We start from the raw sequence: 72,089 nt of genomic DNA, 5'->3' as shown, positions 1-72,089 counted from the left end.
GTAACCCTCGTGATCCTGCTACAATTGATCTTACCGACATGTTCTAATGTGACTTTGTAAAAGAATTAACACAAATTCAAAATTGTCAGAAAACAGTTGTACGATTGAGCTGAGATTAACTTGTGCTGTGTCATTGACTTCCATTGACTCAGAAAAAGCGTGCAGCTTTTTGCTTTAGTGTGGGGTATAAGGGATTTATTCCGCCTTTATTATTTAGATTCTAAACCATGGATGTTAGATAAGTCTACGAGGGTGTTGGCTTCCATACTTGTTACAGGAAATCTCACCCCTTCATCACAGTTTGATGTCAACTTATTTAATTCGGAAACATACCTGAGATATATGTTAAAAATGCTGAAACCTTTCAGTGAAGGATTAATGATGAGGTTGCTAGGCAACCACTGATTTCATTGTTAACTATAATGGAGAGGCCTAGCCTAGTGGTATTATGCAACACCCGTTGTTACAGATGTCTGGATTGATGCTGAAAGTGGTGTATAACTCACTCACTCACTCACTCACTCATAATGGTAGGTTGTGATACATCTCCGATTCTTAAAGGATACAAATTTGTGCCATATGAGAGTATTTGTTTCAACCGAAGTATACTCAAGCTTCAGTGGTTTCAGTGATATTAAATATGTGTACTGTTATATGTGATATATGTCATTGTTGATCCTGCTACTGGAAGAATTACAATCTGGAACCTTGGGTTGGGGTTTCAAATTGAAATAAAATTGAAAAGTGATCATTCAAAGCATGGTCTGTAGGAAACACGACTGTCTGATTTATCAAAGAGTTAACTCCCTTCTCTTTTATTTTTAAACCTTCTTATTGTACAAATATATAATTAACACTTGTATGGGAAAACAGGATTGTTCCAAACAATTCAATTTTGGGGCACATTTGGAAAGATTGGGTTGGCTAATTGATAAAATGTAATAAGAAAAACGGCATAACGGTGGGTGTCCTGTATAGAGTGACAATGGCATGCGGTACCCTTCATGATACTGAATACATGATACTGTAATAATGTCATTTCCTGGTAATTAAACACATGTATAGTGAAACCTCTTTAATCTGGAAACCAAACCTTCCCCAGAGTTACTCTTAGGAATGCTTACATGCATACAAAGAGACCAACAACCATTATTCCTTACTATAATGGTTAATGTAAATCATGGTTGCTTCATTAAAAGTACAGGATTCAATTATCACAGTAATTCAGTAACCAGAAAATGGCACTTGGCCTATAGTCCTTGCCAAACTGTCCAATAGTTAAGCTATCAGAAGGACTAGGAGAAATTGGCTATTTTTAAGGTTTTTGTCTTCGTTATTGTTATAAGGACTTGTGGACTAAAGCTTTTAGTTTCTATTGCTGTGTACCCCTATCAATTGTTGAGTAACGTATAATACACCTGAGTAGTGCAGGAAATTCTGTATTTCTGGACAAAGTGATGCGGCATGACCTTCTCTGTGTTTTTGTAGGTGTTGTATATGTCATTGGATATTGCACACCATTTCTTACAAGCTGTCCTTGATCCTGGCATTGTTGATTGGGTGTGGTAAAAGCTCGTCTCGTCACGCCAACAGCCCGAGTTCTGTTCCTATCTGGATCAAGTGCAAATTGCAGGATAATTTATGTACAGTGTTAGATCTGTCATGGAGGATGACCAGATGCTGAAAATACAAAATCCAAATTGTGGCAACCATATTTCATGAGTAATACAGAACTGGCAAAATGCTGGTCTTGTAGAATGACTTGAAGACAAATTTTGAAATCCTGCATGTTCAAAGTTATTTTCTCTATTCTGACCTTTGATCTGCAAGGCTCTGTCATGTTTGAGGCTATGTTCTGAGATGATCTCTGAAATGTTTGAGGTGGTGTTCTACAATGGTCTGTGATTTGTTTGAGGCTTTGTTCTGAGATTTTCTCTGAAATGTTTGAGGTGGTGTCCTATGATGACCTCTGAAATGTTTGAGGTGGTGTTCTACGATGGTCTCTGAAATGTTTGAGGTGGTGTTCTACGATGGTCTGTAAAATGTTTGAGGCTTTGTTCTGAGATTTTCTCTGAAATGTTTGAGGTGGTGTCTTATGATGACATCTGAAATGTTTGAGGTGGTGTTCTACGATGGTCTCTGAAATGTTGGAGGTGGTGTTCTACGATGGTCTCTGAAATGTTGGAGGTGGTGTTCTGCGATGGTCTCTGAAATGTTGGAGGTGGTGTTCTACGATGGCCTCTGAAATGTTTGAGGTGGTGTTCCATGAGCCTTTTGCTCATGTTCCACTCAATGTGGTAGAGGGTTTTTTACCTTGCTCCGGGGCGGTGGGGTAGCCCAGTGGCTAAACTGTTCACTCTTCACGCTGAAGACCCAGGTTCGAATCCCCACATGGGTACAATGTGTGAAGCTCATTTCTGGCCTCCCCCGCTGTGCTAAAAGCAGTGTAAAACCATACTCAGTCACTCACTGACCTTTCTCCACATAGTGCCCTCATTGCCTCTCCACTGCCAACCGCCTGTCTTGTCCAACGTCTACAACGAATAGTATGACAACTGTGTTTGTTAGTGTCAGCATTACTGTAGTGTATGTGATATAGTGGTGTTGTGCTGTGAAGATTCTCTTTGTCCTTCATTGTGACATGTTATTGGACACTGGCATCAAATGGTTTCATGTCATTTACAATACATAACATATTGATTTCTTCAGATCACAAAGGTGGGTTAGGTAGCCTAGTGGTGTCTCATGTTGAACACTTGGGTTCAGTTCCACTCACGGGTACATCTTGTAAAGCCAATGTAGCTGTGTCCCCCAGCCAATACACAGCAATATTGCTAAATCAGCGTTAAATCCTACTCTCTCTCATTCACTCAGATCATGAAAATGTTTAATGTCAATGTTACCACAAAGTTGCTGTGATGGACACATTAATGTTGATTTATCTCTAAAAGTCTTGGGTAAGAGTTTGAAGCACTGTTTTAGTCTCTACTTAATGCAGTCATGGCACCATGTTTATGAAGCCCATATTTGATGTCAGCTATAACATGTACAATAAGATATCGACTATCAAGTCTTACAGTAATATTCACTCACTCAAGCCTTTCCCACATTTCATGAAATTGTTGCAGCCTTTCATTGGAGTTTTCTGTGATATTGATGTATAATTTCTTTTATGTAAATCTGTTTGTTGTGGAGACACTGTTTTGATTACATTAAGAAGGTTCTACTGTTATGATACAACTCATACCATAACGTGAAAGAGAAATGTTAAAACAAATTGGAGGACACTTTTCTCACAAACACATGGAGGGATTACAAGGTGGCCCAGAGGTTAAGGTGTTCGCTTGTCACATTTATGACCTGTGTTCAATACCCAACACTGGGACAATTTGTGTACAGTTTGGAGCATGATCGATGCTCATGATATGAGTCACTGGATTGTCTGGTCCAGACACAATTATTTACAGACCGCTGTCATATAGCTAGGATATTGCTGAGTGTGGTGTTAAACAACAAGCAAACAAACAAAACTGATGTGATAAACATGTAGGATCTGTGTCGCTTTGTACTTTCCTCCCACATTAATCTGACATGCTGTGATATAACTGATATTCTCGGGCTTCTGTGAATTGCTGTTATGTTTGTATATTGATTTTCTCTGTCCTTCAAAATCACTGCAGCTGAAGAGGCCTTAAAAGGTACTTGATATACGTCCTCTGGTATGTCTGGCTAATCATATATGATCTAAACAAGAGGTCATTCTTTTTTAATATTTCAGTGCTGGAAGCAAATAAGTTCTCATACAATCGTGTCCATTCTCAGGTACATCATTCACTACATGGGTATGATATGTGCAGCCTATTTCAGGTGTTCCCTGTCATGACATGACTGGATTATTGCTAAAAGCTGCATAAAACTCTACTTACTCACCAGGGATTTATCCATGCCAATATTGGATGTTTTAACAGCAAAAACTGGTAAAAAGTTCCAAATTGTATTAAAAGATGTCCTAAGTGTGGTTGTCATGAGGTTGCAAAGAATGCATTGTAGGAATACCTACCGGGGATTTATTTAGGATTCCAAACTATGTGCTCTTGGCAGGCAAATTGGGGAAACAATGAGGTGATTTTGTTCAAAACTGGATCTTTTTACTGTTCATATTTTCATTAATTCGGAGGAACTAAGAATATTTTTAATTCAAATTTTAATTTTTCCTTTCTTTTGCAGAATATTGGTGTCAGAGCAGGTCTAGATAAATCCCGAAGAACCGTAATAAGAATTCCAAATTGTGGAGAGAAAGCTTTTTTCCCAATTTGCATGTAAATCCAAGCTCACTTACTCACTCACTCTGACATGTGAAAGCAGGAACACTAGAGCCTGTTTTTGTCCAACCACCTTGATGCATGTATGTAATCAGTCTAATGACTGTTGCTTTGAAGGACTGGTACATTTCCTGCAGAGTATTAACGTCTGATGAATTAAACATTTGTGAGACAGAAAATAGAATGTCATCGATTGGCGATAGATCAGCAATGTTTACAGAGTTGTTGTTGGGTGAAGAGTACCTGAATTGATACTCGTAATCACCATGACAGACCAATCGGCAGGATATGTGCCTGTTGCAGTGTAGCTGGATGACCCAGCTGCTGATCATGCTAATGTACATATAGTTGAGGGCTGGGATGGGTAACTTGGGTACTCGGGTCGAGTGGGTACTGAGAAGGACCCAGGTACCCACAGAACTACCCAGACCCATGGTTGGTCATGACCAGATCGATTTATATGTGTATCTAAATACATTTTGTCCAGGGCTACAGTCAAACTATTCCCAATCGGACATACTGTACCTCTCTCTTGAGACCAGGAGTGGGTACCCAGGTAGGGTCGGGTAATAGGTGGGTGGGTACCCGGGTAGTAAATTTGAGTAAACTCGTCCCAATGTATTCATTTTGTGATCAATATTTGCTGGTCTTCACAGACATCAACTTGATAGCGTCCTTGTGGTTTCACCAAAGTGGGAAACGTCTAGGACCTGCATCACTTCAGGTTTTTCGTCCGACTTAAATGCCATGATATGACTGAAATACTGTACAAAGTAGTGCTACCCCTGACCCGTGAAGATCCAGGTTAGAATTGGTCTTCAGCCACCCATGGTTGCCGTAAGAGGCGACTATGCTTGTTGTAAGAGGCGACTAACGGGATTGGGTGGTCGGACTCACTGACTTAGTTGATGCATATCATCGTAACCCATTTGCGTAGATCAATACTCATGATGTCAATCACTGGATTGTCTGGTCCAGACTTGCTTAATTACAGACAGTGATATGGCTGGAACATTGCTGAGTGTGGCATTAAGCAACAAACAGAGCAAAGTGTTACTCCCCACTCACAACAGCATAGCACTAAAGGACAAGGAGTAGCAGATCAGATCTTTGTGTCCCCATTAGGATATTACTCGAATATTGAATTTACAGAATCAAACACAGTTCACTCAATGACAAGACTTCACATTTTAAACAATGTATTAACTTTGTGTAATGCACTGCAATATTCCTTGTTATTTGTATTTTATGACCACCTCCATGGTCTAGTGGTAGAGCGTCCACCCTTAGAGCAGAAGATCCGGGGTTCGATCCCCGGCAGCGTCATACCAAAAGATGTTAAAAGATGGTACTTGTTGTTACCCTGTCTGGCGCTTGGCATTAAGGGGCTAAAACAACGACTGGTCGGCTCGGAGTCAGTATACTGTGTCAGTGGGGTATTCATGTTAAACTGCGGCATAGTATCTCAGTGGGCTAGCACTATAAATCTGCTTTAGTCCAGACCCATACAAGCAGCCACACACACGCACACGTGCATGCACGTCGCTATATAAGTGCAATAATCTTGGACGCGACGTTAAACCCAATTTCACCTCACCTCACATTTGTATTTTACCAGAATAATCAAAGGCATAATTGATCTGAGACCTCAGTATTAAAATTTTTATGTCTCTTTAATACACATATCAATTGCTCTTTATTGCACTAGATATATGTCAGGGATTGAAGATAGTAACTTGTTTAACAACAGTCATATTTGCATCAAACAATTTTTGAATGACCAGTTTGTTTGGATTGTGGATTCATGTGAATAAACAGGTTTCTTCACATTTGTGTTGTGGATCAAAGTGATTAAGCATTATAATAATTGAAGGGAAGAACCATCTGGGATATTCTCCAGGGTTAGGATCAGAAAAAATGACCTATGATAAAACGTTTTATGCTTGTTTTTTCTTGTTTTTCAGAGAAGGAAATGGTATATGTCTTGAAGCACAGTCTGTGTCCAAACAAATATTCTGTCTCTGACAAAAATATCTGTCAATGCCTAACGTGGTTGTCAATATTTGATGTGTGCTCGATTGTTATACTCAGAACAAGTTAAAGAACAATCCACAATTGGAAGGTTGTGTGTTCCAATACTCCCCAGCCATGACAGTTTAACTATTGTCACATGAACATGATGAAAAAATTGGTTGTCCTTAACTTCTTTTGAATAATATACATTGATTTCTACATTGGAATTGTAACTATACAGCTGTTCACTAACTCTACCATCAAGTTCACTTCTGTATTTTTACAAGAGACAAGATGTGCTTGCGAAACAAAACGTGATTGACTTTCATCCTTCACATGGGCCAATAATACTTTTATAGGATTTAGGAAATTTATCCCACTCTCTTGTCCTTCATGAAAAAAACAGTGTGTCTATGTTTCCATCTTATTCTTTTTCTTTTCTGTGGGTTCTGTAGCACACTTTCTTCTCATGAATGTTTGTGGTGCATTATTTATGTTTTATGATTTCAAATGAAATGAAATGTTGATGCAACTGATTTTACATGTGTGTGAAATGTGTTAAACTTCACACTGTATATGTCAGTCTATGATGTGTAAGACAATGTTTATATTTAAAGTGATATCTGTATGACCATCTCTTTCTCAATATAATCTAAAATAGGTTTTCTCAAGACGTATCTTTAAAAGACCAGGTTTTTCTCAAGACTGATATGTAATTGACTGTTTTTCAAAAGGCTGATCTTTTTAGGACCATGGTTTTTATCAAGACCAATCCTAATAAGAGCATGTTTTTATCAAGATTGATCCTAATAAGACCATGTTTTTCTCAAGACTGATCCTAACATCATGTTTTTCTCAAGACTGATCTTTATAGGACCATGTTTTTTCTCAAGACTGATCCTAATAAGATCATGTTTATCTCAGGACTGATCCTAATAAGACCATGTTTTGCTCAAGACTGATCCTTATAAGACCATGTTTTTCTCAAGACTGATCTTTATAGGACCATGTTTTTTTTCTCAAGACTGATCCTAATAAGACCAGGTTTTCTCAAGACTGATATGTAATAAACTGTTTTTAAAAAAACTGATCTTTATAGGACCATGGTTTTTATCAAGACCCATCCTAATAAGAGCATGTTTTTCTCAAGACTGATCCTAATAAGAGCATGGTTTTCTCAAGACTGATCCTAATAAGACCATGGTTTTGCTCAAGACTGATCCTAATAAGACCATGTTTTTCTCAAGACTGATTTGATGTCTGTAAACTTTTGTTTGTGGTATTCCTCAACACTAACTATGTATTAGGGCATGTTTTCCTCAAAACTAATTCTTGCCTCTGCTACATGATATTCCACTGTGCTTTTTGTTGTTGGGAGAGTGAAAGATGAAAAATATATATATAGAAAATGGTTAATATGTTGTTCAGCGTGTTGTTCATTATGTATAACATATTATTCTTCCATAGGTGTGTCAACAAATTGAGATGTATTGTCACTGAGCATGCTGAGGAGTAGATGAAGGTTCATGTCCTAAGAGCATGCACAATTACACATACTTCAATAGGATAATCCGTCCATGAGACATTTGCAAGAAGTGTCCATGCATCTGTTCACAAAGTGTGTACATCACAACTTGACTGATTATGCAACTGTTTGATTTTTAAACCAATTTACCATGTGAACAAGATTTGTGTTAAAGCATATGTTTACAAATCGTGTGAGGTGTCATATTCTGAGCAATAGATACATAGAACTGCATTAAAATGTTTCAGGAATCATTTCAAAAATTAAAATGTCTTATCATGCGTAGGCATTGTCAGTTGTTTTGACAGAATTATTGCTAATATCTGGTGATGTATGGTAAAATGTAAAAAAGCATTCTTGGAAACATTTAGCTATCAATATGAAAATATGCCTGACATTTATTTTGTGCACTGTCCATGTTAATGAATATCACGTTTGTGTTGGTGTGTTTTAGATATGTTTGGTCTATAACGTAAATGTACAGGAATTTACCATAGTCTAAATTAGCAGATATTAGAATATCTTCCTTATATATGCCCGGCACGGGTGGCCCAGTCATCTAAGGCGCCGTGATTCACTGTGCAGAGTTGCGTCCCTTGGGCATGCCAGAAACCTATGATTGTGGGTTCAAATCCCGGTTTTCCCTGATTATGTTTCTAGGTTTGTTAGCAACATACCCGTGCTCGTGGGTTTCACCAAAGTGGTAAACGTCTGAGACCTGCATCACTTCAGGCTTTCCTCCCACATTACGCTGACATGCCGTGATATAACTGGAATACTGTTAAAAGTGGTGTTAAACCCAACTCACTCACTCACTCACTCACTCCTTATATATGCACCACAAACAAATACACTAAGTAGGCTAGAGAGTGAAATGCACATTTCAGAAAAGTCATCCTACTTTTTGTTTTTGAAGCATTTTTTACATTTATAAAGATATAAGGAAGTTTAGGTTTCAGTTTAGACAAGTTTTGATCATATTGCCTATTTCGGTCCTTAAAGGTATGCATAAGAATATTAGGTTCGGCCAAAATAAATAAATTACTAGATATTTTAGAACATATTATCCCAGAAGCATTTTCTTTTCTTTCCTTTTTTCCAAACAAACTATTCGAAGAATCTGTGTATGTTAACTCCAGGTGGATGTGTTTCACATGAAGAATGAATGTTTGATTGGACTGTGCATGTGGTGTCTTTCAAGTACAGAAAAAGATGGATCCACATAGGAGTAGCCTCATCTGTAGAGACATGAGAGTAATGAAATGATGTGAAGTGGCTTGTTTAGTAGTAATCCAGCAGGGATGAAAATCTAATGATTCTTTTATCATGGCCTAAGCTTAAGCATACTTACCTTTCCACTATGTTGAGGAACTTTATGAAGTAGTACCATTGACACTGCCTAACTAGGTGGCATAAATGTGTTGTGTTTATTGTAAGTGTTTTAGAAAGATCTGTCAGGACAATGCAGACCTCCATTGGCTGCAACTACAAATAGGTATTATCCAACTGTTGTGCAATACCAACAATGATGTGATGGGCATGTACTGTATCACATTGTCTGTGGGAATGCTGAATGTCAGGATACTGTAAATGGCTGTTCTATATTAAACATTTATGAGTTTATATATTGCAGATTTAGAGAACTGATACAAGCATTGGGTGATGTAGCATGTGATTTATTTCATCTAAATGATGATATGGTTGAAGCTGATCAAAGCATAAAAACTGCAGAGGCGGATCCAGAGTTTTGGAAAAGGAGGTGGGGTGCACATATTAGCCAAGTGACTTGGCCAAGGTTGTAGTTAACATGTGAGGTGTCTAATAAAAGGTGGAGTGTACATCTCTCTGGATCCGCCAGTGTACTGCGATACTTCATGTTCCAAATTGTGAACGTTTCAGTCAGTGTGTATCATTTATGGTTAGTTTCAGTTTACGAGGACTACCCCTTGTTGTTATTCATTGGTCTTGGTGGATGCCTGGTCCATGAGCATTTGACTGTTTCTCTTTCTCAAGGATGTTGTGCAGAAAACACTGAACCCTTCTATACTTGCTAACTCACAATTGTTAAAAATATAATGTTACAGGAAAGATGTTTCAAAATAAATCATATTCTGCAGTTACTTCCTTTGTGTAGGTTTAGCAAATGTTAAACAGTAATGGGACATTTCAAACTGGTTTGGCATTTGTTTACTATTTCATACATGACTTGATCCAAACATCTGTTTGAATTTGAATGAAAGAATATTTGTATTGGTATCACCTAAGGTCACAGTGTTTGCATGTCAAGTTGTTGTTAATCTGCATTAAATTATTTTACTATGACCATGTGTGATGTTATCTTTTGTATCGGTATTGTGACCTTGTTTTCTTTTGTTTGAATCACAGCCTTCCACCACTTATGGAGATTCTTGATGCCTGTATACTTGTCTCATCAGTAGGAGGAATACTGATATGGTTGATTTCATGTCACCATAACCCATTTGTATGGATCAGTGCCCAAGTCATGATCTCAAGCATTGGATTGTCAGATCCAGACACAAATATTACTGACTGTGGTCATATTTCTGCAATATTGCTGAGCGCAGACAGACAGGTTTAATCATTACTAATACTAAAACAGAACATTTAGTCATGCGGATATACAGAAATTACATCTTCATGAATCATTCTCCAGACGGGGCATGAATGACTGGCAGACCAGATGGAAGAACTGCATAGAACTGCAAGGGTACTTTGTTGAAAAATAATTTCTTCTTGCAGAATTTCAACTCAATCTACGTAAGGCTCCAAAAGTTTTAATTTACGACACTTATTTACATTGAAATAATGTAATGAAATTCTAATTTTACAAGAAGAACTTATCAATGATTTGTCTGGTAAGACAGATAATTACATTTCAGGTTGAGGATGTGACTAAGTTACTATAATTGCTAAAGAATATGAAGATGAGATAGTTTCTTACCAGTTTTGTGCAATATATCTTTCACTCACATATTCCCACAAACACTTGAATGTTACCTATATCCTGTACAATCCACGTGTAAATAATTGATTTTTTTCTTTAGATATCCATTTAAGTTTTTACCATTATCATCCAACTGACATTGAAGAGGATATCTTCGTAATTCAATTCTTAGTATCTTTATCCAGTATTTAACTGCTCTTATTTGGCTACATACAAACATATGCTAGCATCCGCTTTCACCAAGAACCTTTTTAGGCATGTATGCCAATACCAAGAAACAACCGTTTGAAATATGTGGTATGTATTTGTTATGCATTGGCAGCATAATATTTTGATCCCCCATATTCCCGAATCATAATATCGGTGTAATTTTACAGTAAAAAAATGCAGTTACATAATGTTGAAAACGGTACGTATTTATTTTGCTTTGACAATGTGTACAGCAAGGTGTTAAGAAGCTACTGAACATATTTATTTTGAAGAATACGTAATACCCAAATATTTATTGTAAGTTACAACATTGACCGAAGCATTTTCATAAGGCCCCTATATAAAGCACTATGAATCATTATTTCGGATAATTTGCCAACGGCTTTGTGAATGCTTAACTCTAATATAACTGAGAATACCCACTCACTCAATCACTAACCCACCCACCCACTCTCACTCACTCAATCAATCACTCAATCACTCACTCACACTTCTATAATTTCACTTATCACCAACATGGGTGCAGCTTTTGTAAGTAACTTAGTTTCGCATTGAACTCTTTTGGAGAAATGGTTGAGTGTGTATGGTTTTACGCCGCTTTTTGCAATATTCCAGCAATATCACGGCGGGTGACGCAAGAAATGGGCTTCACACATTGTACCCATGTGAGGAATCCAACCCGGGTCTTCGGTGTGACTAGCGAACGCTACTAAGATACCCGACCTCCCTTTAAATAAATGCCTAAGTAATTTCTGGCGCTCTCGTCATGGAAGGAATTAATGCGCTAACGACAATTCCAAATACCATCGAGGCACAATGAATGCACTGGTTAGTTGAGTTCTATAATTAATTGATTTCGATCGTTATTCTGTGAACACTCTGGACTACTAAATGTATTCCTTAAATATACATAATGAATCACTGGGTACATTGATAGATCATTATGGATCTGAGCGCATTCATTGCAGATTACTTCTATGAGAAAGGCTAAGGAACACAATGGATGTGTATATTGAAGCGCTCATGAAACACATCCTAGCCCATTATAATAACGATCAGACCGAAGCTTAATAAACTCAAGCATCGCCCCGTAATGTGTTGCAGGTCAGGGCGGACAGAACGCTTCAGTGTTGTTGATGACAATGGCTGGTCAATCGGACAGTAAAGTCCGTCTTGCGTCTCCACAGTCGTGTGTTCCCTAATGTGCTGCAGGTCAGGGCGGACAGAACGCGTCAGTGTTGTTGATGACAATGGCTGGTCAACCGGACAGTGAAGTCCGTCTTGAGGACGAGTGTGCCTCTCCACAGTCGTGTGTTCTGTTTTTCACAATTGCTCCAGTTCTCTACATCATAGCCGCCACGATCATCTGCCTCGGGAACATCCTGACCATTGTTGCCGTTCTCAAGACCCCAAGACTTCAGACCATCCAAAACATGTACGTCGTCTCTCTGGCCACATCGGACCTCCTTGCTGGAGTATACGTATTCAGTCTTGCATTTTTCCATCTAGAAAGCACCCACGAGGTGATCGGCCATAACAAGGTGTTCTGCTTGACCCTGTACGTTACCTACGTTTTAAGTACATCTGCTTCTAATGCAAGTATTGTGTTCATCGCAGTAGACCGGTACATCTATATAGCCCATCCATTTACCTACACCCGTCTTGTCACGCCTTTCAGCACTAGATGTGTCATAGCGGGATCATGGTTCTTTGCAGCAGCCGTAGCATCGTGTGTGATCTTCTTCAACAGGTACGACAAGGTCGGAGAGTGTTCATTTGTGCATGTCTTGGACAGCATATATCAGCTTCTCTCTCAGACATCAGTCTTCTTCCTCACCCTTGTTGTAGTAAGTGTTCTCTACATCCGGATACTCGTGATTGCTCTCGGGCAGAGAAGAGCCATCGATGGTACTGGAGTGCAAACATACTCAGACTGGCGGGGAACGTGTCGAACAGTAAGACTGCTGCTGATTGTCTGTGTCGCCTATCTCCTCTTCTGGACGCCCTGTCATGTCATGCTCTGTGTGTCTTTAGCGACTGGGGTGACCTCGAATGGAATGTCCTTCGCGATTCTGTTTGGTTTAGCCAATTCCGGGGTTAACTTTATCATTTACCCACTGAAAAATAAGGCGTTCAGGAGGGCATTTGGTTCTGTTTTGTGCAATATGGGAGTGACAGGGGTAACACCCATTGAGACTGTGAACACATGAAGAGTTGGAAACCAGGTATTGCTTGAAGCGCTCATAAAATCAGTACAAATTGCCTCTGACATTGTAATTTATTACAATTTGTTAAAATGTATGTGGTGATGAGACCATCTTAATGTTCAGTGCACTAAGGGTGTCAACTGTTCCAGGTAACGACGGGAATGTGCAGCTATTTCGAGGACACCTTGTAACAAATTACGTGTTTCTGATGTACTGGATTAATACGTTGTGTCACCGTTAATTGGCGGGATTTGTGTGCGATAAACTAGATTTACACTCCTTGTTGACGTACATGCAGAGATTTGTGTGTGATGTACTAGATGTACGCTCCCTGTTGACGTATGAGCAGGGATTTGTGTGTGATGTAACTAGATGTACACTCCCCGTTGACGTATGTGCAGGGATTTCTGTGTGATGTACTAGATTTACACTCCCTGTTGACGTATATGCAGGGATTTGTGTGTGATGTACGAGATTTACACACACTGTTGACGTTTATGCAGGGATTTTTGTGTGATGTAACTAGATGTACACCCCCCGTTGACGTATGTGCAGGGATTTCTGTGTGATGTACTAGATTTACTCTCCCTGTTGACGTACATGCAGGGATTTGCGTGTAATGTACTAGATTTACACTCCCCGTTGTATATGCAGGGATTTGTGTGTGATTGTACTAGATTTATACTCCCCGTCGAATATGGAGGGATTTGTGTGTAATGAACTAGATTTACACTCCCTTTTATGCAGGGATTTGTGTGTGATGTACTAGATTTACACTCCCTGTTGACGTATATGCAGGGATTTGTGTGGGATGTACTAGATTTACACTCCCTGTTGATATATTTCCAGAGATTTGTGTGTAATGAACTAGATTTACACTCCCTGTTGACGTACATGTTTATGCAGGGATTTGTGTGTGATGTACTAGATGTACACTCCCTGTTGACGTACATGTATATGCAGGGATTTGTGTGTGATGTAACTAGATGTACACTCCCCGCCGGCGTATATGCAAGCATTTGTGTGTGATGTAACTAGATTTACACTCCCTGTTGACGTTTGTGCAGGGATTTGTTTGTGATGCACTAGATTTACACTCCCTGTTGACGTATATGCAGGCATATATGTGTGATGTAACTACATTTTCGCTCCCTGTTGATGTATATGCAGGGATATGTGTGTCATGTACCAGATATACACTCCCTGTTGACTTATATGCAGGCATACGTGTGTAATGTACTATATTAACACTCCCTGTTGACGTATATGCAGGGATTTGTGTGTGATGTACTAGATGTACACTCCGTGTTGACGTACATGTATGTGTAGGGATTTCTGTGTGATGTACTAGATTTACACTCCCCGTTGTATATGCAGGGATTTCTGTGTGATGTTCTAGATTTACTCTCCCTGTTGACGTATATGCAGGAATTTGTGTGTGATGTACTAGATTTACACTCCCTGTTGACGTATATGCAGGGATTTGTGTGTGATGTACGAGATTTACACACACTGTTGACGTTTATGCAGGAATTTTTGTGTGATGCACTAGATTTACACTCCCTGTTGACGTATATGCAGGAATTTGTGTGTGATGTACTAGATGTACACTCCGTGTTGACGTACATGTATGTGTAGGGATTTCTGTGTGATGTACTAGATTTACACTCCCCGTTGTATATGCAGGGATTTCTGTGTGATGTTCTAGATTTACACTCTCTGTTGACGTATATGCAGGAATTTGTGTGTGATGTACTAGATTTACACTCCCTGTTGACGTATATGCAGGGATTTGTGTGTGATGCACTAGATTTACACTCACTGTTGACGTATATGCAGGGATCTGTGTGTGATGTAACTAGATGTACACTCCCTGTTGGCGTATATGCAGGGATCTGTGTGTGATGTACTAGATGTACACTCCGTGTTGACGTACATGTATGTGCAGGGATTTGTGTGTGATGTACTAGATTTACTCTCCCTGTTGACGTATATGCAGGGATCTGTGTTTGATGTACTAGATTTACACTCCCTGTTGACGTATATGCAGGGATTTGTGTGTGATGCACAAGATTTACACTCCCTGTTGACGTATATGCAGGGATCTGTGTGTGATGTACTAGATTTACACTCCCCGTTGACGTATATGCAGGGATCTGTGTGTGATGTACTAGATTTACACTCCCTGTTGACGTTTATGCAGGGATTTGTGTGTGATGTACTAGATTTACACTCTCTGTTGACGTAGATGCAGGCATTTGTGTGTGATGTAACTAGATGTACACTCCCTGTTGACGTATATGCAGGGATTTGTGTGTGATGTACTAGATTTACACTCCCTGTTGACGTATATGCATGGATATGAGTGTAATGTACTAGATTTACACACCCCGTTGACGTATATGCAGGCATATGTGTGTTATGTAACTAGATTTACGCTCCCTGTTGACGTATATGCAGGAATTTGTGTGTGATGTACTTGATTTACACTCCCTGGTGATGTATATGCAGGGATATGTGTGTGATGTACTAGATTTACACTCCGTGTTGACGTATATGCAGGAATTTGTGTGTTATGTATTTGATTTACACTCCCTGTTGACGTACAGTAAACTACGGTTATAACAAACTGAAAGGGACTATTATTTTTAGTTCGTTATAACCGTAGTTCGTTATACGCATATATACAGCATAATTGCAGCAAATAGTCTGAACTAAAAGTATGTTCGTTATATCCGTCAGTTCGTTATAAGCGTGTTCGTTATAACCGTAGTTTACTGTAGATGCAGGGATTTGTGTGTGATGTACTAGATGTACACTCAATCTTGACGTATATACACTTTCGTATTTAGTTGAGTTGTTTAAGTGAGACGGGTGTGGCCCCGATGTCTTTGAGGAGCATTGACAATTTGTGATACGTCAATCATATAGAGAACGCTGGCCCAAAATACAGACATATACAAGTTGCATTTTGCGAATGTGAATAGTAGGTGACTTTGACAGGATCGACAACAGTCTTGGCAGAATCAAAGACTGGTTATCGTAGAGGGCAAGGCCCTAATGCGGCATTTGGACGTTGTGAGCAGACTTGTGAAATTGGTTTGACTCTTGTTATCAATTCAAAGTGCTATATGAAGTATGCATGTAATGTAAGCAATGAAAGTGTTTTCATGTATTTATTCTCATGGGGTGTCTGACAAATAGGGTATGGTCGGCACTAATCCATTTTACCACTTGGATAACAAGCATTGGACAGTGGGAGAACAGTGGCATTTGCCATTATAGTATGTGACAAAAGGGGTGAGACCATCCGACTGAATCCATCCCGAATGTCGAGATATCTCGAAGTTACACGACATAACGGGGTTCGACTATACATTGAACACGTTATGGCCAGACATCGATTCAGGTTCACACAGTGCAATACGCCTATAACCACATCGATTCAGGTTCACACAGTGCAATACGCCTATAACCACATCGATTCAGGTTCACACAGTGCAATACGCCTATAACCACATCGATTCAGGTTCACACAGTGCAATACGCCTATAACCACCAAGGATGTACTGCCAACTCCCCCATGTCTCCGCCCACTGTCAAATCACATCAATCTCCCCAAATTGTAATCACACTCATCTCTTCTGTATTGTTATTCCTATTCCCCACCCAAATGACTTCCCTCATGAAGCTCGTCCCCGAGCAGATATATGCAGCATACACTTAGTGTAGTTCAATTTACTTAATTGTCATTATTTAGTCATGTTATCTGTAGTGGTACCGACGGGGTAGCATAGTGGTTAAAGCGTTCACTCGTTAAGCCGATGGCCCAGGCTCGTTTCCCCAGGGTACAATGTGTAAAGCCCAGTCGGGTGTGCCCGCAGTAATATTGCACATAAAACTCAACTTACACACCCGTATCCGGTGTTAACATCACCAACTTCATGAATGGACATGTATCCGTACGGACATGTATCCTTATGGACATGTATCCGTACGGACATGTATCCGTACGGACATGTATCCTTATGGACATGTATCCTTATGGACATGTAACCGTATGGACATGTATCCGTATGGACATGTATCCGTACGGACATGTATCCGTAATGACATGTATCCTTATGGACATGTATCCTTATGGACATGTATCCTTATGGACATGTATCCGTATGGACATGTATCCGTACGGACATTTATCCTTATGGACATGTATCCTTATGGACATGTAACCGTATGGACATGTATCCTTATGGACATGTATCCGTATGGACATGTATCCGTATGGACATGTATCCATATGGACATGTATCCATATGGACATGTATCCTTATGGACATGTATCCTTATGGACATGTATCCGTACGGACATGTATCCATATGGACATGTATCCGTATGGACATGTATCCGTATGGACATGTATCCTTATGAACATGTATCCTTATGGACATGTATCCGTATGGACATGTATCCGTGCGGACATGTATCCATATGGACATGTATCCTTATGGACATGTATCCGTATGGACATGTATCCATATGGACATGTATCCTTATGGACATGTATCCGTATGGACATGTATCCTTATGGACATGTATCCATATGGACATGTATCATTATGTACAACATTCAGTGGCAGTATAATAACAATGGCGGTAAAAAATATAATAGCAGTGGTAATAATATTCACCTAGCAGCAACAGTGGGCAAGCTTTCAAAATAGGCCTAGGCTGGATACCCAGGGTGAAAATAATAGGTTTCACAAACGCTGGTCTTGCGATGCGAGAGGCCATCTTATGCCCCCTTTAATAGTCTTCTATAAGATCACATACAGTGCTGGAATAGTCTAACTGTTCCAGAAGATTCTAGATCACTTAACTCTAAAAGCGCCTTAACACCACTGCCTGCACGAGGTAGTAATACATTTCTGACAACTAATTATTGTCTAAACACAATGCTATGAACTTCTACTGAATCTCAGCAGAAACAATGTAATAAAATTCCAACATTGTTGAACTATAAATTCCACTGTCATGTATAACAGTATCGAGACGATTTCGGATGGATAACCTAAAGGAAGAACTAGGTGAGTGAGTGAGTGAGTGAGTATGGTTTTACGCCGCTTATTCCAGGAATATCACGGCGGGGGACACCAGAAATGGGCTTCACAAATTGTACCCATGTCAGGAATCGAACCCGGGTCTTCGGCGTGACGAGTGAACGCTTTAACCACTAGGCTACCCGACCGCCCCTCCATGGACAGTATGCAGTGGCGTTCTAATAGTCATAACGACCCACATTGTATCATTATAGACCTGAATCTGCCATGTTTCCCTACGTTAACCTTCGCATGACGTTCGACAGGACGCTTCCACACATCCAGGCCTACCAGTAGGCTGATCTTGACGACGACGGATCATAACATGTATATTTCGTGATCCCCTACCTTTTTTTAAGAGTATATTTCGTGTTAACAGTCTTGAATGTCAGTTGTATAAATTTAAACATATTTTCAGTGCCTTTACTTTCTCAGAACATAAAAATTGTATATATTTATATAATGTTGGCCATAAATAGTAATATTTATCTGAATGTTAACATTTCTATCTCGAGGGCGTTGCATCAAAACGGAAAATGGATTTCGTCTGCAACAGCTGGTGAATTGCAGAGATGGCACTTTCTAATCTCCTTGGTAATACATTCTAACCAGTAATCGCTATTTCCTTAATTCTTTTAATCATAATGATTATAATTAATAAACTTGCGTGGGAAGTTCTCATCACCTGTTGTTGTGTTATGCCTGAGGTTTACCGATCTATTATTTTGTTCGTTTATTTGTTTAAGGCAGCATATTCCAGCTATATGATGGCGGTCTGTAAATAATCGAGTATGGACCAGACAATCTAGTGGTTGACATCATGAGCATCCATCTACACATCTGGGATACGAAAACATGCATAAGCCAAGTCAGCAAGCTTGACCACCGATCCCGTTAGATGCCCCTTACGACAAGCATAGTCGCCCCTTACGACAAGCATGGCTTACTGGAGATAAATTCTAAACCGGATGTTTATTGGGGTTCTTTCATCTAAGAATTGTCTTCAATATTATTTTTGTCGTTTATGGAGGAATAAATGCGAATACCGAAGTGCACACTGTGTGAAGTACACTAAGTTTGCACACCGTTTTTACACAAACACAAATAAATAATTTATTTATAATATATCAACATGACACGGCCACACTATTATAAACCTATGAGAAAGGATTAGTCCACTAGAAAGCGCGGCGTTATTTGTACTAGGCTCATGGACCACATACATAAATGCAAAAGAATTGCTTGGTTAGCCGATAAATTGCCATGAAATCACTTATAACTAAATTACTAGTGAATATTTCCGTGAAGATCCGGGTTAGAATAGCTCTTTATCAACCCATGCTTGTCTTAAGAGGCGACTACGCTTGTCGACTAACGGGATCTGATATGGTTGATGCCTGTCGTATCCAAATTGCGTAGATCGATGGTCATGATGTCACTCACTGGATAGTCTGGATTCGATTATTTACATACCGTCGTCATCTAGCTGGAATATTGCTGAGTGCGGCGTTAAACAACAAACCAAACAAATAAAACTAGTAAATACGTTTATGCGGAGGGGAATTCTCCCAAATCCATAATAAATCATGAAGTTTAGGATACTGTTCCGAAGTCCCGATGTCATTTTGTGTAATTTAAGATGTAATTTCTCAATTTGCACCCCCCATATTCACAGCTATACAGGAATATGGGCGTTACTATTACACCGCAGCTGAAAACAAACAGTCAAGGGGACTGCTTATCTACTTGGTTGGTTTGTGTGGCAGTGGCGGACACACTGGGCTTAACAATATCTGCCTACTGTTTGCTCGCACTCAATAATCTTCGTTTCGTGTGGAGTTTAAATTATAATCACCAACGAGAGAGAGAGAGAGAGAGAGAGAGAGAGAGAGAGAGAGAGAGAGAGAAAGAGAGAGAAAGAGAGGCAGGGGACACCAGAAATGGGCTTCACAAATTTTACCCATGTCGGGAATCGAACCCGGTTCTTCGGCGTGACGAGCGAACGCTTTAACCACTAGGCTACCCGACCGCCCTCTTTTAACAAAGAGGCTACCCGACTGAGCAGGTGTTTATGAATCACTATCGTATAGTGTTGATACCAGGTGATCGCGAAAAGGTGAGCCCATCCTGCCCCATCGGTGGCACCCGCCACAAACACATGCAAAGGCAAGCCAGTTGTTGACCTGAAAACACCCCGGGAACATATGGTATAAGTCAACCTTGATCAAACAACTTTTGAATAAACTATGCTCGGGACGGGCATCTTCAGTCGCCAACAGCAGAAGAATACCTATCCGGTATCTATGCCGTAGATAGCAACGCTACTTATTTTCACAAGAAATTACCTCACCGTGTCTCTTAAATCAGTCCAATTACGACACCGTTTCCAAAATACTTCAAACACTGGGAAAGTGATAAGACCCATTCTGAGTCACGGGGCTCGCAAAACCTTGATCAGGAGTCGATCATCGGGGTACATGGTGTACACTTGACACGACTCTATCAGTGATGTTACATAATATGTAGTACCAGCACGGCTGAAACTCGGCTTAAACAAGTACACTTAACAAATACGCATTTCCCGTCTGTCAGAGACGGTGTTATGTCAAATATAAATTTTAATGAGTTTCACGACTGGTGCGGTGAGGTGAAATTGGGTTTAACGTCGCGTCCAAGATTATTGCACTTATAGCTTATAGCGACGTGCATGTACGTGTGTGTGTGTGTGTGTGTGTGTGTGTGGCTGTGTGGACTGATGCCGATTTATAGTGCTAGCCCACTGAGATACCATGCCGCAGTTTAACATGAATACCCCACTCAGACACAGTATACTGACTCCGAGCCGACCAGTCCTTGTTTTAGCCCCATAATGCCGAGCGCCAGACAGGGTAACAACAAGAACCATCTTTTAACGTCTTTTGGTATGACGCGACCGGGGATCGAACCCCGAACCTTCCGCTCTCCCGGCGGACGCTCTACCACTAGACCACGGAGGCGGTCGTTTCACGAGTGGAGAGTATTTACATGGAAACAAATTACATCGGTTGTCCCCACTTGTGATACCGGTAATTTCTTTTATCGAAGCTGTAGAGTGTTTACGTTCGAACTAATGATGTTTGATGTCAAGTTCGCATGGCGTGTGCACATTTTATTAAGGTCATGCAGATTATCTAAGCGGAAAAAAGTATTTACACTGTGATCAAATTACGTTTGATGTCGCTAATACGAAGATTTCAGGACTTACCATGACAGGCCCACTTGCACAAAGCGATCTTTGCGCTACGATGATCGTAACCGCCGTACTTTAACATAGACTTAAGATAGTCGTAGCGCTAAGATCGCTTTGTGCAAGCGGGCCCTTGTCACGACAGGATAACATTTTGAGATCTTTCACCGACCAATGAAATTACAAACAGGAAGTCTAGATTAACCGCTCCGAAAGTAGCTTTACCGTCCTAGTTTCAAAACGGCAACCTCCATTTCAGACTAGCTTTGAAAAAAATATTTTGACTTAGTTCTGGATTCAAAATTTAAAAACGAAACAAAAGACAATTCTGATGTCCAATGTATGGCCGAAATTGTATGGCATGGATATGGAAAGACAACTCCGTTTCAAATGTGTTTTAACCATACGGGCGAGAGAAAACGATGTTGACGGAATCTGTCATACAGCCAGTAGCTGTCGTCCTGAATGACCCGTGTTAATGTTTTCGAGTTTGCATAATCAGATAAGTTTCACTTTCACGACCTCGTAGGCGACGCTCTGATTGGTCGGATGAAAGGCCGTTCTGACGAGACCTGGGAAGGGATGTCCTCGGATCCTTGTGTAGCAGTGGGGACGATTAAAATCTGATTTTGAGGGGATTGTCTTTTTCAACACGTGCACTGATGAACATGTTCAATATATGGATTATTATATAGGACAAAGCAGCCCGACACACAGATTGGATAATACATAATGTTGATGCATGATAAACTACTCATCGGCGTTATGATGGCCAGGGGGATAAGAGTGGATGAGGAGTGAGTGAGTGAGTGAGTTGGGATTAACGTCCCTTTTAACATTATTCCAGTTATATCACGGCGTGTCAGCTTAATGTGGGAGGAAAGCCAGAAGTGATGCAGACGTTTACCACTTCGGTGGAACCCACGAGCACGGGTATGGTGCTGACGAACCTAGAAACATAATCGGGGCGAACCGGGATTCGAACCCACAAACATAGGGTCCTGGCGTGTCCAAGGACGCAACTCTGCACAGCGAATCGCGGCGCCTTAGACGACTGGTTCTCCCGTGCCATTAGACTGGACGCCATTGTTACATTGTTACATAAGTTAAGCACCGCCCCTTTTTTGTATATATTCCACGATTTCCGCGTATTCTTTGGAGATATCTGTATATGACAATATGACTTCATTTTAATTCATATCTAACATGCGTTGGTGCCATACCTTACAGCCTTCGAATTTGAGAAACTGGAGACGAGTGTAGCCTAGCGATGAATCACGATTACGTCTTCACCGGCGAGATGGAAGACAACGTGTTTATCGTCGTCGAAATGAGCGTTTGCCCCACATTGTGAACGTGAATTCGACAAATCGAGCAGTTTCAACAGTACAACGCTCCACCGCACACAGCTCGTGTAACGGTAGACTACCTACCTAATGCCAACATCAACGTCTTGCCCTGGCCGTCAGATCTCCAGATCTCAACCCAATCGAACACCTCTGGGATGAACTCGATCGACGTGTACGTCAACGTCAGAACACGCCGCAGCGCTCCCACAACTGGCCAACGCGTTACAAGCAGAATGGCGAATAATTCCGCTGGACAGAATTCGTACACTTATCAAGTCAGTGCCGAGGATATGCAGAGCCGTGATTGCTGCCCGGAACGATCACACGAGATACTGAGTTCAGCGCTACCTTGCGGCTTTATGTGACATGACAATGAACAGTTTTCAATGCCTTTGTACAACATGTGACTATCGAGCTCTTTATTAGGTACAATACATTTACTAAACATCTACCTGTGGATTTCTTTTTTTGAAGAGTGTAGTCGTACAATGCGTTTAGCAGAGATGTCTCATGATTATGGAGGGGGCACGGGTGGCCCAGTCGTCTAAGGCGCCGCGATTCGCTGTGCACAGTTGCGTCCCTTGGGCACGTCAGAATCCTATGATTGTGGGTTCGAATCCCGGTTCACCCCGACTATGTTTCTAGGTTTGTCAACACCATGCCCGTGCTCGTGGGTTTCACCAAAGTGGTAAACGTCTGAGACCTGCATCACTTCGGGCTTTCCTCCCACATTAAGCTGACACGCCGTGATATAACTAGAATACTGTTAAAAGCGGTGTTAAACCCAACTCACTCACTCACATGATTATGGAAAGGGTTTTATTTGCATACGCCCTGAACTACAAATATAATGTTCCGAGCTTCAATCCATTACTCTATAATCTAACAGGAAGATCGCCTGTCAACGAAGGTCATATCTATAAATGATTGAGTGTTGACATGAAATTTACCCTTGATAAACGTCTGAGAAGGTTTTGGTCATCAGTGACGAATACTTGTAGATACAAGACACCCAACTAGCGGGTAGCATCATCTTGATGCTTGGCACTGATGTCATGAACACGTGATTCAGAGACACCAAGATACAATTCCTCTGTTGCCAAGCGATGAGGTCAGTACTGCGTGATTCAGTTTGTACTGGTCAGACGTGGCCTGATAGCACATTTGTGACGAGTCAAGGCATCTGGGAACACCATCAACCGTAAGTTTCTATTTTTCAGTCATAATCATGTTTCATCTGAATGATGTTCACCTGTTTGAAAATTATATATGTAAAAATACGTATCAGTTTGAATAACATTGCACGGGTTCTTCTTGTAGCATTTAGTTTGGAATGTTTATTGTGAACGTTAAGATATTAGAAAGTCATCAACATATAAAACGTCCACGCCAGAGAATAACCTGAATTGATTAGCATAATTGAAACATATTCCATTGGCCGTAAAATGCGAAATAGAGGTGAAAATTATATGAAAATGAATCGCTGAAGAGAAGAGGGTCAGTATTACCTGATTGGGCCTGATAATGGTGCGAGTGGGTTAGCTGTAATGCGCTGAAAGTGCCTTCCGCTATGAAGCGCAATGAAAGGGTTTCCGCCATATTGGGTATCGAATCCAAAAGCTACCTCCTCTAGCTACACACTCCTGTAGCTACACACCCCTGTAGCTTCACACTCCTGTAGCTACACACCCCTGTAGTTTCACACTCCTGTAACTACACACCCCTGTATCTACACACTCCTGTAGCTACTCACCCGTGTAGCTACACACCCCTGTAGCTACACACTCCTGTAGCTACACACCCCTGTAGCTACACACCCCTGTAGCTACACACTCCTGTAGCTACACACCCCTGTAGCTACACACCCTTGTAGCTACACACTCCTGTAGGTACTCGCTCCTGTAGGTACTCGCTCCTCTAGCTACACACCCCTGTAGCTTCACCCTCCTGTAGGTACACACTCCTGTAGCTACACACCCCTGTAGCTACACGCTCCTGTAGCTACATACCCCTGTAGCTACACACCCCTGTAGCTACACCCCCCTGTAGGTACTCGCTCCTGTAGCTACACACCCCTGTAGCTACACACTCCTGTAGGTACTCGCTCCTGTAGATACTCGCTCCTCTAGCTACACACCCCTGTAGCTACACCCCCCTGTAGGTACACACCCCTGTAGCTACACACTCCTGTAGCTACACACCCCTGTAGCTACACACTCATGTAGGTACTCGCTCCTCTAGCTACACACCCCTGTAGCTAAACCCTCCTGTAGCTACACACCCCTGTAGCTACACACTCCTGTAGTTACACACCCCTGTAGCTACACACTCCTGTAGGTACTCGCTCCTGTAGGTACTCGCTCCTCTAGCTACATACCCCTGTAGCTACACACCCCTGTAGCTACACACTCCTGTAGGTACACACTCCTGTAGCTACACCCTCCTGTAGCTACATACCCCTGTAGGTACACACTCCTGTAGGTACACCCTCCTGTAGCTACATACCCCTGTAGGTACACACTCCTGTAGGGACACCTTCCTGTAGCTACATACCCCTGTAGGTACACGCTCCTGTAGCTACACCCTCCTGTAGCTACATACCCCTGTAGGTACACCCTCCTGTAGGTACACCCTCCTGTAGCTTCATACCCCTGTAGGTACACACTCCTGAAGCTACACACCCCTGTAGGTACACGCTCCTGTAGGTACACACTCCTGTAGGTACACACTCCTGTAGGTACACACTGCAAAACTTCCCGGTCCTGTAGCTACACACTCCTGTAGCTACATACTCCTGTAGCTACATACTCCTGTAGCTACATACCCCTGTAGGTACACACTCCTGTAGCTACACACCCATGTAGGTACAGGCTCCTGTAGGTACACCCTCCTGTAGCTACATACCCCTGTAGGTACACCCTCCTGTAGCTACACACCCCTGTAGGTACACACTCCTGTAGCTACATCCTCCTGTAGGTACACACTCCTGTAGCTACACACCCCTGTAGGTACACACTCCTGTAGCTACATAACCCTGTAGGTACACACTCCTGTAGCTACATACCCCTGTAGGTACACACATCATGTAGCTACACACCCCTGTAGGTACACACTCCTGTAGCTACATCCTCCTGTAGGTACACACTCCTGTAGCTACACACCCCTGTAGGTACACACTCCTGTAGCTACATAACCCTGTAGGTACACACTCCTGTAGCTACATACCCCTGTAGGTACACACATCATGTAGCTACACACCCCTGTAGGTACACACTCCTGTAGCTACATCCTCCTGTAGCTACACCCTCCTGTATGTACACACTGCAAAACTACCCGCTCCTGTAGCTACTCACTCCTGTAGCTACACACTCCTGTAGCTACACACTCCTGTAGCTACACACCCCTGTAGGTACACACCCCTGTAGGTACACACTCCTGTAGCTACACCCTCCTGTAGCTACATACCCCTGTAGCTACACCCTCCTGTAGCTACATACCCCTGTAGGTACACCCTCCTGTAGCTACATACCCCTGTAGCTACACACTCCTGTAGGTACACCCTCCTGTAGCTACATACCCCTGTAGGTACACACTCCTGTAGCTACACACCCCTGTAGGTACACACCCCTGTAGGTACACACTCCTGTAGCTACACCCTCCTGTAGCTACATACCCCTGTAGCTACACCCTCCTGTAGCTACATACCCCTGTAGGTACACGCTCCTGTAGGTACACACTGCAAAACTACCCGCTCCTGTAGCTACTCACTCCTGTAGCTACACACTCCTGTAGGTACACACTCCTGTAGCTACATCCTCCTGTAGGTACACACTCCTGTAGCTACACACCCCTGTAGGTACACACTCCTGTAGCTACATACCCCTGTAGGTACACACTCCTGTAGCTACATACCCCTGGAGGTACACACATCATGTAGCTACACACCCCTGTAGGTACACACTCCTGTAGCTACATCCTCCTGTAGCTACACCCTCCTGTATGTACACACTGCAAAACTACCCGCTCCTGTAGCTACTCACTCCTGTAGCTACACCCTCCTGTAGCTACACACTCCTGTAGCTACACACTCCTGTAGCTACATACTCCTGTAGGTATACACTACAAAACTACCCGCTCCTGTAGCTACACACTCCTGTAGCTACTATAGCCATTGTTTTTACCTAACTCTTACATATGGAAATATCTGAATTAGTCACAGCGTAGTGCACACTTCGTGCATGACTATCTAAAACCATGACTGTCTCTAATATTGAATATATTAGTTATAGAAATAATCATGCTAATGCGTTCCATCTGTAATACTATTTGTTCCGACCCGGGTTCCATACATGACTAGCTCCATACATGACTACTTATAGTATCTAATATTGAATATGGTAATTATGATAACAATATTTACTTATATTCTGTTCCTAATGTCATTAAGAATTACAATAACAACTCTAATATTGAATATTTTCACTATGAAAACAATTCCCTGTTAATCTTGTTTTGAATCTGTGATACTAACGCTTGATCCCAATTGCATTTAGAATTGGAATAATTCTGTCATACTTAATGAAATGGATTACAGTTGTCAATAGCACTACGACGCCATGAGAATTGCCCCGTCCTAGTGTTATAATGTGTATCGTATTTGCCTTCCGTATGCCGACTATAGTGGGCGCTGCTTTTAACAGTTATATCACGGCGTGTCTCCTTAATGTGGAAGGACAGCACTGAGTGATGCAGGTCTCAGACGTTTACCACTTGTGTTAAACCCACGAACATGGGTATGGTGCTGACAAACCTAGAAACATAATCAGGAAAAACCGGGATTTGAACCCACAATCATAGGTTTCTTGCGTACCCAAGGGACGTAATTCTGCACAGCGAATCACGGTGCCTTAGACATAGTTGGGACGAACCGGCATTCGAACCCACAATCACAGGATTCTGGTGTGCCCAAGGGACGCGACTCTGCATAGAGAACTGCGGTGCCTTAGACGACTAGGCCACCCGTGCCCCTTCATACCGACTATAACTGTTTGAGACATATTCAAGCAACGGCTAATTACACTAAACACACTATAAAACGATTATATCACGATGGCATACGTGTTTTCGGAATTTTGAAATTTTGAAATGCGATTTGTAGCGCCTTGATAAGAACAGGGCCCACTTGCACAAAGCGACCTTAGCGCTAAGATGATCGTAACTCCCATACTTTAACATAGGCTTACAATAGTCTTAGCGCTAAGATCGCTTTGTGCAAGTGGGCCCAGGTCCCCAGCACTCTATTGCTTCACACGTGACTCAGTGGATAGCCTGGTCGGGATGGTATTGCATGTTGTCCCGTGAAGATTCCGGGTTAGAATTGGTCTTCAGCAACCCATGCTTGTCGTACGAGGCGACTAACGACATCTAGTGATAAGGCTCGCTGACTTGGTTGATGCATGTCATGCGATCTATTACTGGATTGTCTGGTCCAGACTCGATTATTTACAGACCGCCGTCATATAGCTGAAATATTGCTGAGTACGGGGGAAAACAACAAACAAACAAATCATTGCATGTTATTGACGGCGTGGGACCCTCCTTATGATATTCATCAAGAAAACAACAAACAAACAAACAAACAAAGTATCTCATCACATTTCTCGGTCTGTGGAGTCTACCGAAGGAAAGCCAACAAACTGCCTGGCAAAAGAAAGTACACAGCCATCTTTGATGGTGGATAAAATGAAACAAAAACGTAATGGTTATCGATGGTGATGTCTGATTCGTTATCATTGTTGTATTTTGGACCTTAAGGTCCACTATTCAGCAACTGTTATTTTAGCCTACTAACGTTTTTCATAACGTTTGTAATTTTGGGTCAAATCCAATTTTCAAGTGTATATACTTTCTTTTGCCAGGAAGTATATTTTAAAATGATATATAGCCAAATGACTTAACACTGCCGATACCGCGTTTAATATCTATTTTCTTAAATGAATGTGAGATTTTCTTGCTAAACTTTGCCCAACCTATGGAACAACAGATCAACATTATCCACTTTCTGTACCCTTGAGGACTGCACCCAGTGTGTTGTTTAACTATTCAAGTTCTACTTAAACATGCATTAACCTCTTACCTACACCTCGCTTAGCACCGTAAGGGTTAACCACTTTGCTGAGCGCTGGGAATTCAGCCTGACACCGTCAAGACCGGTAAAAAATATAGAAAAAGGTAACAAGGTATCTTTTCACTGGGTCGTAATTGCAAAACACTTTTTTACGTTTTGGCGAAGAAGGAATTTTCTAAAATACTGTTGTTTTTAGACATCGATGATGTTCCAAAGTATGACAAAATCTAAGATGCAAAATATTTACACAGGCACGTCACGTTAAGTGAAGAAACACGTACGTGACACTCGACATTACAGCGTAGCTATGGCTGAGATGTGTTTGTGGGTTAATCAGGGTCAGATTGATGGTGAAGTAAAAGGCCGAGAAAGGGTCCCAGAGCTCAAAATCAAAATCATAACTAAACGTGATGAAATAAATGGATCGATAATCGATTATTACATGGACCAGGGACTTAACGGACGCGAAATCTATATTGATTTATTTGTCTGCTTGTACTAATAAATCAGTGATTGACATCATGAGCATCGGTATACGCAATTGGGATACGATGACATTCATCAACCAAGTCAGCAAGTCTGACCACCCAATCCCGTTAGTCGCCTCTTATGACAAGCATAGTCGCCATTTACGGCAAATATGGGATGCTGAAGACCTATTATAATCAGAAACTTCACGGGTTTGCAAGTATTCAAGTTCATCATCATCAAACACTGACGATAACGAGGAATACAACTGTTGTATTTGAATGTTGTATTCAGGTCAGGGCAAGAGCGTTAACTGCTATACAAGTCTTGCCGAATTAGGATGGAATTTTCAGGCTCGATCGTACCGCCACCAGTGACTATGACGAGTTATGTCGCTTCTATGAACCTCCAACTGACCAATCAGATTCAATCACTCATATCGCTTGCATTTGCTTCACACAAAATGGCGGCGTCCAGTCAAAACGATCTGATCGATAATCAAGATCTATATTGTAATAAAACGGGTCTTACCCCGCGAAGTGCATCAAATCACTTGAGCACCTTGAATACAAACATGAAAAGATTTGCAAAATATCTGTCGTCGCCCAGTTGGCAGTACACATGCTTTGTAAGTCCTGCAGTCGGCCAAAATCTGCACGTTGAAATAAATGTTGTTTACAAACCTGATGTCCAGTTTGTTACGCGATTTTGATTAAAATATGCATAGGCTCGTTAGTCAAGCAAAACTGTAACTCCGGAATTCCAGCCTGGTTTGGCAAGGGTTGGAACTTGACTTTCATAGTCAGTTAACGCCCTTTCCTCGGTAAGATGGGGTCAGGAAGAGTAGTGGAGGATATGGATGACAGTGTGATGATACAGAGGCCACTCGGGGGCATAAAACACGAGGGTAGTTATTACACGTTCTCAGTCACATGCGTGGGGCATCAGCAATGTGACCTCGAACATCATCAATGTCACCTCGAACATCAACAATGTGACCTCGAACATCAACAATGTGACCTCGAACATCAGCAATATGACCTCGAACATCAACAATGTGACCTCGAACATCAGCAATGTGACCTCGAACATCAGCAATGTCACCTCGAACATCAACAATGTGACCTCGAACATCAACAATGTGACCTCGAACATCAGCAATATGACCTCAAACATCAACAATGTGACCTCGAACATCAGCAATGTGACCTCGAACATCAGCAATGTGACCTCGAACATCAGCAATATGACCTCAAACATCAACAATGTGACCTCGAACATCAGCAATGTGACCTCGAACATCAGCAATGTGACCTCGAACATCAGCAATGTGACCTCGAACAACAACAATGTTACCTCGAACATCAACAATGTGACCTCGAACATCAACAATGTGACCTCGAACATCAACAATGTGACCTCGAACATCAACGATGTGACCTCGAACATCAACAATGTGACCTCGAACATCAGCAATGTGACCTCGAACATCAGCAATGTGACCTCGAACACCAACAATGTGACCTCGAACATCAACAATGTGACCTCGAACATCAACAATGTGACCTCGAAGACTTGCGTCCTCTCTAGATACGCCTATGATTGGAGACACTAACAGCGCACATGCCGGAGACTCACTATCAGTGAGTGAGTTTGGGTTAACGCCGCTTTGAACAGTATTCCAGTTGTATCACGGCATGTCAGCTCAATGTGGGAGGAAAGCCCGAAGTAATGCAGGTCTCTGACGTTTACCACTTCGGTGAAACCCAAGAGCACGGGTATGGTGCTGACAAACCTAGAAACATAATTGTGGCTAACCGGGATTCGAACCCACAGCGAATTCCGGTGCCTTGGACGACTAGGCCTACCGTGCCCCGAAAATACCAATAAACATTTCGGACGTTTAATCTTGTGTTTTATCCTTATATTCATGACCTGCCTGTTATTAAAAAATCTGTTTTATCGTCAAAAAGTAAAAGAAATAGTTTTGTTTTTGTGAGAACATCCCTTTTGAATGTTTACCGCTGAAATCGTTAGCTCTTGAAACTTACGATGTTATCAATGATGTATATCCTATTTGGCTTTAGTCAATGTGTGATGTTGACTGTTACCCGAGCAAGTGTTTAAGATTAAATTCCAGAGGTGAGGTTAGGTGAGGTGAAATGGAATTTAACCTCTCGTCCAAGATTATTGCACTTATATAGCGATGTGCATGTACGTGTGTGTGTGTGGCTGTTTGTACTAATCCGGACTAATGCCTATTTCATAGTGCTAGCCCACTGAGATACCATGCGGCAGTTTAACATGCACACCCCACTCAGACACAGTATACTGACTCCGAGCGGACCAGTCCTTGTTTACGCCCCTTAGTGCCGAGTGCAAGGCAGGACAACAACAAGTAATATCTTTTATTTTTTGGGGTATGGCGCGGACGGGGATCGAAACCCGGACCTTCCGCTCTCCCGGCGAACGCTCTACCACTAGACCACAGAGGCGTTTCTGGAGGTGACATTAATACGTGTTGACTCTTGATATGTTGATAGTGCACAGCTTGATCGAACTCACCGCTGATAGGTATGGAGGGTTTGTATGACAGTGACAAAAACAAGGGTCCAGTATCAGGACACATCACTGGCAACAGAGGCATGTATCAGTTGTCTGCTGACCTGAGGTTCAAGGGAGTACCGGAGTTGACGCGGAGACTTTACAGAGGTTATTCTTTATGCCAAAATAACGGATTAGCACTACGACTGGTGTCAGTTTCAAGGTCAGTGTACAAGAGTTTGAGGGGCAGCTATCAAGGTTATCAGTACTGGGGATACTTTCAGAGGTCGGACAACTGGTATCTGGTTATGCTGTCAGGTAATAAATTCTAGGGGAAATGGGGTCAGGGTACCGGATATGGTACCCCAAGGGGGTTCAGGCCAAACAATGATGTTCCAATACCCCTAGTTTGTCGTAAGAGCAGATCAAAATAAGCATCTGATAGATTGTTTCATAATACCTCGAGGGGCGGTCGGGTAGCCTGGTGGTTAAAGCGTTCGCTCGTCACGCCGAAGACCCGGGTTCGTTTTCCGACATGGGTACAATGTGTGAAGCCCATTTCTGGTGTCCCCCGCCGTGATATTGCTGGAATATTGCTAAAAGAGGTGTAAAACCATACTCACTCACTCTATCGTTACGTTGACTATGTATCAAGGTGGTATTTGACTTGCATAGATTGTCTATTCTGTGCTTTGCCTCGAGCGACACACAACACCATTTAGACCCATAGACTGTCACACTAGTTTGGATAGAATTACAAAATAAGAGTGGTTGCAGAATGTATAGCTATCGCTTGACACTCTAGGTCCCGACATCAAAACGCTTAACATGATATGTTACAAAACTCTGGACTATGTATATATTTCAGGGTCGAGACGTGCTCGGCAATGTTGCATGCTGCTTGTCTACACTAACAAACAGTTTCATTATCCAATCGCGTTAAAATCATATCTTAGTTCTCGCTACCGCTACCCAAAGATCACGTCCGGAACGACATAGGCGACGCTCTAATTGGTCTGATGAAAGGTCTTTCTGACGTGACCCGTAATAGGATGGCCTCAGATCTTTGTTTAGCGATAGCTAGAACTAAGATCTTACATTAATGTGATTGTCTAATTATATAGAACTTGGTTATGGCGAAACTCTGTCTAAAGGGGACATAACTGTATTAAGATACGGATATTACTGTGATTTCAACAAAAAAATCGGTTAGAAAGTGTTCAGTTTGATAGTTTTTCCTTCACATTCTACACCTGCTATTGCGTCCTTGACGTTATTAACTTGACATTTTGCCCTTGGCTGCATTAGTTGGCCTTGTTTCCGTGAAGAGAAATATAAATAACAACAAAAACAAATATAACTATGTATTACGTCACATATCATGGAATAACAGCATATCAATTGTGCAAGATCCACAAATGAATTAGATATAAATGTATTGTAGCCTGGGACACGCATCTTCCCGAGGCAAGGGAGTTAACTGACTTTAAAAGTCCAGTTTCCACCCTTGCCGACCTTGGCTGGAATTCCCTTGGCTCGATCGTAGCGCCAACAGTGGCTATTATGAGTTATGTTCCTTCTATGCCTCTCCTATGGACCAATCAGATTCCACCTCTCGTATCACTTGCATTTGCTTCAAACAAAACGATGGCGCCCAGTCAAGACGATCTGATCGATAATCAAGATCTATATTGTGATAAAACGAGTCTTACATGGCGAAGTGCATCAAATCACGTGAGCACCTTGATTTAAAACATGAAAAGATTTAGAAAATATCTGTTGACAACGAGCTAGCGGTGCACATGCTTTGCAAATCCTGCAGTCGACCGAAATCTGCATGACACTTTAGGAACCGTATTTCGATTTCGGTGCGCGATTTTGATTGGACTATGCATAGACTCGTTAGTCCAGCCAAAATCTAACTCCATAGTACCAGCCTAGTTCGGCAAGGGTGGAAACTGGACTTTTAAAGTCAGTTAATTCCCTTGCCTCCGGAAGATGGGGACACGAGGCCTCCTGAGATAAAGAATCTTGAATTTTGAATCTTGTTTCCTTTGACGTAATTACCTTGGCTTTACTCCTCTCCTTGGCCCACTTGCACAAAGCGACCTTAGCGCTACGATGATCGTAACTGCCATACTTTAACATAGATTTAAGATAGTCGTAAGAATGCTTTGTGTAAGTGAACAAAGGACATTGCTTCCATGACTTTAGACTCCTTACGATATTTTGGGGTAGGGTAGATAGTCATCCAAGGCACTTCACTTCACTTTGGCCTTCCTTCACTCATTGACCGCCTCCGTGGTCTAGTGGTAGGGGGTCCGCCCGGAGAGCCTAAGGTCTGGGGTTCGATCCCCGGCCGCGTCATGCCAAAAGACGTTTAAAGATGGTAGTTGTTGTTGTTAACCTGTCTGGCGCTCGGCATTAAGGGGCTAAAACAAGGACTGGTCCGCTCGGAGTCAGTATACTGTGTCTGAGTGGGGTATTCATGTTAAACTGCGGCATGGTATCTCAGTGAGCTAGCACTATAAATCGGCATCATTCCGGACTAGTACAAACAGCCACACACACACGCAATAATCGTGGACGCGATGCTAAACCTAATTTCACCTCACCTCACCTCACCTCACCTCACCTCACCTCACCTCACCTCCTTCCCACATTTTGGTCGAGGGGTTAAACTCACCCACTCACACTATTTATAACATTTGTCCTTGTATTTTCAGACTGTCCTAACAAAACTGTAGTATGTGTACGGCATCAAACTTCACCCACATAGACTCTTTAGTCCAGCCAAAATATAAAACTTAATCATTCCAGTCTAGTTCGGCAAGGGTGGAAACAGGATTTAGTTAAGTCCCTTGCACCGGGAAGATGTAGTTTAAGCTGTTTGCTTAAATCCGATGGTAATTTACCGTGAATCGCTGACATAAGCATTCAATGTACTGAAGGTCAAAAGCTTTACCTAAAGTATTAAAAGTTTTTTTTGTAGTCACAATCATTATCAGTACCATAGACCCAAAGTGGGTTGGTTGGTTGGTTGGTTGGTTGGTTGGTTGGTTTGTTGTTTAACGCCGCACTCAGCAATATTCCAGCTATATGACGGCGGTCTGTAAATAATCGAGTCTGGACCAGACAATCCAATGATTAATTTCATGAGCATCGATCCACGCAATTTGGATCGATGACATGCAACAACCAAGTCAGCGAGTCTGACCACCCGATCTGCACGCACTCACATACACGTACTCACAAACACTCACTCACATACACGCACTCACAAACACGCACTCACATACACGCACTCACAAACACACACTCACATATACGCACTCACATATACGCACTCACATATAAGCACTCACAAACACGCACTCACATACACGCACTCACAAACACACACTCACAAACACACACTCACATATACGCACTCACAAACACTTACTCACATACACGCACTCACAAACAGTCACTCACATACACCCACTCACAAACACCCACTCACATACACACACACACATACACGTACTCACAAACACTTAGTCACATACACGCACTCACAAACAGTCACTCACATACACACACTCACATACACCCACTCACATACACACACTCACATATACGCACTCACATACACGCACTCACATACACCCACTCACATACACCCACTCACATACACACACTCACATACACGCACTCACATACACCCACTCACATATACGCACTCACATACACACACTCACATACACGCACTCACATACACCCACTCACATACACACACTCACATATACGCACTCACAAACACGCACTCGCATACACACACTCACATACACCCACTCACATACACACACTCACATATACGCACTCACAAACACGCACTCGCATATACGCACTCACAAACACGCACTCGCATACACACACTCACATATACGCACTCACAAACATGCACTCACATACACACACTCACATGTACGCACTCACAAACACGCACTCACAAACACGCACTCGCATACACACACTGACATATACGCATTCACAAACACGCACTCACATACACACACTCACATGTACGCACTCACAAACACGCACTCACAAACACGCACTCATATACACGCACTCACAAACACGCACTCACATACACACACTCACATATACGCACTCACAAACACGCACTCACATACACACACTCACATATACGCACTCACATACACGCACTCACATACACGCACCGCCTGGAATGTGCTTTCTAGTGTTCTCAGATGGTACACTATAACCAAAGGTACGGCTTAGATAACTTTGTAGTCGTAATCAGTACCACAGATCCAAAGTGGGACACACACATCAAACACAGCCACGATCAGTGCAGAGGTCTGGTTTTCATTGTTGCTGAGTCTAAGACACTGTATTGATATTTGCCGTGTTTCAGCTGATCTCACACAATGTCCTCCTCCATCTTCCTCCTGCTCCTGGCGGGTCTGGTGGCGTCTGTCATGGCGGACTACACCGGGAAGCTGCTGCTCGTCTCCATGGACGGCTTCCGGTACGACTACCTGGACAAGGTGGAAACCCCCAACTTTGACGACTTCGCCAGGCACGGCGTGAAGCTGCCCTACATGAACAACAGCTTTGTGACGAAGACGTTTCCCAACCACTACACCATGGTGACTGGTAAGTAGCTGAGTTTGTTATAGACAGTGCTTGTTATAGACAGTGTGTGTTATGGAGAGAGGGACAGGACTACGTGTTGCTCAGGCAACCAAGTCAACCAAGTCAACGAGCCCGACCACCCGATCCCGTTAGTCGCCTCTTACAACAAGCAGAGTCGCTTTTTACGGCAAGCATGGGTTGCTGAAGACCTATTCTAACCCGGATTTTCACGGGTGCTTAGGCTGTAGTACATTTTACGACTTCAGAGAATGCGCGAATGTAGTTGGACAGTCAAGTTTCAAGTAGAATCTAAACTCACTCACTCACTCACTCACTCACTCACTCACTCACCCCCCCACACACACACACTCACTCACTCACTCACTCACTCACTCACCCACTCATTCACCCACCCACCCACTCACTCACTCACTCATTCACCCACCCACTTACTCACTCACTCACTCACTCATTCACCCACTCACTCACTCACACACTCACTCACTCACTCACTCACTCACTCACTCACTGTTTTACCCAGGCCTGCATGAGGAGAGTCACGGGATCACGGAGAACCACATGTATGACCCAGTGTTCAATTCTACTTTCTCAATGAGGACCCACGAGCCTCGCTGGTGGAATGGGGGAGAACCATTGTGGGTCACAGCCAAAAAACAGGTACTTCAAATAATATTTCCTTTTTTTCAGCTAAAACGTTTCTCATGTTCATTTAAGATCGCCTAAAGAAGCTGACTCATTGTAGCCCCTCATCGACTCCCATACATAGACAGCCGTGGGCCTACAATACGCTTCCATGATCCAGTGGATAAAGCGTCTGCCCGGAGAGCGTACGGTTGAAGCTTCGTTCCATGACCGCGTTATACCAACTGAAGTTAAAAGATGGTACTTGTTGTTACCCTGCCTGACGTATGCACATCGCTATATAAGCGCAATAAATTTGATCGCGACGTTAAATCCAATTTCACCATCACCACCACGTTAAACACCATTTCACGTCATAACATAGGGCTACGGGTACTCTGTGACACGGGCCATAGGATCACATGGATGAGCGAGTAGGGTTTTACGCTGCTTTTAGCAATATGCTAAGTATCTGGCTACTCTTCATCCCTTTCAGTCATACACTCTTAAAAAACGCACAGGTAGATTTTTAGTAAATTTATTGTACCTAATAAAGTCGATATATTTAATTTAACATCATAGATACATAAATGAAATTTTGGAGCTCGATAGTCACATGTTGTCGCCACATGGCTGCGCTGAACTCCGGGCCCGCCCCGGGCAGCAATCACGGCTCTGCATCTCCTCGGCACTGACTGGATAAGTGTACGAATTCTGTCCTGCGGAATTCTGCCCCATTGTAACGCGTTGGGAGTGTCTGCGGCGTGTTGTGACGTTGACGTACACGTCCATCGAGTTCATCCCAGAGGTGTTCGATTGGGTTGAGATCTGGAGATCTCGACGACCAGGGCAAGTCGTTGATGTTGGTATTAGGTAGGTAGTCTACCGTTACACGAGCTGTGTCCGGTGGAGCGTTGTCCTGTTGAAACAGCCCCCTCTGGCGGTCAATGATTGGAAGAAGGTGAGGTTGAAGAATTTGATTCATGTAGCGAATTCCTGTCAAATTTCCCTGAACCACAACCAAGTCAGATCTCGTGGTGTAGGATATGGCCCCCCACACCATGACTCTACCGCCATCGAAATTGTAGAATTCACGTACACAATGTGGGGCAAAACGCTCATTTCGACGACGATAAACACGTTGTCTTCCATCTCGCCGGTGAAGACGTAATCGTGATTCATCGCTAAGCTACACTCGTCTCCAGTTTCTCAAATTCCAAGGCTGTAAGGTATGGCACCAACGCAAGCGTCGCTGTCGATGGATCTATTGCAAAACGGACGATAACTGGTTTTCTGGGTCGGATTCCAGCCTCGCGAAGATGGTTCCTGATAGTCTGGTCCGATATCCTCCTCAAACCAGGGATGCGTCCAGCAGTCGCCGTAGCTGTGGCATTGCGATGACGTAGGTGGAACAGTCCAGTGTTGCGATCCTGTGCAAGGGTGATAACTCTTGGTCGGACGGTTCTCGGACGATCTGCAGTGGAATTGAACTGCGTGTATCGGTCACAAAGGTGGCAAATGGTGCTGTGGTGGACACTGAAGTGGCGTATAACAGAAAACTGCGATTCCCCCCTTTGGATACGTCCTATGGCGAAGGTCCGATCGTCGATCGTCAGAGTTTTCGGCAATATCCGAACTTGAAACATGTTGACAATTGAATGACAAATTATTGGCTTATGCTTGCCTTTTTTAGCCACTACCACAGTTACGAATGCCATAACTTGCACGTGCATTTTGCTTTACTGTTTTCCTCCATGACATTTTTGAACAAGTGTGAAAACAATGCCGCTTAAGACATTACAAATCAACAATGGCTGCGTTTTGACGCACCTTTTGTCGAATATCAGGCCAATAACATTTTCAAATAACATGTATCCAATTTATATACCGGATGTTTTGTGTAGTCAGGTTCAATGAACTAAATTTACATACTACCTGTGCGTTTCTTTGTTTGAAGAGTGTAAATCTTTGATTCTGATTGGAGATCACAACTGCCTTCTAAGAAAAATGTAACTGTTATATATTATGTTACAGTCAATATGTAAAATTACTGAATCTTCACTTAGGCGATTTATTAAAAAACGCGAAAATATTTCACCTTTTTTACAAATTGACTGAAACATCTTTCATTTTTTGAATATGTTAACGAATTCCAAACATTTTGATGCTGAAATTCACGACCCAGTGACTGAAAATGAAAGGATTAAAAGGAAACGAAAGTCAATGTAATGTGTTTTTAAAATTTAGTTTGGCTTCTTATCCTAGCATAATAAGTTCAATGTGATGTTTTAAGGCCTTTTTAACTTCTTAATATCTTTTAGTCAATCAGTCAAATAAATGGAGTGTTCTCTCAATTTGTGAAATGATTGAAATATTTAGGCAATTTGTAAATTGTCTAAGTGAATCACACTTTACACATTGACTGATTTATGCATTGATTGTTAAGTATACAGGGCTGTGGTGTAGTGGGCTCGTCACGCCAAAGACACAGGTTCGATTCCTCACATGGGTACAATGTGTGAAGCCCATTTCTGGTGTCCCCTGCCGTGGTATTGCTGGAATATTGCCAACAGCGGCGTAAAACCATACTCACTCACACACTGTCACATATACACCTCCACTTCCAGGGCCTCAAGACGGGCACCTACTACTGGCCCGGCAGTGAGGTTGAGATTCGAGGTGTGCGCCCCGACTATTGGTTAAACTACAGTGATCACACCCCATACAAGGAGCGAGTGGATACAGTCATTGACTGGTTCAAGACCAAAGGCGTCCAAATGGCGACACTGTATTATCCGGAACCTGACCATACTGGACACGTGTCTGGTCCAGATTCTCCACAGATCATTCAAAAGGTCAAGGAAATGGATGGTATCCTTGGTTACCTCGTGCAGAAAATGAAGGACAATGGTCTTGAAAACGAGGTGAATCTCATTGTAACCAGCGACCATGGCATGACTTCAATCAGTAAAACAAGGGTGAGTCCATCAGTGTAGAAAATAATGATTACCCGACCCGTACAGAAGCAATGTTTCATCTGGGGATCTAAATTCAACATCTACAGAGAGACCATCCAGCATGGTCCCCCTTTAAGTAAAGAGAGTGAGTGGGTGATGGTGTGGTTGAGTGAGTGGATGGGTGGGTTGAGTGGGCGAGTGAGTGTGTGGGTGGGTGGTTGAGTGAGTGGGTGGATGGGCGGGTTGTTGAGTGAAAGGTTGAGTGAATGGTTGAGTGAGTGGTTGCATGGTTGAGCGACTGAGTGAGATTGTGGATGTGTGGTTGTATGAGTGGTTGAACGGTTGAGTGGGCGAGTGAGTGTGTGGGTGGGTGGTTGAGTGAGTGGGTGGATGGGCGGGTTGTTGAGTGAAAGGTTGAGTGAATGGTTGAGTGAGTGGTTTCATGGTTCAGCGACTGAGTGAGATTGTGGATGTGTGGTTGTATGAGTGGATAGTTTAGTAAGTGATTGAATGGTTGAGTGAGTGGATGGGTGGTTCAGTGAGTGGATTGTTTAGTAAGTGATTGAATGGTTGAACGACTGAATGAGTGTGTGGGTGGTTGAGTGAGTGGATGGTTTAGTAAGTGATTGAATGGTTGAGCGACTGAGTGAGTGTATTTGTGATTGGTTGAGTGAGTGGGTGGATCAGGAAGTGGTTGAATGGTTTAGCGACTGAGTGAGTGTGTTGGTGAATGGTTGAGTGAGTGGATGGTTTAGTTAGTGGTTGAATGTTTGAGTGAATGAGTGAGTGTGTGGATGGGTGGTTGAGTGATTGGATGGTTTAGTAAGTGTTTGAATGGTTGAGTGAATGAGTGAGTGTGTGGATGGGTGGTTGAGTGATTGGGTGGATCAGTAAGTGGTTGAATGGTTGAGCGACTGAGTGAGTGGGTGATGGTGTGGTTGAGTGAGTGGGTGGATGTGTAGGTTGTTGAGTGAATGGTTGAGTGATTGGTTGAGTGAGTGTGTGGGTGATTGGTTGAGTGAGTGGGTGGATCAGTAAGTGGTTGAATGGTTGAGTGAATGAGTGTGTAGATGGATGGTTGAGTGAGCGAGATTGCGTAAGTGGGTAGTTGAGAGAGCGGTTGAATGGTGAGCGGTTGTGCGAGTGGAGCGGGTGGTTGGGGTTATGGGCGGGTGTGTGAGTGAATGAGTGGTTGAAAGAGGGAGGCAAGAAGGGGGAGCAAGTGGATGGGTGTTTGAGTTAATGGTTGAGCGAGTGAGGGGGGTGGGGGGTGGGGTGGGGTGGGGTGGGGTGGGGGGGGGGGGGGGGGGGGGTGCATGGTCCCTTGTAACTTTTAGAATTACAGGAACACCATTAACACATTTACCGTGCGGGAAATGGAGCCAGACCACTCATCTTGACGATGACGTCACAATGCCACCAGACCAATATTTCCATTTCAATGCCAGTGATGTTTAATCCCATTTTTCAGTCACTTGACCTCCAGAGTTATTTGAACAATTCCGATATCGTCCGCGTACCGAGCGTCGGCCCGGTCGCTCATATTCAACCTGTGGCGGGACGAGAGGACGCCGTCATGGCCCTCCTCCGCAACGTGTCCCACATCACAGCCTTCAAGAAGGACGACATCCCCGACCACTTCCACTACAAGAACAACAGGAGGATCATGCCTATCATCGCCATAGCAGATGAGGGATGGATGATTTATAACGTAAGGTGGCAGGGTGCACGGAGTTGACGATTGCACAACTACAGATAGTCTTTATTCTGGTGTTAAATTGTTACCGTATTCGACGTAATAAGTGCCCAGGGCGCTCTCAAAATTTGAAATAGGGGGCTCTTATTAGAATGATATTTTGGTGGAAAGTTTGAGTTGAAAGATAAATTTTGTGGTTTATGCTGACGGCCTGAACTGTTTATATACGACATATTTTTCCAGAATATAATTGCCCATAATTAAGGGTGCATATAACACACGGGTGCGTAATATACACGAATAAATAAGTCTCGTGTACATTGATCAATCGGAAGGGATGCTAATTGGGATTGTTCACTAGCCAATATATCAGCAAATATCGCCGTGGGCGCTTATTACGTCGAATACGGTAATTGTTATTGTGGACTGCTAGTGTGTATGCTGCTGCGGCAGCTGATTATTACTCTCTGAGCCTCAGAACATCACTGGAGACAATCCCTGGTAGTTACCAAAGAACGTTAAGACGAGTGGATGTTGTTTACTGACCCTGTAAAACCTCAACAAAATATAACTTCTGGATGTTCTATCCCGTAGTGGTAGTATGGTTTTACGCCGCTTTTAGCAATATTCCAGCAATACCTTTGCGGGAGACATCAGAAATGGGCTCCACACATTGTACCCATGTCGGGAATCGAACCCGGGTCTTCGGCGTGACGAGCGAACACTTTAACCACTAGGCTACCCGACCGCCCCTCCTGAAGTAAGACGTAACTAGGTGGCAACACATAGCGATTTTCTTGGGTTTAACGTGTTAGGTGAACCCATCTTATGGTCGTCTGTAATTAAGCATGTTTTGATCACCCACATGTTGGTTGGTGTTCTGACGTTAAGCGTAGTTAGGTCCATACAAATGATGACGAGCCTATATCTAGCGCAATAAGGTTTCAACAAATGATGGTCTTCTTGGGTAAGGGGCGGTCGGGTAGCCTCGTGGTTTAAGCGTTCGCTCGTCACGCCGAAGACCCGGGTTCGATTCCCGACATGGGGACAATGTGTGAAGCCCATTTCTGGTGTCCCCCGCCGTGATATTGCTAAAAGCGGCGTAAAACCATACTCACTCACTCACTCTTGGGTAAGTCGTTGTCTGGAACGCATAGGAAAGAGAAATCAAAAGCTTCATGGTGTCCCAATATTATTCAGGGAAGACTATTGGTTTGTGAACTGGTTTCTGTTGTCTTACAATTCCAGAAAGACAACGAAAAAAGTACTCTTAAAGGCACACACGGCTTCGACAACAGATTGATGACTATGAAGCCTATATTTCTAGCTAGAGGACCCAACTTCAAGACCAACTTCAAATCAGATCCAATCCAGAATGTCGACATCTACCCTCTCGTGTGTAAACTGCTCAACATAGAGCCAGCGCCGAACAACGGGAGCCTGGACCGAGTCAGTGTCTTCATTCAAGACACTCCTCCAATATCCGGGGCTTCGACCGGTGCATCAATACTGCTTTTCGAGTTTCTGCTTGCATTCACAATCGTCGCCAACTTTATGTTGTAGATATGAAACTTTCAAGCTATTAATTCCCCTAGGTTTCGTCAGAGTTAATCGTAATATAAATCATAAATAATGTTGAACGTTGATACAATCAAAACCTGAAATTTAAGTAGAATTCAGATTATTAAAACATGAAGATTTATATTTTACTTTTTGGAAAGCATATTCTTTAATTGGAAAACTTGGCGCCATCCCATCAAATTCCCGATGTTCCAGCTGTGACGTCACTTCCGCTGTTCATATGGTTTACAACTTTTACTGTTGACACGACCTATCCTACCTAACACATATTAATGTGAGTGAACATTATCATTTTTAAAAACTAAATTGAAAGTGTTTTATGTTTTCAATATCTCAAATTGGAATATGTCGATTACTATTAAACGGGGGAAAGAAAGTATACTCCTATGTTTAGTTGATAGTGAAAACAAATCAATTAAAAAATAGTTATTCGATGGTGAAATATTTTATACGGGTGTCATAGGGGATATTACATGAATAACATCGATGGGTATCTAAGGATAGATGTATTGAAGTCAAATCCAATTTATAAGTGTATACTTTTTTTGCCCGGGGGTGTACATCATAACATTATTTTTGGTCAATGAGTGCCTGCATATTCAGATACATCGATGGAGAAATAATTGGTACGGGTATCATTGGCAATAGTACATGCATCGTATTGATGAGTATCTAACGATAGAGGTATGTTTTAGTCAAATCCAATTTACAAGTGTATACTCTTTTGCCCGGTAGTGTATATCATAGCACAATATCATTAAAAACAGATCTCAGTTCTTGCTACCGCTAAACAAAGATCCCATTACAGCGACGCTCTGATTGGTCGGATGGAAGGTCGTTCTGACGTGACCCGCAATGGGATCTCCTCAGATCTTTGTTTTGCAGTAGCGAGAACTAAGATCGGATTTTTATAAAATTAATCATAGCATTATTTTTGGCCAAAGGGTGCCTGAAGTTTGTCCCTGAACAGGTGCTGTGACGTCAGAAACATTAGTCACATGATTACTGGCCTTCATTGTACTCAGTTAATGATTTGATTCTTATTTAATTTAGGAGTGAATATATTCAGTTGATTGAAATAGAATTCAGTCGGGGCACAGGTAAAATCCTTCAAACCCTATCCTCCAACCCTTCAATCCTCCAACCCTATCCAAGATTGTTGTAGCGACAAGTTAAATAATTTTAACAAAATCAATTATATCTCATCATTTTGGGTTGGGGATAGGGGATTTAGGCAAGCCAGGAGACTGCATGTACCGCAATATAAATACTTTGTTCATGACGCGATACGGAACCCCATACACTATTTTAGGAGAAATGTGCATACATTTATTTCTGATTTATCGAGATAAACAAAAGCTGGTTTATTTTCACAATCACCTTTGGGTGTGAAATTTTAGGACAATATATGATCAGACTGATTTTTGTTTTTTTGGTTTGTTGTTTAACGCCGCACTCAGTATTCCAGCTATATGATGCCGGTCTGTAAACAATCGAGTCTGGGCTACATAATTCTGTGACTGACATCATTCTATGCCATTCGGAGAAGCAGCAACACCAAGTCAGCGAGCCTGACCAACCGATCCTGTTAGTCGCCTCAGTTGACTGCTGAAGACCTATTCTAACCCGGATCTTAACGGGCGGTCAAACTGCTTAATAAACTTGATGAGTATATATAATAAGTCGGCCTTAAAAGGTTACATATCGATACTAATTACAACTGTCTGATATTTGCACATGCGAATTTTGACGATTTCAATGCTGTGGTCAGTTGAATTGATTAGACGTCATCAGTGAAAACACAAGTGACGTCAATAATCAAAAGCATTACGTTATCAGAAAAAAATGTTTGACTTCAATGAAGTTTCCTTGTATATTTTACACGTTTTTCTTAAGTGCCATTCTTTCAATCTTAAACCTACTTCAACCTTAAAATTACTGAATAATTGTACCTCGCAAATTACGTACGCAGTCGACCCTTGAAGATCCGGGTTAGAATAGGTCTTCAACAACCCATGCTTGTTGTAACAAACGAATATGCTTGTCGAAAGAGGAGACTAACGGGATCGGTGACTCGGTTGATGCATGTCAGCCTACCCCAATTGCGTGTATCGATGCTCATGATGTCAATCACTAGATTGTCTACTCCAGACATTTTATTGCTGAGTGCGGCGTTAAACAACAAACAAACGTAAGGTTAATTCAGTCGGGACGACTGATCAATAATTCCTACTGAGTTGGTCATGCTCTAAATACACGAGTGTATGGTATTCCGTATGGCTGAGGTTAATATCGCGGTGCAACGGTTAATTGTTGACTCATTTCAGTAAATATGAATAATCTACATGTTATCATGGCCCCCTTAACCTCGTAAAGCCTGGGCTCCTAGTTTATCTACCATCAGAGTCGAAAGCGCCAGGTTAAGCTATTCGTGTTGCTGTTCGCCATGAATATTATACTAGTAAACATTTGCACAATAATCAAAGTTCAATATTTTGTGGAACAGTGTCAGTTGGAATGTGCATTATCTGGTAGCGTTTCCACATCACAACGGATCTGGCAGGTTGGTGTGTTGACGGGAACCATGGACCCCGTTCCACAAAGAGATCTTAGTGATCTTATGTTAAAGTATGGGAGTTACGATCACCCTAGCGCCAAGATCGCTTTGTGGAACTGGAGCTGGAAGATAAAAGAAAACTGTTATCGCACACGGAAAAGAAATGTCACAACGTCAGTGCTCTCAGTAGTGAGAGTGTCCCCCGTTAGCGTTAACAACCCCTCTGACCCGTTAGCATTAACGACCTCTCTGATCTGTTAGCGTTAACGACCCCTCTGATCCGTTAGCATTAACGACCCCTCTGATCCGTTAGCGTTAACGACCCCTCTGACCCGTTAGCATTAACAACCCCTCTGATCCGTTAGCATTAACGACCCCTCTGACCCGTTAGCGTTAACTACCCTTCTGATCCTATAGCGTTAACGACCCCCTCTGACCCGTTAGCATTAACGACCCTTCTGATCCGTTAGCGTTAACAACCCCTCTGACCCGTTAGCGTTAACGACCCCTCTGATCCGTTAGCATTAACGACCCCTCTGATCCGTTAGCGTTAACGACCCCTCTGATCCGTTAGCATTAACGACCCCTCTGACCCGTTAGCGTTAACTACCCTTCTGATCCGATAGCGTTAACGACCCCTCTGACCCGTTAGCATTAACGACCCCTCTGATCCGTTAGCGTTAACGACCCCTCTGACCCGTTAGCGTTAACGACCCCTCTGATCCGTTAGCATTAACGACCCCTCTGATCCGTTAGCATTAACGACCCCTCTGATCCGTTAGCGTTACCGACCCCTCTGATCCGTTAGCGTTAACTACCCTTCTGATCCGTTAGCGTTAACGACCCCTCTGATCCGTTAGCATTAACGACCCCTCTGATCTGTTAGCGTTAACGACCCCTCTGATCCGTTAGCATTAACGACCCCTCTGATCCGTTAGCGTTAACTACCCTTCTGATCCGTTAGCGTTAACGACCCCTCTGACCCGTTAGCATTTACGACCCCTCTGACCCGTTAGCATTAACGACCCCTCTGACCCGTTAGCATATCAACCTCTCTGGTACCGCGGGACATGTTCCTGAAGAAATTGTGCAGGTAATGATCCCCCACAAAAAATGACATGATCACCACCACCCTAAGAATGGAATACGTGCTGAGCTGTCAAGTGGCAGTCCATCACAAACACTTTGCTATGCTAATTTGTGGTTATCAAGATGGCGCTGCCTTGACGTGACCGCGTCATGTCAAAATATGCTATTCCCTTCCAGAGTTCTAGATAAATACCACGGTCACAGTGATTAAAGCTGAGTATTATTGTCCTTGATAAAGGTCATCCTCGATAGTCACGGATACATTAACATAACATACCTATTAACTTCAGACTGGTTTCCTTAATAAAATATTGTTACAAACGCCAAAATGTCTTGTCTTGTCTGTATGGGTACTTGATGGTCTTAGTAAAACTACAGATACTCAAGTTTTATTCAGTGTTATTAAGAATTGACTAACCCGTGAAGATCCGGGATAGAATAGGTCTTCAGCAACTCATACTTGCCGTAACAGGCGACTGTGCTTGTCGTAAGAGGCGACTAACGAGATCGGGTGGTCAGGCTCGCTGACTTGGTTGATGCATATTATCGTATCCCAATTGCGTGGATTGATGCTCATGATATCAATCACTGGATTTTCTGGTCCAGACTCAATTATTAACAGACCACCGTCATATAGCTTGAATATTGAGTGCGGCGTTAAAAAACAACCAAACAAAACAAGTAAGAATTGACTCTTCGCAAGCTCCGACGTTGAGACAGTTTGGCACCCACTCTTATAATTTTTCATATGACTATTTCAAACTTCCAGGGATGTATTATACAATTTCATGTGGTACGTGTGATTTCATCACGTTTTCACTGAAAGCCATACAACACCCAGCTGTTACGCGGACGTTACACGAGTACCGTATGTTCAAAGTGTTCTACAGTAACATCTTTTGGTGTTTGGTGACAACAAATAGTTTCAAATAATGCAATCATCATATGAAAAGGATCTCTTAAGACCTAGCTCTGTTCGTCAGTCACAGTCACAGCGCGTCGGAATACATTCACATCAAGTGCAGGACGTCAAAATTGCCGACACGATAAACGTGACGGGAGAGATTTCCTAAGTTACACGTGAACCTGTGGAGATTAAAAGTGTAAGTCACCATTGATCATTGGTCGATCATGGAACGGTGATTATACAGATGTGTCAAATCGATACAACGTAAATTCATAGATAGCTGTATCAGTCTGGGGGGCACGGGTGGCCCAGTCGTCTAAGGCGCCGCGATTCGCTGTACAGAGTTGCATCTCTTGGGTACGCCAGAAACCTATGATTGTGGGTTCGAATCCCGGTTCGCCCCGATTATGTTTCTAGGTTTGTCAGCAGCATACCAGTGCTCGTGGGTTTCACCAAAGTGGTAAACGTCTGAGACCTGCATCACTTCGGGCTTTCCTCCCACATTAAGCTGACATGCCGTGATATAACTGGAATACTGTTAAAAGCGTCGTTAAACCCAACTCACTCACTCACTCACAATTAATAGTTTGGTTGTGCATTTCTTCGTTTTGTTCACTGGGATGGGTGGTAGAGAATATATTCTTAAACAGGCAAGCAATCAAACTCTGACTTATTCCAATGTATGCTCTAAGGCTAAGTTCAAGTTTAAAGGGACTAAATGATCAGAAACAACATATGACGGCGGTCTGTAAATAATCCAGTCTGGACCAGATCATCCAGTGATTGACACCAAGAGCATCGAACTACGCAATTGGAATATGATGTTATGCATCGACCAAATCGGCGAGCCTGACTACCCAATCCTGTTCGTCGCCTCTTACAGCAAGCATAGGTTGCTGAAGACCTATTCTAACCTGGGTCTTTATTTAAAAAGTTGATCGAAGGAAATGGAAGCAATTTCTGGCACAAATGTAAACGTGTGGAAATAGTATCAAAACTGCCAACAACATTGGCAGATGCACATACTCAAATAATACATCACATTCTTTTTACACTTGGCATTTGGTTATAATAATGTAAATGAAAATACTAGGGGCTCCATATGGCAATAAAGTCATACTAGATAAGGTCTTTTTGTCACAACCACAGATGCACATACTCAAAATATTATCAATGTAGTTGGAGAACATTTCAATACCCGGACTAATCAATAACGGAGATTCCTCGTCTCTTGTTTTACGTTTCTTTCAAAGAATAGTAATTGTGATCATGATGAGTTGAGTAACTTGTTTTTTTCTATGTACTGTTTATTATCCAGAGTCAGTAACTGTTGTGGAATGTGGTTTACTTGTAACAATGACTGGTTTGAGTTCATATGATGATGATTTACTGGTTTGTCGTTTAACGCTGCACTCAGCAATATTCCAGCTATATGACGGCGTTCTGTAAATAATCGAGTCTATTCCAAATATTTCCAGTGAACATGAGAATCCAAACAATAAAAAAGTGTGGAATGTGGAATGTGGAATTCAGCCATATTACATTTAAATTTAGATGTCGTCGTTGTTCATGAATAAGCATATTCAGAACATAATTTTTATTATGCTGTTATATAAGGACATGGCTCCATTATGACAGGCTCCGCTATCATGCATGAGAGCGGAACTTCAAATTAAGACAAGAGATATTATTGGATGAAATGGTCGCGGATGTGGAGGTACTGGTGGACTGCAGAAATGAGCTTAACCCCTGTTAAGCAACCCCAACTGCAGCATCCGCTGCCCCGCAACTACCGTTGCCGAGCAACCCATGTTGCTTACCAATGCAGCGCCAGCTGCCCTGCAACTACCGTTGCCACGCAACCCATGTTGCTATGCAGCTATCGCTGCCAGGCAAGTACCATTGCCAAACCATGAGCGAGGGCAACTATTGTTGCCAAGCTGACCATCCGCTGTAAAGCGGACACTAAGCCATCTGCTGTAAAGCAGAATGGATAAATTGGTTCCTGCTGTAAAGCGGGCAACCCTATCCTAAATAATTTATAATTTTGGATGTATCCCATGACGCCAAATGTAACTTGTAATGCAGTCCACCAGCACCCCGCCACAAGCACCAAGGTGCTTCCCCACAACCACGACCGTTCGCGCTCATGTACACCCACCGTGTTATCCTATACTGAAAATATTTCCTACAAGCATACTGCGGAAAGGGAGCTGTCAATGTTTTGTGTGAATAGATCAAGTCCGACCGGTGACAAGTGAACCCCGTCACGCAGGTACAGTTGCTGCTCTTGCCGGTTGAACACTGTGTGGGGAACCCGTATCCCCCCAAGCTCACGGGCCCTGTTCCCCACTCGTCTGTTCAGCTTCTGCCTGGCCCCGGGAACGGCTGGCTACATGCCAGTACCTCCGTGGCAGCATGTCTGACCACAGAATGACAGCACCAGGTAGGAGGAGGTGTATCCTCAGGAGTGCCAGCTTGATCTCATGATATAGCTGACATGTGGTTACCTTACCCAGGTCGTTCGAACCAAGGTGAATCACCACCGCCTTTGGTGGTGTCTGCATTGCTTTGACCTGGGCATCTATCAGCTTGGTCAGCTCCTCCCACCTCATGCCGCCCCTTGCCAACCAGAGACATCCTCCTGGAATACCGAAGTCTCCGTCGACATGTAGGTGCTCTCTCACCCGGGTCAGGAAGCTGGACCCAACCAAACATACTGAAAACATGAATCAATAGGAAGAAAACTGTTCTTGCATGGTTGGCGATTTAAATGTTTGCAGGTATGCGTATATAGCTTTTATAACATTCTGACCCCCACCAACCAAAGTGCTGTATCAATTCTGAACTCACTCGCTACCGGCTGCTGTCGTTGCTGCGCCAATCCTGAAGGAATGCTGCTGTGCAGATGCCGCTATGCGCCAGTGCTCTTTTTAGAACGGCCTGAAATTGATACCTGGTCAGGGGAGATTTATCAAAGTGTACGAAAGCTTGAGTCTGACCCTGTGATCGAACTGTTAGGTATGCTTTAACTGCAGCCACTGGACACAGATTGTGGTCAGGTATGGCGGAAATGGAAACAACTATACCTTGTGACTGCCTGTCCGTTTTTGAATGCCTTAGAGCGACTGTTACTGTCTTAGTCGTGTCTTGGACTTCTAGGTCTAAGAAAGCGCACCCTGGCTGAGAAAGTTTGGTTTGCACGAGTTCACTCACCCGAAAGAAACCAAAGAAGGCCAAGCAATATACTGCTTTGAACAATCTTACTTCATAGGTAGAAGAGCAGACAAATTGCGGGTTGTTTACAATTACTTTGAGCAGGTCTATTGTTATTGGTTTTCTGTGATCCTGCCTCCCCTGACACATTTGCATCCCGGTAATCATTTTAGTAATAACAAAGTGGCCGGTGCGGTCTTCCATGCTGTGTAGCCTATGGTACGTTGAGATACCGGCCATATACGTCCTTACCGTACTCGGTGCATGTCCTGACACTGACAGGTGAGCAATGAAATGTACCAGATGAGTTATTGGAACCGGCCAGACATCTCCCAGGTTTTGTGACGCCCTGAATGCTTGCAACGCTTGGGTTCCTGCCTGGTAAGTTGCCCACGTGTTTGCCGCCAATGATCGCTGAAGGAGCCTCTCTGCCTCGATTGTTAGCCCTGCCAGAGATTGTCTGGAAGTGGTGTGGGATGCAGGTTGGCTGATGGAGCTGCATTGCGGAATCGTTCCCACTGAAATCTCGACAGTGCATCTGCGATAATATTGTCGTGTGTTGTTATATATCTGGCCTTGAACAAAATGTTGTGTTTGAGGCACTGCAGCACTAGCTGCCTAAGCAGTGACATGATTCTAGGTGCCTTTGAAGACTGTTTATTTATTATTGACACTACAGCTTGGTTATCACAAAAGAAAAGTACTTTCCTGTTAGCAAAGGCTGTTCCCCCCAGACAAACTGACAGCACGATCGGAAACAACTCCAGCAGTGTCATGTCACGAGTCGAGCCGTCCTCCACCCACTCACGGGGCCAGAGCCCGTTTGCCCAGTTCCCGTTATAGTATGCGCCGAACCCCACAGTGCTGGCTGCGTCAGTAAACAGCTGCAGACATGTATTGTCAGCCCACTTTTGATTCTGAAAACCGACACGCCGTTAAATTCCCCCAAGAACCCGAGCCAAACCTCTAGGTCCTCCCGAACTCCCCGCGTGATGCGAACACGGTGTGCTTGTTGACTTACCTTTGTACAGGAATCTATCAGTCTGCGGCAAAACGGTCTACCCATGGGTATTGCCCGGCACATGAAATTTAGCTTACCCCCCAGAGACTGCAAAGCTTTACGGGTCACTTTGTGCTTACCTGAGGCCAGCATATAGTGTATGATTGCGTTGATATTTACAATCTTTTCCTGTGGTATTCTAACCTGCATCCTGACTGTGTCGATTTCAAGACCTAGGAATGTTAAGCAGGATGCAGGACCTACTGTCTTCTCATGCGCTAAGGGTTCGCCAAGCTCCTGGAAAGTACTGAGACATGTATCAAGGTTGTCATCACAGTCTTTCGTTCCTGCATTTCCGCCTGTGAGAAAATCATCAATGTAATGCATGAGTTGGCGGTTAGGCAACTTTTGCTGGACACACCATTGCAAAAAGGTGCTGAATTTTTCAAACACTGAGCATGATATGGAACAGCCAAACGGCAAGCATTTATCAAAGTAGTATTTACCTTGAAAGCACAAGCCTAGCAACTCAAAGTCCTGAGGGTGTACTGGCATAATCCCGAAAGCCGATTTCACATCAAATTTTGCAAGTAGAGCATTTGGACCAAGTTGCATTACCATACTGACAGCCTCGTCGAACCGTGCATATGACACGGAGCATGCTTCGCTGTCTATGTTGTCGTTGATTGATCTGCCTTGAGGATAAGAAAGGTTGTGTATTAAACGAAAATCGTCTGTCCCCAGCATAAGAAAGGTTGTGTATTAAACGAAAATCGTCTGACCCGTTTGCTTTTTGGGGACGAGACCGATGGGTGAAACGAAAGGACCTGCCACCCTACCTAATTTTACTTCCTTTTTCAATTTGGCAGCTACTATCTCTTGTAAAATGGGATCCCTGGCTGAGCGTAGATTGTCAGACCAACGACTTAGGCGTGCCCCACTATACTCCAGTTGAAAACCTGATTCCAAACCTTGTAATAAATAAATGGCATGGGCATGGTTAGAATGCTTGTACAGTAGCAAATGTCGCTTTAATCTAGTGAGTATGAGTGGAGTTGGGGCCAGTGCCTTTAGCATGGGTTGCCTGTGTGGAGTTAAGTTGTTTGGAGGGTCTACGACCCCCCTTTGCGCGAAAGCAAGAATAGGCGGGATGTTGTTCGCCACAATTGGAGCATTTATGAATAAACTTGCATTCTGGCCTGGCGCACCTTGACCTGTTGTAGTCCCAGCATGCGTTGACTGTTAAGTCACGGCCCCTGCTGAAAGGCACTGTCAAGCGTTCAGTCTTATTTTCTCGAACACGGGACATCGTCGGTGTCATGTGCTTCAACCACAATTCACCGTCTATCTTGCCCCACTCCCGAATTGGGTCTCGTGCCATACGGTGTCGGAATTGCTGGTCGTAGTATGACCAGCCAAAACCCCCGGAGCGGACTGCGGCATTACGGATTGTTTCCATGTATGCAAACATGACCTGTATAGTGGACTGACAAAAATGTTTCACCACGTAAATGCTCATATATATGTGGAAAGCTGACGTCCATTGGCCTATGCTTAATGCCCTGGCGTTAGCCGGCTTGGCCGGCGAGAATCGCAGAGTACCCGACGAATCCATCTGCATCTTAAATGCATCGTCATCGTCGTCGTCATGCGACTGTGCGCCTGGCAACAGTGTAGTCAACTCCACAAACTCCCCTCTCCATACTCTCTCCCGTAAAACTTGACGGACGTGAGCGCTAATAGCATCCGCCTGGAAGGTCAGGGAATCCCCTGTTCCCTGATTGGTTGACCCCGCTCCTGACTCTGCACGTGGTGTGACGTCACGGGACACTCCCGGCTCGCCCGAGTGTGCACTGCTAAATGACAACACATCGGGATTTCTTGACACCACCGACCCCGGGCCCGTTACCCCTAGATCATTTGTTCTTACCCCTCGCATGCCAGTAAAAAGCTCCGAGAAGTATCTTGGGCCATCCGATTTGTCTAGCATGTCCAGTATGGTGTTGAGTTGGCTCGATATATATATAGCTAGCATCGACGGAACGGGTGACACCACTTGTTGGGGCTCTTCGATGTTGTCTCCGTGATCGACTCGCGGGAGAACGTTTGAATTGTCCGAATCATCTGCTTCAACTTGCAAGTTAGCAGCTATTTGTACACTTGGCAAGGGGGTCCGTGCAATGGAGATCTAGCTGATCTCCGTGACTTACCAGTAGCCGATGTCGCTTGCCGGACACTTGGTTCCCTCCTGGCAATTTTCCCGCTCCTTACGAGGCGGTGATTTAAGACGGCCCGTCTTTTTGGTGGCATTCTTAATGGTAATTGCAACGAACTATAGACGAATGCGCGTATATAACTATGTGTTGTACGGCTGAAAGCTGGAGAGCAACTGCTGCGTGGGCTGATGTCACGCTACAGCAGGTCATAGAAAATATAAACAAACGCTCCTTTACCGGACGTGCCAAGAGCGGATCTAGGCGAGACGATGGCACCATGCAAAACAGCACGTAGCCGCACGGAATGAAGGTATTTCGCTGTAATAATATAAGCAACGGTGCCAAGCCTAACATAAAGGCATTTAGTTCTAATCACTAAAGGGGGCACGGGTTGCCCAGTCGTCTAAGGCGCCGCGATTCGCTGTGCAGAGTTGCGTCCCTTGGGCACGCCAGAAACCTATGGTTGTGGGTTCGAATCCCGGTTCGCCCCAATTATGTTTCTAGGTTTGTCAGCACCATACCCGTGCTCGTGGGTTTCACCAAAGTGGTAAACGTCTGAGACCTGCATCACTTCGGGCTTTCCTCCCACACCAAGCTGACACGCCGTGTTATAACTGGAATACTGTTAAAAGCGGCGTTAAACCAACTCACTCACTCTAATCACTAAATGCTATTATTTACGATCTCCGGAGCAGAGTTCTTCTTTTGTATACACCGTGAAAATCAGAAAATGAGTCCTTTGGGAAAAAAGGACATCGGATTACACATGAATGGTTTGATAATGTCAGCTAATGACCAGAAACGGTCAGATGCATCAATTAACTACATAAAGACGATTTTGAAGTATCTCTTATTGCTGGAAAAGAATGGCATCAACATTCTACGCACATGATTTGTATGTTTTGTTTCCGTAAATGCGTGGCTTGAAATTTCAAATAAACCAACATGTCGACATACATGCTACAAAATTAACGTTTCCCGTATACTTCAAACATACACGGCTTCCTATTAGCCTTGCAAACCTGTCAATGGTATTTTAATAATTTCAAGTGGTCGCCAGCTGTCTGATGCTTGTCGTTAGAGATTGGGTAGGGTGGTCATTATCTGTGATTTGAGTGTGTCATCATGCCCCAACGGTTTTTGTCATTGCCAATGTATACTGAACCAAATTAAAAACATCACAATCCTTAAATTTTAACATTTTGACCAGTTATCATTGTGGGCCCTTATTGTGTATTCAAACAGTAATGGCCACGTATTGTCTTCAGATAACACTCGTTTTTGTGCAGGTGAATCGATCTAAATCATGTGCACAGCACTATAGTGGCAAAAGTGGTTTTTCACGTGCGACTGGTCACGTGGCCAACAATACCGCACGTGTTTTCAGCCATACTTGTTAGCAGTCATTAACAAAAAAAGAAAAACACAAGAAAACAAAAGTCTTTACGGCCATTTGTCATGCCACGCCTTTCAAATGTGCAACGTGAACGTGCCATCGGCATGTTGCAGACGGGAACGTCCGTAGCTGGAGTCGCAAGGACGATGGGTTGGAGTCGACGGACTGTTTATGATTTACAGACGCGTCTACAGCACACGGGTACCACTGCTGAAGGCCCTCGGCAAGGTCGACCACGAGTGACGTCACATGCAGAGGATCGTCAGATTGTCTTACGTCACCTCCGTAACCGATTTTTGACGGCTACATCAACCAGAAATGAACTGTTTAGGGGTAGACTGAGTGCGCAAACTGTTCGAAACCGTCTGAGAGCTGCTCACCTTCAAGCACGACGGCCATACTGCGGGCCGATTCTGACTCAATTACACAGACGTCAACGTCAATTGTGGGCACAACGACACTTACGATGGACTCAGAGCAATTGGAATCAAGTCGTCTTCAGTGATGAATCCCGATTTAATCTTCGATTTGCTGATGGTAGGGCGAGGGTGTGGAGGCGCCGTCATGAACGTTACGCCCAGTGTTGTGTACAGGAAGTTGACAGATTTTGAGGCGGAAGCGTCATGGTGTGGGGTGCTTTCTGTGGCAATGAGCGTTCCAAGCTTCTTGTCATCCGTGGCAACCTCAACGCTGCTGCTTACCGCGATCAGGTAATGGCACCAGAACTTCTGCCTTTTATGGCAGCACATGGACCCGCTTTGATCTTCCAACACGACAATGCCAGACCCCATACAGGAATTTTGACAAGGATTTTCCTTCAGAATGCGGGAGTCAACGTCATGGACTGGCCGTCAAGGTCTTCGGCAACCATACTTAACGTAACCGGAGACAAACGTGATTGGGGAATCAGGTTCAATGCTGTCTTGGTGGATGCATGTCATCGTATCCCAGTTGATCGATGCCCATGATGTCAGCCACTGGATTGTCTGGTCCAGCCTGAGGCTCGGCATTACGGAGAAGAAACAAGAACTGGTCGGATCTGAGTCAGTATACTGTGGGGTATTCATGTTAAACTGTAGCATGGTATCTCAGTGGGCTAGCACTATAAAACCGGCATTAGTCCGGACTGGTGCATGCCACACATGTACATGCAGGTCGCTATATAAGTAAAATAATCTTGGATGCGCCTTTAAACCGCCCATTTCACCTCACCTCAAATCCAATCGAACATCCATTTGTGGAAGAATCTCAGACTATGCATCAAACCAGTGTGTTTTTAACAGTAGTAGGGCATATGAATTGGGAACGATAAAAAAACACGAAGAAAAACTTATGCGTTGGTAGCACATAGGGAGCGTCATCAAACAAATACTATAGACATTAGGGGAGGGTCATCCCACCAATCCCTGTAATAAATTACCATTCCCCGACGTGGACTTGTCAAACTTTATCCTACAGTTTGATATACGTGCGCCTGGTTATCAGCGATATTACGGGGGCTAAAACTAGATCGCTATCTCATCACGATATGCAACACGGCCAGATATGGTAGTGGTACAAAGCTTCCACACTGGCCCAGGAAACAACGCTCATGCTGACATCGTCACCGCTCATGCTGACATCGTACACTGAACAGTGAGTACCCAATCTTATATTCACAAGCAAACTTTGACAGCTGTACAGTGGCGTCTTCCAGCTGTACGACAGATGCTCTCTTTTTTTATTTCGATTTTCCAATCGTGAATTTGCCCTTCAAGTGGAACAATATGCCATCAGCTCCAGTGTATGGTGTCGATAGTCGTATAGAGCTTGTACATTTTATTCCAGATTCAGGGAAAGGCACATATTCGTTTTGCTTACCTTTTCAATCAAGGTTTCATCATCAAAGTCCTGGTGAAGTGCCTCCAGAATTTTATTGTATTGCGTCCGGAATTTATTAAATGTGGCATGGAGCTTGTCAACGTGATGCGCGATGACGTTCCATGCCAAGACCTTTACACGTGGCTTGTCAACATGATGCGCGATGATATCCCATGTCATATCCTATACACGTGGCTTGTCAACATGATGCGCGATGATATCCCATGTCATATCCTATACACGTGGCTTGTCAACATGATGCGCGATGATATCCCATGTCATATCCTATACACGTGGCTTGTCAACATGATGCGCGATGATATCCCATGTCATATCCTATACACGTGGCTTGTCAACATGATGCGCGATGATATCCCATGTCATATCCTATACACGTGGCTTGTCAACATGATGCGCGATGATATCCCATGTCATATCCTATACACGTGGCTTGTCAACATGATGCGCGATGATATCCCATGTCATATCCTATACACGTGGCTTGTCAACATGATGCGCGATGATATCCCATGTCATATCCTATACACGTGGCTTGTCAACATGATGCGCGATGATATCCCATGTCATATCCTATACACGTGGCTTGTCAACATGATGCGCGATGATATCCCATGTCATATCCTATACACGTGGCTTGTCAACATGATGCGCGATGATATCCCATGTCATATCCTATACACGTGGCTTGTCAACATGATGCGCGATGATATCCCATGTCATGTCCTATACACGTGGCTTGTCAACATGATGCGCGATGATATCCCATGTCATATCCTATACACGTGGCTTGTGTGAATGATGGGTGTTACTAGTATAGTCAATCTACAACTGAACGCCTCCGTGGTCTTGTGGTAGAGCGTCCGCCCGGAGAGCGGAAGGTCCAGGGTTCGATCCCGGGCAGCGTCATACAAAAAGACGTTAAAAGATTGTACTTGTTGTTACCCTGTCTGGCGCTCGGCATTAAGGGGCTAAAACAAGGACTGGTCGGCTTGGAGTCAGTATACTGTGTCTGAGTGGGGTATTCATGTTAAACTGCGGCATGGTATCTCAGTGAGCTAGCACTATAAATTGGCATCAGTCCGGACTAGTACAAGCAGCCACACACACACATACACGTGCATGCACGTCGCTATATAAGTGCAATAATCGTGGACGCGACGTTAAACCCCATTCCACCACCACCTCAATCTACAACTAAAGATTACGTAACCCAGAACAGTTTGAAACGGAAATCAAGTGTTTTCGATTGCATAATGTTTATTTTATAACAGACTATAAATGTAGACGTGTGCAATTGGCCGGACATATAAAACAGTGCGTTTCCATGACAACACCCTCTGAAAAAAGTGAAAAGTGTGAAAAAGTGGAATATTTATCAAACGGATTTGGTATGTAGATTTTGCCCAGCAGCAGCAAAAGAGTGAAGCATTGATGTAAGGATGTGACTATGGATATGCCAGTCTCCTGTTCTCTCTGCCTTGATAAATTGGCGAAGAATAGCCACGTTCATGTACTGCATTCAGAGGCGAGCTGTTCTGGAATGCAAAAGGATTTTAACTTCAGTGGTATTTTCATTTCTTTCTTTGAATTCTTCAGTCTGTGATACACTTTCTAAATACATTCCTCTGAGCAAACATATTCCACTGAAATATAACCAGTAATAGCCTTGTCATAATGTTGAAATACAGACGACAATTCCTCAACAAGCATGTCTGTGTGGTGAGATGGATCTTCAATAGCAACATTTCTCAGGAAACAGGGAGCTTTAGACCTGCACACGTTGGTGGTAGTTGACGCCAGTATGTCATTCAGGACTTACAACATTACCATACTTCTCGAAGCAAGAGAGTTAACGGACTTTAAAAGTCCAATTTCCACCCTTGCCGAACTAGGCTGGAATTTACACATGCATGCATATATACGTACGTACGTACATACATACATACATACATACATACATACATGAATACATACATACATACATACATACATAAGCTATAACCAAAGACACGGCCTAAAGTACTCACGGAAATGAAAAAAACCTGTTTTTCTCAATTTAAAAATCGACACAAAGTGTTACGTCGCGTTAAATACGAAATAACAAAACAAGTCGAAAAGTACTAGTCTGGATTTGCTAGTTCGATCTCAGTGAACAATACAAAATGTACTTTACAGGAGGTAATTTGTCGTCACTTTCAACATGCAAAAATAAAACTAAGTCCAAATTGACATAGCAGAAACAGACTATAGGCATTATGCACCTGTTCTCACCTGTCGTCAAGGTGTCATAGGTCACTTTGATCTACTTACACCTGGTTATGCCCTGTTTCACAAGAGTCTGTTTTATTCACATTTTTACACACTTTTACGTGTAAAAAGGCATACAAACATTTGATACGCTGTATTTGTGCCACGGCCCAATTAGTTCTAATTGAGTTGTTTGAATATTTACATATTTTGTATATTAACTACATTTATTTAAGATCTGAGGTCGAAAATACAGTTGTTTTTTTTATTTCTGTGAGTAGTTTAGATAACTTGGTAGTCGTAATCAGTACCACAGATCCAAAGTGGGACACACATATCAAACACAGTCACGACCAGTGCAGAGGTCTGGTTTTCGGTGCTGCTGAGTCTAAGACACTGTATTGATATTTGCCGTGTTTCAGCTGATCTCACACAATGTCCTCCTCCATCTTTCTCCTGCTCCTGGCGGGTCTGGTGGTGTCTGTCATGGCGGACTACACCGGGAAGCTGCTGCTCGTCTCCATGGACGGCTTCCGGTACGACTACCTGGACATGGTGGACACCCCCAACTTTGACGACTTCGCCAGGCACGGCGTGAAGCTGCCCTACATGAACAACAGCTTCACGACTTTGACATTTCCAAATCATTACACCATCGTGACTGGTGAGTAAGAAACAAAACAGTTATTATCTTATCATGGCCGCGAATGGAGACATCGCTGTTGCCTTAGTGTACATCAACGCTTGTACGCACACTCAAGCTGACCTAGGTCGACATGTGTAGATCCCCGACTTCAGATATATACCAGGTTGTTTTTAAACAAATTTTGAAAGCGGCATGATCGTCGCTTTTTGTGTAGACAACCTACCCCTCCCACACCCCCTCCATAAATAAATAAATAAATAAATAAATAAATAAATTAATAAATTAATAAATAAATAAATAAATAAATAAATAAATAAATAAATAAATATTTAAATAAATAAACAAATAAATAAATAAATAAATAAATAACCCACTCATACAATTTAATTCCAGTTATGTAGCAAATCATTTCAGAAGTTCACAACTTGCATGTGTAAGAAAATCATCTCTGATAATTTCATACCAATATTATATAATTTTCTTGAAATGGTACTTTCCCTTACCACATCTCGTCCTTTAATGTGTTTGTGGAGGGTGTTCCGCTCACATGAAAATGATGAATTAAAACGTTATCTACCCTGTCTACAGGTCTGTGGGAAGAGAGTCATGGCATCATTGGCAACCACATGTACGACCCCGAGTTCAACGCCACCTTCAACATGGGCACCAAAGAGACACGCTGGTGGGATGGGGGAGAGCCGTTGTGGGTCACAGCCAAGAAGCAGGTACACTCATATTTCAGAATACATTTCTTACAAAATGCCATCCTTAACACTTTATGACAAGAGATTGACTTCAAAGTTCCAAAAGTCAGCAATTATACAACTCACCGTTTGATGAAATAAAAAATATCATCCAACAAATAGACTGAAACATCCCGGTACACAATGACGGGTAGACTAACATCTAGTCTCTGAAATGAACACTTCTTACATAAAAAAACAGTTGTTCAGTTATCTTAATAAAAATATAATAAAAAGGAGCTCAGTGATCTAGACTTGCCAAACATTATAGACTTGCATGGGCTGTATTTGATATATATTTGTATCAGGGTCTGTATGACAGACTAAATGACCCCTATTTGACCTCAATTTCATGATGAACGGACGAAGGCATGCAGTCACGGGCACGATGTGCACGAGGTGCTTGAAAACCTGTGTTTGGATGTATCGTGACAGAATCGTTGCACATCGTTATCATCATCAACAACAACGTTTGCTACTGAGGATTGCAACAACTGAAAGCACTTATGCCCCCTCAGCGTCAAAGACGTCGTTTGACGACCGAAGAATTAGACAGATGCATAGGCATGCTTGAAACTGGGTCAACACAACCTCACGTAGCTAACCTCTTTTGTGCCTGCCACGTGATATCAGCATGGCATATAATCGATGTTTGGACGTTTGGATCAGCTATCCAGCGACATTCGGGTGGTCGAAAGCGTTACACCATACAGCGGGAAGACCGATTTCTCAATCAAGACTCCAGCGCCTCGGAGGGGCGGTCGGGTAGCCTAGTGGTTAAAGCGTTCGCTCGTCACGCCGAAGACCCGGGTTCGATTCCCGACATGGGTACAATGTGTGAAGCCCATTTCTGGTGTCCCCCGCCGTGATATTGCTAGAATATTGCTAAAAGCGGCGTAAAACCAAACTCACTCACTCCAGCGCCTCGGGCCTTTGCAATCTACATTTCACATCTTTGAGGATACTCTGTCTGCAAAGATCAAAGAGCATTATACGACTCAAAAGTCATCTAAGGCCTCAATGAAGCCGTACCACCGGTGGACAGGATACGCTCACCAGATATCATCAGTGTTTGATTGGGAAATACTATCATGCTAATGATATAGCCGGAATCGTACAACGGATTTGCATTTAACAGATATTTCTTATGATTTTTAAAAGGGTTTTGTCGTTTTTACATTGGAAACACTTTATGCAAGAGACGTCATCGTTACATGATGCATATGCACAGGGTTGGCGTAACAGGAGGAAGGACAACCCTTATGAAATAGGGTGGGGTTTAGTTTTCAGCTGGCCTCTGATGTATGTGGATGTGATTGACTTGGGATGTCGCTGCTTTGGTATTCCAGCCATGTAATGGTAGGGGACACCAAGAACTACATTACCTAGCTACCTAGCTGCCTGTATATATAAATTAATTGAAAGAAGAAGAAATTTGGCAATACATGATGGATTCCGTCTTCACCATACTCGTTGTTGTTCTCAAGTGTGGATACGAAGTTAGTGGGTGAGTGAATTGGGTTAAATTCGCTGATTCGATTCGCCGCTTGATATTGATGTTACGGGGTGTCAGCTTAATGTGGGAGGAAAGCCCTATGTTATCCACGTCTCAGGCGTTTGCAACTTTGGTGAAATCCACGAGCACGGGCATGGTGCTGACAAACCTAGAAACATAATCAGGGCGACCCGGAATTCAATCATATGTATCTGGTGTGCCCAAGGGACGCAACTCAGGACAGCGAATTGATGGAAAGGTTCTTGTTCAAAGATGTGAGTGAGTGAGTTTGGTTTAACGCCGCTTTTAACAGTAGTCCAGTTATATCGCGGCGTGTCAGTTTAATGTGGGAGGAAAGCCTGAAGTGATGCGAGTCTCAGACGTTTACCACTTCGGTGCAACCCACGAGCAAAGGTATGGTGCTGACAAACCTAGAAACATAATCGGGGAGAACCGGGATTCGAACCCACAATCATAGGTTTCTGGCGTGCCCAAGGGACGCAACTCTGCACAGAGAATCGCGGCGCCTTAGACGAACGGGCCACCCGTGCCCCCCTGTTCAATGATGCATAAACGTGGAAACATGTATTGTCCTATGTGCTGTTTCAGAACTATGCCTCGAACAAAAGGAAAAGACCGACTTAGTGAAATAGATATCGTAATTTAAAACAATAAAACCACTCCTCACATGCTATTTTCTTTTATATTTTCATGCAATATCGATATCATTATTGATCAAAACTAATATCATTACAATATCCCTGTAATCATTGTCATCAAATTTATCAAAATGCAATACCCTGAACATCTGTCTACATATATGTGTGATAGAGAAGGCGCATTTCTAAACCAGTACCAGTTCAGACTGGGTCTTGTCTAACGAGCAGCGCGTCTCAAAGGTAATAACAGTTTAACATTTTATCATACAAAACCGTGATTTAATTTAAAACGGGCTGTGAAAAAACAATATGCATGCAAGCACATTTGGTTTGGAAATGTTATACAAACATCAGATTACCTATGCATCAGAACGATGTTAACAAAAGATATGTACCTTCAGTATTTCTGGATCATATTGTGATTTGAAAACGTGTTTTGTTAAACCAGAGACCATGTAATAGAGCGACGGCCCTCCCCAACAGTTTATCACTAACCATCACATGGGCGGATACAGCTTTTTTGAAAAGGGGGTGCACAATTAAGATCAATTTATTGTCTTTGGTGGTAATTATACAGAAATAAAGAGTTTTTTCGTGACTAATGACAAGGGAGATAACCACTTTGGGTTACTGATTGCTAAATTGGCTGATTGGCTTTGTTAGGCCATAATACAAAGGTCTCTTGCAACCAACCAACTACATCAATGAAAGGGGTGGAGGGGTAGTCCAGTGGTTAAAGAATTCGCTCGTCACTCCAAAGACCCTGGTCTCTTAATCACTAAAAGAGAATATCAAAATAGTTTTGTTCCGCTTCCAGGGCCTCAAGACGGGCACCTACTACTGGCCCGGCAGCGAGGTCGAGATTCAAGGTGTGCGCCCCAACTATTGGTTAAACTACAGTGATCACACCCCATACAAGGAGCGAGTGGATACAGTCATTGACTGGTTCAAGACCAAAGGTGTCCAAATGGCGACACTGTATTATCCGGAACCTGACCATACAGGACACGGTTATGGTCCAGAATCTCAACAAGTTAGGGACAAGGTCAAGTACATGGATGGTATCCTTGGTTACCTCGTGCAAAAGTTGAAGGAGAATGACCTTGAAAACGAGGTCAATGTCATCATTACCAGTGACCATGGCATGGTTGCAATTGACAATGTAAATAAAGTAAGTTCATGTGTTTTGATATATAAGTTACTATGGGTATCTGGATATGGGATGACCTTAGTCATGGAAAGTCTCATTATTATTATTATTTACAGATTAAAATAAATAACAAATGCAGCAAAAAGCGTTTGGGTGATACTGGCACAGTCAGGCTGGTTAGGCTCATCATCAGCTCTGGGCCCTTGCCCCCTCTACACGCAGCCCAGACAGCGAATGGGACTTCTCCCAAGAAGCGCTGCCTAGTCAAACCCACCCAGAACGTTTCGGAGAATGTGGAGACTCCCCAACACTGCAGCCTTATGCATTACCCAGATTGTCAGAAGGGCTGTATTCCTGGTAGCAAACCCGGTTACTCTCCCGATGTCAGTCAGCAGATTGGGAGGTACCAAACCTAAGGCATCGAGAACAATGGGGAGTCGGACAACTTGGTACTTGGGATGCAAGCGTGACATTTCGAAAGCGAGGTCCTCATGTTTGCCATGTTTTTCCTCAATCTTGTCAATCATATTGGTGTCAAAGTGGACAGAAAATTCAATGATATAAATGATTTCATTGGATTTATCAAAAAGGACAAGTTTAGGTTTGTTTGCCTGGATATGTCTGAGGCTGTAAATGGGCCTATTCCAAAGAATTAGTCATCATTTTCCATGACGCCCTCTACATATTCCGGGTTGTACCATGGGTGGACCCCTGTGTCAAAACCACAAGCATGGCGAAGAAGGTAATAAAATGATCGAGCTACACCATCATGTCGTTTAAGATACTGTGTTTGTGACAGAGCTGGGCATCCACTGGCAATGTGTTGGACAGTCTCATTAAATTCATTACATAATCTACATTTCATATTTACATTTTGATGCAAAATCACACATTGACGGTTTCGAGTGGGGAGAGACTGGTCCTGAGAAGCAAACAGAACGCCTTCTGTTTCACTTTTTTTCAGGCCAGATGACTTCATCCAAGCGAAGGACTCTGCAGGAGTGGTCGTTCAGATAGCCTCTCCTTTAAAAAACTGAGTCTGGGCCGACTTGATATGGCACTTCGCTTTGTTGACACTCATTGCTGTACCGTCCAGCAGTACAGAACCATCAACAAAATCAACACCGACATTGAGATTATGTCCCACATCCTTGGCTCGTTTGAGAAATCTGTGGAATGCCTTGTTTTCATCATGAATCTTGACATGCTTCACAAGAGGATCATCAGACAAATAAATGTGTGCAAAAGTGCACAAAACAATTCTATCATGAAGAGCACCAACGTTAATCAAACCACGTCCTCCCATAATGATTGGTAATTATAAGCGATTGAGGGAAGAGCGAGGGTGGTGGGATCTATTGTCTGACATGATTCTTCGTGTGAGGGTGTCAATACCCTGAATTTCTTGTTTCGTCCAATCAACAACGCCAAAAGAATATGAAAGGACGGGTACAGCATAAGTATTTGTGGCTTTTACTTTATTGCGAACGTTCAGATCTGAACTCCAGATTTTCTTAAGTCTACATTTGTACTCTGCACGAAGTTTTTCCTTGATATGGGTATTCTGGAGTTTGTCCCTAATCTGCAACCCTAAGTACGTATAGGCCTGACCTTCCACGAGATGGTCAATAACTCCTCCAAGTAAACTGATTGATCCTCCCTCTTCTAACTTACCTTGTCGATTCCAAAGGACATGCCGCTATCTTTAGAAAAGGACTCGACAAGGAGAAACTGTTTTTTGAGTGTGGATCCTCCATTGGCAATACGTTCAATATTATTATTATTATTATTATTATTATTATTATTATTATTATTATTATTTTTATTACATAATGCAAGTAATTTTTTTTTCAGGTCGTCGATATAACTGATCACGTAAACATGACACAGGTTGAACGTATCCCGATTTACGGCCCCGTGATGCAGATTCAGCCGAGGGAGGGACAGGTTGATGACATCATGGAAGATCTGAATGGCGTTCCCAACATCACAGCTTACAAGAAAGAGAACGTCCCTGAACATTTCCATTACAGTAACAACAGAAGGATCATGCCCATCGTCATCATAGCAGATGAGGGTTGGCAGCTGACCACTGTAAGTCTTGGATGACCGCAGGGAGTTATGCGCATTATAAACACAGGGAAGATGACCACGGGATGCCATGGTGTCCAAATGGGGTCATGGCCATTATAGTCATTTCAGGGGAGGTAACCAGTGTAAACCGTGGATGACTAAGAAACCTGCCCTTCACAGTAAACCAGATGTGTATGGTTATTGCAAGCACAACACATAAACATAGGTTTAATAACTCTAAAACAATAACGATTCCAACTATACATTGGATGTTTTTGCAGGACAAGGCGAAACAGGCAAAAAATACTTTAAAGGGCACCCACGGCTATGACAACAGATTGATGTCAATGAAGCCTATATTCCTGGCGAGAGGACCCAACTTCAAGACCAACTTCACTTCAGATCCTATCCAGATTGTCGACATCTACCCTCTCGTGTGTAAACTGCTCAACATAGAGCCAGCGCCGAACAACGGGAGCCTGGACCGTGTCAGTGTCTTCATTCAAGACACTCCTCCAACATCCGGGGCTTCGACCGCTGCATCAATACTGCTTTTCGAGTGTCTGCTTGCATTCACAATCGTCGCCAACTTTATGTTGTAGATATGAAACTTTCAAGCCATGAATTCATGTTGCACATAATATTAAATGATGAAGCGCTATTTACGGCGAAGGTCTTACAATGTTCACCATCGAGACCAAATGATCTCACTGATTACACATACATATGCAGGAACATTATCGCTTCTGAAACTATGAAATACAAAACTATTTCTATAGACCCGTGAAGATCCGGTTTAGAATTGATCTTCAGTAACCCATGCTTGTCGTAAGAAGCGACTTACGAGATCGGGTGGTAGGCTCGGTGACTTAACTGATGCATATCATTAGATCGGCGCTCATGATGTTAGTCACTGGATTGTCTTGCCCACTTGAGTATATACAAATGACCGTCATACAGCTAGAATAGTGATGAGTCCAGCGTTAAACAAAAATGTCAATTTAAATATTTTGTTTGGGATTTTGAATGGAGACTGGCTATTTTTGCAGCTACACAACCATTGTATATATATTTTGTGCCAGGCAATTTTATTTTCAACAGTCTGAAGCATCATTATCTTTTTTTTTTTTGAAGAATTTTCTGCAATATAAAAAAGTCGATACAAACCCAGCAAGGAAAGTAAATGCATATTGCTGGAGAAAAACTGTAAACATTCACAATATGTCCATGTAACGGTGCTCAGTCGTAGCTCATTCCCAAACATTTCAAAATATTCCTTTTAGTTCTGGATTTTATTGTTCATATAAAACAGATTTATGTTTAAGTTATTTTATTAATTTAGAAATGAACGCATGAGGAGATTATTTAACCATATATGTATTTGTTGTAACGTCCTTTTAGGACCATTTACCAACATATACTGAGGGGCAAAATAAAGTATACCGTGGTTTTTTTATGTTAAACTGTTGCTAAATTTGATTATGTCTATTTAACCATCACTTATTCCTTCAACAGTTTGTAAAAAGCAATCTGTTGCTGGGTATTTTTTTGTAAAAATAAATGGAGCCAATGAATATATTTTTAAAAATAAAACCATGTAGAAGTATTGACTGAGCGCCAGACAATTTATTTGTTGGTTGGTTTATTGGTTTGTTGTTTAACGCCGCACTCAACAATATTCCAGCTATATGACGACGGTCTTCACGGTATTTGTTGGATATAATATCGCTAACTTAAGGTATTTCTAATTGTAAATCTCTTATATGATAAAAGCAACTGAGAGGCATAGTTTATTTTGCTCTTCTGATATATATATAATTTATGTTTCTATATAGTAATACAAATTATCACTTTTACAAATTTGGATGCACTGTCATCGTAGATGCAAGATGCTGGTGATGTAAATATGTCCGTACTAATTATTTTGGAAGTGCGTAAAATAACTATGACTACTTCTGCTTCGCATAAACTGTAATGTAAATTCGAATGGCAGAAGCTGTCAATTATTACCAATAATATGTCCTAGTAAAATACAGTATTGTGTCATCAATCAGCGTTATTTCAACAAAGGGGGCTAATTGTATATTATTGTGGTTTGTTATCATTATATTGTTTGAATTAAAAAATCTGTCTCGCTCCATCTTCCTACTCAATGTTACCTTTACTGAATCTACCTTAAGGTGTCTTTGTGTGCACCTATCAACCGTTAATATGCATGCCACAAGTCAACGTCCAAGGGATCACAGAATGTGAACAAGAGAATAATTCCTTGCAAACAGGAGTGGGAAATTCACGAAAGCGAAGTTCACAAACTATTCACCAAAGCTTGGCCTGATAACACTTTGTGTGAGTGAGTGAGTTGGGTTTAACGCCGCTTTTAACAGTATTCCAGTTACATCACGGCGTGTCAGCTGTTGTAGTAATGTAGGTCTCAGGCGTTTCCCACTTCGGTTAAACCCACGAGCACGGGTATGGTGCTGACAAACCTAGAAACATAATCGGGGCGAACATACATGTAGATTCGAACCCACAATCATAGGTTTCTGGCATGCCCAAGGGACGTAACCCTGCTCAGCGAATCGCGGCGCCTTAGACTACTGGGTGACCCGTGCCCTTGATAACACTTTGTGATTGGCGAGTATGCATTTTCAACCTATAAGTTCAGAGAAAGATTCTTCGGCCGCCCAAATCAAGGAAATATTCGTATCTGAATAATGTGTGTAAAGTCAAATAACACAACTGTACTGTACGTTCATATTATAAATGATATTTTGACAGCATTCAATTGGCATCACTTATAAAGGGAACTCTGACATGTTCCCTAGGCTAGTAGGGATCCACTCAATAAAACACTGCAGGGAGAATAAAACCATGAGGGGTCTCTGCAGTGTTTTATTGAACGATAATCAACGACCAAACGATCGTTTATTTCTTATATGAGATATCAACATTATGTACAGCCTCTTAAGGATGTCAATAAATTGTAAAGTTTTGAAAACATTTACCCGTATTTAAAATAATGATGACTCCCTCAACAGAGGTCCATTTTATGCACGTGTGGGTATTTCCCACATATTGTCACAAACCTCACCTCGACTACTCGATTTACGTCGACCAATATATGACGTCATTAGTTGCGAGCGCATGTTCGAATCTCTAGGATGACGTCATGATAGAACAACGTTCTATCATGGAATAAACCACGCTTCGTTGTTTGCGATTTATCGCGTATCTATCTTTAATTATATATATATATATATATATATATATATATATATATATATATATATATATATATAAGGAGAGAGAGAGAGAGAGAGAGAGAGAGAGAGAGAGAGAGAGAGATCGGTCATCTATGCCTATCTCGTGAATATATGCCTTGTAGTTACATGACTTTTGAGCAAAGCATGTCAACGTATCTACCGATGGAATGACGACAACACACAGTTCACGTATGTCAACTTTGGCCTTCTTTTCAACATTTTTAACACCATCGGGTAGCAAGGTTGCACAACTTGATAACGTGCCAAACAACATCAGCCTGCCACACAGTAAAAGCAAACATTTCTGCAGTTCAGATGGTTTTTTCTTTGATTTGTTATCATCGTTAACACGACATCCAAACATGGTATGTGCACAAGTGAACCTTGATATGACAACGCATTATATTGCCATCAACTGGTTCGTACGTAGTGGTCCGGGAAACTGCCCCTGAACAGTAAGTATGCTCAGTAGAATCAGGATCAGTAGCTTCAATAGTTCTGACCGCCTCCGTGGTCTAGTGGTAGAGCGTCCGCCCAGAGAGCGGAAGGTCCGGGGTTCGATCCCCGGCCGCGTCATACCAAAAGACGTTAAAAGATGGTACTTGTTGTTACCCTGTCTGGCGCTCGGCATTAGAAGCTAAAACAAGGACTGGTCTGCTCGGAGTCAGTATACTGTGTCTGAGTGGGGTATTCATGTTAAACTGCGGCATGGTATCTCAGTGTGCTAGCACTATAAATCGGCATCAGTCCGGACAAGTACAAGCAACCACACATAGATACACACGTACATGCACGTCGCTACATAAGTGCAATAATCTTAAACGCTACGTTAAACCCAAATTTCACCTCACATCTATCCCTATAATCTTTCTTCGGCACCTGGTGTCATCATTGACTTTCAGTGATCTTTTTTTTACAATTTCCATCACAACCCTGCCATTTAAGCCCAATGGAATCTGATTTGACAGCAAAAATAGAGACTGTTTATACTCTGTGGTGTTGGTCCCCTGAAGATTCTGCGCTAGAATTTGTCTTCAGCAACCCATGCTTGTCCTAAGAGGCGACTAACGGGATCGGGTGGTCAGGCTAGTTGACTTGGTGAATGGATGTCATCGTATCTCAAATGCGTAGATCAATCATCATTATGTTAATCACTGGATTGTCTGGTCCAGATTGGATTAATTACTGATCGTCGTCATATGGCTGGGGTTTTGCTGAGTGCGGCGTAAAACAACAAGCCATCAAACTGTGGTGTTGACGTTTTATATTTCCTGTTAGTTCGGAAAACTTCTCGTCCTGGAAGGGCCAGGATGTGAATTTCCTTTACAGAACAAAAGGGTACAGCTTACGTTTTGTAGAGGTTTCTATTATTTGACACATATCAGTCCTTTAGGTCAATACAGTGTCCTCCTAGAGTCCATATTTCAGCTGATCACACACAATGTCCTCCTCCATCTTCCTCCTGCTCCTGGCGGGTCTGGTGGTGTCTGTCATGGCGGACTACACCGGGAAGCTGCTGCTCGTCTCCATGGACGGCTTCCGGTACGACTACCTGGACATGGTGGACACCCCAAACTTTGACGACTTCGCCAGGCACGGCGTGAAGCTGCCCTACATGAACAACAGCTTTGTAACGACCACCTTCCCTAACCACTACACCATGATAACTGGTGGGTACATGAAAGATTGTGGTTGAAATTGAAACGTGCATAAACTTGCGCTTTTACCAGTAAACAGAATTTGACGAAATCGGAAAGTATTATTGTGCCGTAATCCCAGGAGTTTACTTTTAAATTATATCATTCATTTGCATGTATCCAATATGAAAAACAATTTCTTATTTCTGGGTGTATTCATTAGAGCGTTAACATTTATTATGTACAATGTTTAAAAGAAAGGTACTGACTACATTTGAGATAAAATCAAAACCCTTGAACAATTATTTACTCTCTGAAGCTAAGTTTTCAACACA

General features: G+C 42.8%; 5 protein-coding genes and 1 pseudogene across 5 annotated transcripts in view; 5 read left to right on the top strand and 1 right to left on the bottom strand.

Annotated features, from left to right (window-relative positions):
* The window catches only part of LOC124138057 (ras-related protein Rab-28-like), a 13,730-nt gene extending 13,077 nt beyond the window's left edge, over nucleotides 1–653 (top strand). The window contains exon 6 of the mRNA XM_046504565.2: nucleotides 1–653. This exon is cut by the window's left edge and continues 1,991 nt beyond it. The gene's annotated coding sequence lies outside the window, so the exon portion shown is untranslated.
* An 11,632-nt stretch (nucleotides 654–12,285) lies between these two features.
* LOC125378380 (beta-3 adrenergic receptor-like) lies at nucleotides 12,286–13,433 on the top strand. The gene is made up of 2 exons (XM_048393837.1): nucleotides 12,286–12,990; nucleotides 13,392–13,433. The coding sequence occupies exons 1-2, from the start codon at nucleotides 12,286–12,288 to the stop codon at nucleotides 13,431–13,433; spliced, it is 747 nt and encodes a 248-aa protein (XP_048249794.1).
* Nucleotides 13,434–23,968: 10,535 nt separating this feature from the next.
* On the top strand, nucleotides 23,969–47,554 carry LOC124138058 (ectonucleotide pyrophosphatase/phosphodiesterase family member 5-like). Its single transcript, XM_046504566.2, has 6 exons — nucleotides 23,969–24,118; nucleotides 36,483–36,724; nucleotides 37,245–37,381; nucleotides 39,973–40,323; nucleotides 41,774–42,013; nucleotides 43,247–47,554. The coding sequence occupies exons 2-6, from the start codon at nucleotides 36,496–36,498 to the stop codon at nucleotides 43,559–43,561; spliced, it is 1,272 nt and encodes a 423-aa protein (XP_046360522.2). The 5' UTR covers nucleotides 23,969–24,118; nucleotides 36,483–36,495; the 3' UTR covers nucleotides 43,562–47,554.
* A 5,782-nt stretch (nucleotides 47,555–53,336) lies between these two features.
* On the bottom strand, nucleotides 53,337–54,338 carry LOC125378379. Its single transcript, XM_048393836.1, has one exon. It carries the CDS (start codon nucleotides 54,336–54,338, stop codon nucleotides 53,385–53,387), a length of 954 nt encoding a protein of 317 aa, XP_048249793.1. The 3' UTR covers nucleotides 53,337–53,384.
* Nucleotides 54,339–60,387: 6,049 nt separating this feature from the next.
* On the top strand, nucleotides 60,388–68,994 carry LOC124138059 (ectonucleotide pyrophosphatase/phosphodiesterase family member 5-like). The gene is made up of 5 exons (XM_046504568.2): nucleotides 60,388–60,752; nucleotides 61,323–61,459; nucleotides 64,449–64,802; nucleotides 66,636–66,875; nucleotides 67,136–68,994. Exons 1-5 carry the CDS (start codon nucleotides 60,524–60,526, stop codon nucleotides 67,454–67,456), a joined length of 1,281 nt encoding a protein of 426 aa, XP_046360524.2. The 5' UTR covers nucleotides 60,388–60,523; the 3' UTR covers nucleotides 67,457–68,994.
* Nucleotides 68,995–70,422: 1,428 nt separating this feature from the next.
* LOC124138123 overlaps nucleotides 70,423–72,089 on the top strand; it is a 6,276-nt pseudogene continuing 4,609 nt past the window's right edge.

This window comes from Haliotis rufescens, unplaced genomic scaffold, assembly GCF_023055435.1.
Source record: "Haliotis rufescens isolate VD_foot unplaced genomic scaffold, xgHalRufe1.0.p SCAF_12, whole genome shotgun sequence".
Classification (NCBI taxonomy): domain Eukaryota; kingdom Metazoa; phylum Mollusca; class Gastropoda; order Lepetellida; family Haliotidae; genus Haliotis; species Haliotis rufescens.
The sequence above is the reverse complement of the archived record's forward strand: the minus strand, read 5'-3'. Positions and strand labels throughout refer to the sequence as shown.

Bases quoted from the DNA above. Each gene is read 5' to 3' on its own strand.
- LOC125378379 (XM_048393836.1), bottom strand. From the start codon at position 54,338: ATGCTAGACAAATCGGATGGCCCAAGATACTTCTCGGAGCTTTTTACT.
- LOC124138059 (XM_046504568.2), top strand. From the start codon at position 60,524: ATGTCCTCCTCCATCTTTCTCCTGCTCCTGGCGGGTCTGGTGGTGTCT. The intron at 61,460-64,448 runs GTACACTCATAT...TTCCGCTTCCAG, and splicing joins GGGTCACAGCCAAGAAGCAG to GGCCTCAAGACGGGCACCTA. The intron at 66,876-67,135 runs GTAAGTCTTGGA...ATGTTTTTGCAG, and splicing joins AGGGTTGGCAGCTGACCACT to GACAAGGCGAAACAGGCAAA.
- LOC125378380 (XM_048393837.1), top strand. From the start codon at position 12,286: ATGGCTGGTCAACCGGACAGTGAAGTCCGTCTTGAGGACGAGTGTGCC. The intron at 12,991-13,391 runs GTAAGACTGCTG...CAACTGTTCCAG, and splicing joins GGCGGGGAACGTGTCGAACA to GTAACGACGGGAATGTGCAG.
- LOC124138058 (XM_046504566.2), top strand. From the start codon at position 36,496: ATGTCCTCCTCCATCTTCCTCCTGCTCCTGGCGGGTCTGGTGGCGTCT. The intron at 40,324-41,773 runs GTGAGTCCATCA...CCCATTTTTCAG, and splicing joins CTTCAATCAGTAAAACAAGG to TCACTTGACCTCCAGAGTTA. The intron at 42,014-43,246 runs GTAAGGTGGCAG...TTACAATTCCAG, and splicing joins AGGGATGGATGATTTATAAC to AAAGACAACGAAAAAAGTAC.